The following is a 72,089-nucleotide window of genomic DNA, read 5'->3' as shown; positions in this document are numbered from 1 at the left end:
TTAACAAGTGTATGCTATTTGTGTATACGCATTGAGTTATTGTTTTGACATTTGCGATTTTACGCAAATATTTTCAATTTTATTTTCATCAATAAAAGTTTTCTTGACAAACATCGGGTTATGAAATGTAAATTTCACAGACCATATTACAGAAAACTGTACAGTGTTAGAATTAAAACAATTAAATTCAAATGTGTGACAACAGTCTAATAACTTTTTTCATAAGGATATTTGTTTGTTTGCTCGCACGCAGCATAACATTTTTTTGTTTTCTTTCACGAATCATGTTGTTAAACAAGGTGAAGGGGTAGAGCCAGGAATTTTATACTTGGCCTACATGCGTTAGTTTACTTATAACTTGTAGTATCCAGCTTTATGTTGGACTCAGCCAGGATGTTACAAATTAAAGCATCGTGTTTGAATGGATGGTTGCCTTGGTATACGATATTTAACCGTCAGTGATCCAGTGCTTGTGTTGTTTGAGGGTATTCAGATATCAAGTCGGAAAAGTGAGTCAAACCATAACGCCAAAAATATCACACACGTTTACAAACGAGCAATAAACAAACGAGCAATACTAGTCTGTTTGTAGTATGGCGTAAACTTATGACGTCATCCTTAAATTTCTTGCCTACACTGCTCCATGCGAAGTAAAAAAATTGTAAGGGGTCCGCGGTAAAAAAAGTTTAACAACCCCTGGCTTATAGTTAAACTAATACAATACTCGATAAGCACCACTTCGTACTGCCTCCTTTTAATGAACTAACAAAGATGCTAACAATTAATTGACTAATATAGTTAATTCCGAAACAATAACACGCTACAATGACGTAACAAATTCAATAATACTTCCATATAACGGATTAGAAAAACGATCCAGGAATTACTATTTACCAAGTTTGATGAAAAACATGCTAATCTATAGTTTTGGTTGTTGTTGTGCAGTATTATTAACTGAAAATGCAAAACGATTTTGGTTGAGCTGAACACTGTAAAAAACCCTACTAACCGGAACTGTCCAAACTCAAAGGGAACGCATAGCAAGCCTATAATTGCCGCATCGTCAAACCCAACATATTTGGTTATAAAATATTTTAATATGATGACATTCATTCGAAACTATATGCGTTTAGTTATATTTACCAATAAATAGTAATTTCAAACTCGTCCCGTTTTTTAATTATTTGTCCCGCAGGCTGCGTCATACAAGATTTTTTAAATGTTCGTGATCATTACGAACAACCTCCAGCACAGCAACATGAAACCCAAACCACCATCCTATTCAATTTGCAGGGAAAGCGCTTCGACGCCTTTCCAGTCGTTAATTGACGACGTTTGGCGCGTGGCTTGCTCACAAACAAGTCATCCCAACATGTAACTGATACCGACAGACGTATAGAGCCAGTGGGAAAGCGTTGGAAGCTGGTTTTCTTGGTCGTGTAAAGTTCCTTTCTTTGGTTTAACTCTCCTATAAATACTGGATCGATCGTCCTGTGTTTCATTCGACTTTCGTTAAACCACCAGCAAGCAACTAACAAGAAAACCACGATGGAGCGCAAGACGAAAAAGCATTTTTTCAATCCAGAAGGAATCACTTAATGCATAAGTGATTAGAATCTTCGAAGACAACCTTCTAATGGAGTGAGCATCCTGCTCTATAATAGTGTTCACCACACACAAGCGAATTTGACGAGGTTTGTTTAATATTTCAAATTTATTTTGCTTTTTTACTAAAATTTAGATAGTTGAACTAATTACTGTATCAGTTTACACAACTTTAAATAGTTAATTGTACTTACAGATGCAGATTAATGAATCAAGTGATTGCTGCAATCAACTAGAAATTCACGGAAGTCAATTTTACGGTGTTTCCTTCCAGACCACGATTAAACAGAAGATCGTCACATTCACATCAACATTGTTATTGTATATATTGTATAGACATTTGTACATATTGCTTAAACTATTTAACAACACAAAATGCTTATCAAGCGTTTTACGAATTGACGAGAATATTAATTTGATATTCTGTATTTGTGACGATGATTGCTTCACAATCACACCAAACACATATGTTATTCGACTGCGACATAATAGTTGCGTAATCTTTCCATATCGACGATATAAATTGCAGCATATCTGCTGACCACATTTGTTGAATATAATAGGTTTAATTTTTTGTTCACAATGTTTTTTGACATTTTTACTGCAGCTAAGTGGTGATCAATATTGACAAGAAACAATATTGTTTTGAAACTAGCTTTACGCTTTTAGACTTGCTCACTTTAACGAATGTAATATTAGCAATATTACAAGCAAAGTTTAATGGATAAAAAGAGAAATTTTCTAATCCTTGCATAGACGATATCCACCATGGATATAACGTGTGTAATCATGTTCTGATTTTGTTGTTTTTAACGCAAATTTTTTTAATGAATTTTTGACAAGTTTGTACTCTTTGTATGCTTTGAATTATTGTTTTGACATTTGCGATTTTACGCAATTTATTTTGATCGTTCGTTGCGAAAATAAATTTATTTGACAAACTTGGGTTCTGAAATTAAAATATTGCAAATTCAGATTAGAAAAACCTGTTCAGTGTTTGAATAAAAAAAAATAAATTCAAACGTATGACAATTAACAATCTAATTTCTGTTTCGGTAAAAATATTCGGTTGCTCGCACGGAGCTTAACTTTTACTATTTTCTGTCTCGAATCATGTTGTAAAAGAAGGAAGAAGGGATAGAGTCAGGAAGTTTAGATTTTTTAAAAGACTTTTTGACAAATTGAAACTCTTTGTATATGCGTCTTGAGTTATTGTTTTGGCATTTGCGATTTTAAGCAATTTATTTTAATTGTTCTGTGCGAAAATAAACTCTTTTTAAAACCTACCGGGTTCTGCAATTTAAATGTCACAGACCATATTAAAAATGTAGAAAACGTTATAAAGTTGCTCCAACGCAGCCTAAATCGCCTTTCCGTCACGAATCAATTTGTTAACCAATATGAAAGGGGTACAATCAGAAAGTTTTGTGCGTGAATCTGATTACCACTTTGTGGTGTCAAGCAATATTTATAAATCGACCAGGATGTTACAAACTAAAGCATCATATTTTAATGGATGGTTGATTTTGCATTTAATGTATACATTGGTAGGAGGACCTTGGTGTTCTAGGTTAGGTATTCAGACATCAAATCATAGAAATACGTCAAAGTATAGCACCACAAATACATAATTTGAAAAGCGTCTGGCTACCAGTTTGACAAGGGTATAACTTTGCAATAAATGTCCTAATTATATACTTTTGAGTCGTTTGCGCCGAATTAAAAACTTAACTTTAAAGCAACAAATTGTTTTGCGCGAACAGCGAGAATATTAGATATCACTTGTTGTGATAAATTCCAAGTTACGAGTCACGTCGCATTTTTTATACGAAAATATTGGCAAATAATTAAAAATATTTTTATTTAGACTAAATCCGCTTATAGTTAAACTTCTACAATTCAAGATAAGCACTTTTTATCACAGGCCTGCTATTTTTGAATTAACAAAGACGCTAACAACAGTGAATCGACAAATTACACGCTGTAATAACGTAACAATTTCAATCATATTTATCACAACAAATAAGGAAAACGCACCGGGCATGATTATTTGCCAAGATTGGTTGGAAAATGCTAATCTATAGTTTTGATCATTATTGCTAGCGGAAATGCCAAAAAGAAACGTTTTGGTGAGGTGACGGGAACGCCCGATAAATCCTTACTCAACTGAACAGCTCAAACTAAAATGTCACGCATTTTAGGACAAAATACATTGGGGCGCATATTATACTTATGATTGCCGCATTGTCAGGCCAATTGTATTGGGTTATATTATGTTTAAATTATTATGAATAACATTTAATATTTCCGTTATATAGCAAATTCAATATCAATCTGTTGTTCTATATATTTGTCCACCAGGCTGTGTCACGCCCGACAAGTAATGTAGTTTATTCTAGGTCGTATAATTCTGTGACTTAATATCTGAATACTTACCCTAAAACACGGGGTCCTCTACCGTTGTTTTCCTTAAAAATGACAAAGCAACGACCCATTCAAACACGATGCTTTAGAGTTTGTAACATCCTCGCAGCAAAACAGCTGCATACATAGTGATAGTCGAATCCGCGCAAAAAATCGAAACTTCCTGGCTCTACCCCTTCACCTTGTTTAACAACATGATTCGTGGCAGAAAATGGTAAAACCTTATGGTAAAATCTTAGAAAATGGTAAAACCTTACCTTAAATTTTTGAATCGCTTAAAACAGCATGGATGTTTTAAATTATGACAATTATTGCTCGTTCATAAAGGTGTTTGACGTTGTTGGCGTTATGGTTTGACTCACTTTTCTGACTTGATATCTAAATACCCATAAACAACACAAGCACTTGACCTCTTGGCCGTTAAATAGCTTAAATTTGTTGCATCCCGGCCAAGTCGGAAATAATGCTGGGTACTACAACTCACAATCTAACTTATCATGAAGGCCTAATCTAAGCTTCCTGGTTCTACCCCTTCACTTGGTTTCACAACATGATTCGTGACAGAAAATGGTAAAACCTTATGCTGCGTGCGAGCAAATAAATATCTTTATGAAAACAGAAGTTAGGCTATTGTCACACATTTAAATTTCATTGTGTTCATTCTACCACTGTAGAGTTTTCTCTAGTATGGTGTGTGTTATTCAAATTTTATAACCTGATGTCTTTTCAAATATAGTTTATTGTCGCAACGAACAATTAAAAATCATTGCGTAAAATGGCAAATGTCAAAATAACTTAAGGCGTATACACAAAGAGTATAAACTTGTCAAAAAGTTACTACAAAAATTTGCGTTAAAAACAACAAAATCCGAACATGATTACACACGCTATATCCATGGTGGATTTCGTCTATGCATGGATTAGAAAATTTCATTTTTACCATGAAGCTTTGCTTGTAATATTGATATAATATTACATTCGTTAAAGTGAGCAAATAAGTCGAAAAGTATATAAAGCTAGTTTGAAAACAATGTTGTTTTCTGTCAAATTTGATCACCGCTTAGCTGCAGTGAAAGTGTCAAACCGATTACAAACATTGTGGATGAAAAATTGAACCTATTATATTCAACAAATATGGTCAGCAGATATGCTGCAATGAATATCGTCGATATGGAAAGATTACGCAACTATAATGTCGCAGTCGAATAACATATGTGTTTGGTTTGATTGTGAAGCAATCATCGTCACAAATACAGAATATCAAATTAATATTCTCGTCAATTCGTTAAACGCTCTATGAGCATTTTGTGTCATAGTTTAAGCGATATGTACAAATATCTATACAATATATACATTAACAATGTTGATGTGAATGTGACGATCTTCTGTTTGATCGTGGTCTGGAAGGAAACTCGATAAAATGGTCTTGCGGTGTGAATTTCTAGCTGGTTGCAGCAATCACTTGATTTATTATTCTGCATCTGTAAGTAAAAATAACTATTTAAAATTTGTAAACTAAAACAGTAATTAATTATTATACTGTAATAATTTAACTATTTGATTTTTTAAATGAAAAGAAATGTTAAATATTAAACAAACCTCGTCAAATTCGCATGATGATGAGTTGTCACTTTGGTGAAGTGAACATCGATATAAAGCACGATGCTCACTCCATTAGAAGGTTGTCTTCGAAGATTCTAATCACTTATGCATTAAGTGATTCCTTCTGGATTGAACAAAGGCTTTTTCGCCTTGCGTTCCATCGTGGTTTTCTTGTCAGTAGCTTGCTGGTGGTTTAACGAAAGTCGAATGAAACACAGGACGAATGATCCAGTATTTATAGGACAGTTAAACCAAAGAACTGAACTTTACACGACCAAGAAAACCAGCTTGCAACTCTTTCCCACTGGCTCTATACGTCTGTCGGTATCAGTTACATGTTGTGATGACTTGTTTGTGTGCAAGCCACGCGCCAAACGTCGTCATTTAAAGACTGGAAAGGCGCCGAAGCGCTTTCCCTGCAAAATGAATAGGATGGTGGATTGGATTTCATGTTGCTGTGCTGGAGGTTGGTCGTAATAATCACGAACCCTTAGAAAATATTGTATGACGCAGCCTGGTGGAAAAATAACTAAAAAATCAGGCCGATTTTGAATTTGTTGTTTACTGGTTACTGTTTACTATAACTAAACTTATATCTTTTGGAAATTATGGTATTCACAATAAAATTTTAATATAAGCAAAAATAATTGATCTGACATGGCAGAAATCACAGGCTTATGCGTGCCCTATTAGTTTGGACAGATCCTGTTTTTAGGGCTTAATCCCGGCGTCCCGGTCGGTCAACCAAAGCGTTTCTCTTGAGCATTTGAATAGGCAACAATTACCGAACCTATACATTATAGCATGTTTTTAATCAACCTTGGTAAATAATAATCAATTATGATGCATTTTCTTACGTCATTCTGAGAAGTATGATTGAAATTGTTACGTCATTGCAGAGTGTAATTTTTCCGTTTTTATAGTAGCGGTGGTCGATTGATTTTCTTTTTAGTTTCTTCAGTGAAAGCATGCCAGTAGGAATTGGTGTTGACCGTGCATTGTATAAGTTTAGCTAACCTAACTTTGTCTGGATAAAATCAATTTTGCTCGTCGAGTTTGTCTTGTGTAAACAATACGTCGTGGCCCGGTAGTTGGATTTAACTCAAAAAATGAAAGCAAATTTTCTCGTGATTCGCGCAAAAAACCCTATTACAAAAGAATTTTAATTCGGCGCAAATAACTTAAATGTTTTTAATTATGATATTTTATATATCATTAAAATACAAACTAAAACACTGGGTCCACATCTGTTGAATACCTAAATTATCGTAAGCCAATGCAACCATCCATTAAACGTGATGCTCTAGTTTGTTACATCCTGGCCAATTATAAATAATGCTGGATATACCACAAGAGATCGAACTCACGTACCAAATATAAACCTCCTGACTGTATCCCTTCTACCTTGATTTACAACATGATTCGTGACAGAAAATTATAAAATGTTAAGCTCCGTGCGAGCAACCGAATGTTTTTACCGAAACAGAATTAGATTGTTAATTGTCATACGTTTGAATTTATTTTTTTTATTCAAACACTGAACAGGTTTTTCTAATCTGAATTTGCAATATTTCAATTTCAGAACCGAAGTTTTTCAAATAAATTTATTCTCACAACGAACGATCAAAATAATTGCGTAAAATCGCAAATGTCAAAACAATAATACAAGGCATATTATACAAAGAGTATAAACTTGTCAAAAAGTTACTACAAAAATTTGCGTTAAAATCAACAAAATCAGAACATGATTACACACGCTATATCCATGGCGGATATCGTCAATGCATGGATTAGAAAATTTCATTTTTACCATGAAGCTGTGCTTGTAATATTGCTAATATTACATTCGTTAAAGTGAGCAAATAAGTCGAAAAGTATATAAAGCTAGTTTGAAAACAATGTTGTTTTCTGTCAAATTTGATCACCGCTTAGCTGCAGTGAAAGTGTCAAAACCGATTACAAACATTGTGGATGAAAAATTAAACCTATTATATTCAACAAATATGGTCAGCAGATATGCTGCAATTAATATCGTCGACATGGAAAGATTACGCAACTAATGTCGCACTCGAATAACAAATGTGTTTGGTTTGATTGTGAAGCAATCATCGTCACAAATACAGAATATTAAATTAATATTCTCGTCAATTCGTTAAACGCTTGATGAGCATTTTGTGTCATAGTTTAAGCGATATGTACAAATATCTATACAATATATACATTAACAAATATTTATATAAATGTGACGATCTTCTGTTTGATCGTGGTCTGGAAGGAAACACCGTAAAATTGACTTCCGGTGTGGATTTCTAGTTGATTGCAGCAATCATTTGATTCATTATTCTGCATCTGTAAGTAAAAATAACTATTTAAAATTTGTAAACTAAAACAGTAATTAATTATTATACTGTAATAATTTAACTATTTGATTTTTTAAATGAAAAGAAATGTAAAATGTTAAACAAACCTCGTCAAATACGCATGATGATGAGTTGTCACTTTGGTGGAGTGAACATCAATATAAAGCAGGATGCTCACTCCATTAGAAGGTTGTCTTCGAAAATTCTAATCACTAATGCATTAAGTGATTCCTTCTGGATTGAACAAAGGCTTTTTTGCCTTGTGTTCCATCTTGGTTTTCTTGTCAGTTGCTTGCTGGTGGTTGAACGAAAGTCGAATGAAACACAGGACGAAAGATCCAGTATTTATAGGAGAGTTAAACCAAAGAACAGAACTTTACACGACCAAGAAAACCAGCTTCCAACGCTTTCCCACTGGCTCTATACGTCTGTCGGTATCAGTTACATGTTGTGATTGATTGTTTGTGAGCAAGCCACGCGCCAAACGTCGTCATTTAAAGACTGGAAAGGCGCAGAAGCTCTTTCCCTGCAAAATGAATAGGATCGTGGATTGGATTTCATGTTGCTGTGCTGGAGGTTGGTCGTAATAATCACGAACCCTTAGATAATGTTGTATGACACAGCCTGGTGGAAAAATTTTATTCACAATAAAAATTTAATATAAGCAAATAAAATTGATCTGACAATGCAGAAATCACAGGCTTATGCGTGCCCTATTAGTTTGGACTGATCCTGTTTTTAGGGCTTAATCCCGACGTCCCGGTCGGTCAACCAAAACGTTCTCTTTAGCATTTGAATAGGCAACAATTGCCGAAACTATACATTATAGCATGTTTTTAATCAACCTTGGTAAATAATAATCAATTATGATGCATTTTCTTACGTCATTCTGAGAAGTATGATTGAAGTTGTTACGTCATTGCACTGTGTAATTTTTCCTTTTTTATAGTAACGGTGGTCGATTGATTTATTTTTAGTTTCTTCAGTAAAAGCATGCCAGTAGGAATTGGTGTTGACCGTGCATTATATAAGTTTAGCTAATCTAACTTTGTCTGGATAAAATCAATTTTACTCGTCGAGTTTGTCTTGTGTAAACAATACGTCGTGGCCCGGTAGTTGGATTTTAACTCAAAAAATAAAGCAAATTTTATCGCGATTCGCGCAAAAAATCCTATTACAAAAGAACTTTTAATTCGGCGCAAATACCTTAAATGTTTTTCATTATGATATTTTATATATCATTAAAATACAAACTAAAACACTGGGTCCACATCCGTTGAATACCTAAATTATCGTAAGCCAATGCAACCATCCATTAAACGTGATGCTCTAATTTGTTACATCCTGGCCAATTATAAATAATACTGGATATACCACAAGAGATCGAACTCACGTACCAAGTATAAACTTCCTGACTGTATTCCTTCTACCTTGATTTACAACATGATTCGTGACAGAAAATTATAAAATGTTAAGCTCCGTGCGAGCAACCGAATATTTTTACCGAAGCAGAAATTAGCTTGTTAATTGTCATACGTTTGAATTTATTTTTTTATTCAAACACTGAACAGGTTTTTCTAATCTGAGTTTGCAATATTTCAATTTCAGAACCGAAGTTTGTCAAATAAATGTATTCTCACTACGAACGATCAAAATAATTGCGTAAAATCGCAAATGTCAAAACACTAATACAAGGCATATTATACAAAGAGTATAAAGTTGTCAAAAAGTCATTACAAAAATTTGCGTTAAAAACAATAAAATAAGAACATGATTACACACGCTATATCCATGGTGGATATCGTCAATGCATGGATTAGAAAATGTCATTTTTTTATCCATGAAACTTTGCTTATAATATTGCTAATATTACATTCGTTAAAGTGAGCAAATAAGTCAAAAAGCATAAAGCTAGTTTGAAAACAATGTTGTTTCCTGTCAAATTTGATCACCGCTTAGCTGCAGTGAAAGTGTCAAAAGAAAATATAAACATTGTGAACGAAAAATAAAACCTATTATATTAAACAAATAGTCAACAGATATGCTGCAATGAATATTGTCGATATGGAAAGATTACGCAACTATAATGTCGCAGTCGAATAACATATGTGTTTGGTTTGATTGTGAAGCAATCATCGTCACAAATACAGAATATCAAATTAATATTCTCGTCAATTCGTAAAACGCTTGATGAGCATTTTGTGTCATAATTTAAGCAATATGTACAAATATCTATACAATATATACATTAACAAATGTTTATATGAATGTGACGATCTTCTGTTTGATCGTGGTCTGGAAGGAAACTCGATAAAATGGTCTTGCGGTGTGAATTTCTAGCTGATTGCAGCAATCACTTGATTTTTTATTCTGCATCTGTAAGTAAAAATAACTATTTAAAATTTGTAAACTAAAACAGTAATTGATTATTATACTGTAATAATTTAACTATTTGATTTTTTAAATGAAAAGAAATGTAAAATGTTAAACAAACCTCGTCAAATTCGCATTGATGATGAGTTGTCACTTTGGTGGAGTGAACATCAATATAAAGCAGGATGCTCACTCCATTAGAAGGTTGTCTTCGAAAATTCTAATCACTTATGCATTAAGTGATTCCTTCTGGATTGAACAAAGGCTTTTTCGCCTTGCGCTCCATCGTGGTTTTCTTGTCAGTTGCTTGCTGGTGCTTAAACGAAAGTCGAATGAAACACAGGACAAATGATCTAGTATTTATAGGAGAGTTAAACCAAAGAACAGAACTGTACACAACCAAGAAAACCAGCTTCCAACGCTTTCCCACTGGCTCTATACGTATGTTGGTATCAGTTACATGTTGTGATTGATTGTTTGTGAGCAAGCCACGCGTCAAACGTCGTCAATTAAAGACTGGAAAGGCGCCGAAGCGCTTTCCCTGCAAAATGAATAGGATGGTGAATTGGATTTCATGTTGCTGTGCTGGAGGTGGGTCGTAATAATCACGAACCCTTAGAAAATATTGTATGACGCAGCCTGGTGGAAAATTTTATTCACAATAAAAATTTAATATAAGCAAATAAAATTGATTTGACAATGCAGAAATCACAGGCTTATGCGTGCCCTATTAGTTTGGACAGATCCTGTTTTTAGGGCTTAATCCCGGCGTCCCGGTCGGTCAACCAAAGCATTTCTCTTTAGCATTTGAATAGGCAACAATTACCGAAACTATACATTACAGCATGTTTTTAATCAACCTTGGTAAATAATAATTAATCAATTATGATGCATTTTCTTACGTCATTCTGAGAAGTATGATTGAAATTGTTACGTCATTGCAGAGTGTAATTTTTCCGTTTTTATAGTAGCGGTGGTCGATTGATTTTATTTTTAGTTTCTTCAGCAAAAGCATGCCAGTAGGCATTGGTGTTGACCGTGCATTATATAAGTTTGGCTAACCTAACTTTGTCTGGATAAAATCAATTTTACTCGTCGAGTTTGTCTTGTGTAAACAATACGTCGTGGCCCGGTAGTTGGATTTTACCTCAAAAAATTAAAGCAAATTTCATCGCGATTCGCGCAAAAAATCCTATTACAAAAGAACTTTTAATTCGGCGCAAATACCTTAAATGTTTTTCATTATGATACTTTATATATCATTAAAACACGAACTAAAACACTGGGTCCACATCTGTTGAATACATAAATTATCGCAAGACAATGTAACCATCCATTAAACGTGATGCTCTAATTTGTTACATCCTGGCCAATTATAAATAATGCTGGATATACCACAAGAGATCGAACTCACGTACCAAATATAAACTTCCTGACTCTATCCCTTCTACCTTGATTTACAACATGATTCGTGACAGAAAATTATAAAATGTTAAGCTCCGTGCGAGCAACCGAATATTTTTACCGAAACAGAAATTAGATTGTTAATTGTCATACGTTTTAATTTATTTATTTTATTCAAACACTGAACAGGTTTATCTAATCTAAATTTGCAATATTTCAATTTCAGAACCGAAGTTTGTCAAATAAATTTATTCTCACAACGAACGATCAAAATAATTGCGTAAAATCGCAAATGTCAAAACAATAATACAGGGCATATTATACAAAGAGTATAAACTTGTCAAAAAGTCATTACAAAAATTTGCTTTAAAAACAACAAAATCAGAACATGATTCCACACGCTATATCCATGGCGGATATCGTCAATGCATGGATCAGAAAATTTCATTTTTTTATCCATGAAGCTTTGCTTGTAATATTGCTAATATTACATTCGTTAAAGTGAGCAAATAAGTCAAAAAGTATAAAGCTAGTTTGAAAACAATGTTGTTTCCTGTCAAATTTGATCACCGCCTAGCCGCGGTGAAAGTGTCAAAAGAAAATATAAACATTGTGAACGAAAAATAAAACCTATTATATTCAACAAATAGCCAACAGATATGCTGCAATGAATATCGTCGATATGGAAAGATTACGCAACTATAATGTCGCAGTCGAACAACAAATGTGTTTGGTTTGATTGTGAAGCAATCATCGTCACAAATACAGAATATCAAATTAATATTCTCGTCAATTCGTAAAACGCTTGATGAGCATTTTGTGTCATAGTTTAAGCGATATGTACAAATATCTATACAATATATACATTAGCAAATATTTATATAAATGCGACGATCTTCTTTTTGATCGTGGTCTGGCAGGAAACACCGTAAAATTGACTTCCGGTGTGGATTTCTAGTTGATTGCAGCAATCATTTGATTCATTATTCTGCATCTGTAAGTAAAAATAACTATTTAAAATTTGTAAACTAAAACAGCAATTAATTATTATACTGTAATAATTTAACTATTTGATTTTTTAAATGAAAAGAAATGTAAAATATTAAACAAACCTCGTCAAATTCGCATGATGATGAGTTGTCACTTTGGTGGAGTGAACATCAATATAAAGCAGGATGCTCACTCCATTAGAAGGTTGTCTTCGAAAATTCTAATCACTAATGCATTAAGTGATTCCTTCTGGATTGAACAAAGGCTTTTTTGCCTTGTGTTCCATCTTGGTTTTCTTGTCAGTTGCTTGCTGGTGGTTGAACGAAAGTCGAATGAAACACAGGACGAATGATCCAGTATTTATAGGAGAGTTAAACCAAAGAACAGAACTTTACACGACCAAGAAAACCAGCTTCCAACGCTTTCCCACTGGCTCTATACGTCTGTCGGTATCAGTTACATGTTGTGATTGATTGTTTGTGAGCAAGCCACGCGCCAAACGTCGTCATTTAAAGACTGGAAAGGCGCAGAAGCTCTTTCCCTGCAAAATGAATAGGATCGTGGATTGGATTTCATGTTGCTGTGCTGGAGGTTGGTCGTAATAATCACGAACCCTTAGATAATGTTGTATGACACAGCCTGGTGGAAAAATTTTATTCACAATAAAAATTTAATATAAGCAAATAAAATTGATCTGACAATGCAGAAATCACAGGCTTATGCGTGCCCTATTAGTTTGGACTGATCCTGTTTTTAGGGCTTAATCCCGACGTCCCGGTCGGTCAACCAAAACGTTCTCTTTAGCATTTGAATAGGCAACAATTGCCGAAACTATACATTATAGCATGTTTTTAATCAACCTTGGTAAATAATAATCAATTATGATGCATTTTCTTACGTCATTCTGAGAAGTATGATTGAAGTTGTTACGTCATTGCACTGTGTAATTTTTCCTTTTTTATAGTAACGGTGGTCGATTGATTTATTTTTAGTTTCTTCAGTAAAAGCATGCCAGTAGGAATTGGTGTTGACCGTGCATTATATAAGTTTAGCTAATCTAACTTTGTCTGGATAAAATCAATTTTACTCGTCGAGTTTGTCTTGTGTAAACAATACGTCGTGGCCCGGTAGTTGGATTTTAACTCAAAAAATAAAGCAAATTTTATCGCGATTCGCGCAAAAAATCCTATTACAAAAGAACTTTTAATTCGGCGCAAATACCTTAAATGTTTTTCATTATGATATTTTATATATCATTAAAATACAAACTAAAACACTGGGTCCACATCCGTTGAATACCTAAATTATCGTAAGCCAATGCAACCATCCATTAAACGTGATGCTCTAATTTGTTACATCCTGGCCAATTATAAATAATACTGGATATACCACAAGAGATCGAACTCACGTACCAAGTATAAACTTCCTGACTGTATTCCTTCTACCTTGATTTACAACATGATTCGTGACAGAAAATTATAAAATGTTAAGCTCCGTGCGAGCAACCGAATATTTTTACCGAAGCAGAAATTAGCTTGTTAATTGTCATACGTTTGAATTTATTTTTTTATTCAAACACTGAACAGGTTTTTCTAATCTGAGTTTGCAATATTTCAATTTCATAACCGAAGTTTGTCAAATAAATGTATTCTCACTACGAACGATCAAAATAATTGCGTAAAATCGCAAATGTCAAAACACTAATACAAGGCATATTATACAAAGAGTATAAAGTTGTCAAAAAGTCATTACAAAAATTTGCGTTAAAAACAATAAAATAAGAACATGATTACACACGCTATATCCATGGTGGATATCGTCAATGCATGGATTAGAAAATGTCATTTTTTTATCCATGAAACTTTGCTTATAATATTGCTAATATTACATTCGTTAAAGTGAGCAAATAAGTCAAAAAGCATAAAGCTAGTTTGAAAACAATGTTGTTTCCTGTCAAATTTGATCACCGCTTAGCTGCAGTGAAAGTGTCAAAAGAAAATATAAACATTGTGAACGAAAAATAAAACCTATTATATTAAACAAATAGTCAACAGATATGCTGCAATGAATATTGTCGATATGGAAAGATTACGCAACTATAATGTCGCAGTCGAACAACATATGTGTTTGGTTTGATTGTGAAGCAATCATCGTCACAAATACAGAATATCAAATTAATATTCTCGTCAATTCGTAAAACGCTTGATGAGCATTTTGTGTCATAATTTAAGCAATATGTACAAATATCTATACAATATATACATTAACAAATGTTTATATGAATGTGACGATCTTCTGTTTGATCGTGGTCTGGAAGGAAACTCGATAAAATGGTCTTGCGGTGTGAATTTCTAGCTGATTGCAGCAATCACTTGATTTTTTATTCTGCATCTGTAAGTAAAAATAACTATTTAAAATTTGTAAACTAAAACAGTAATTGATTATTATACTGTAATAATTTAACTATTTGATTTTTTAAATGAAAAGAAATGTAAAATGTTAAACAAACCTCGTCAAATTCGCATTGATGATGAGTTGTCACTTTGGTGGAGTGAACATCAATATAAAGCAGGATGCTCACTCCATTAGAAGGTTGTCTTCGAAAATTCTAATCACTTATGCATTAAGTGATTCCTTCTGGATTGAACAAAGGCTTTTTCGCCTTGCGCTCCATCGTGGTTTTCTTGTCAGTTGCTTGCTGGTGCTTAAACGAAAGTCGAATGAAACACAGGACAAATGATCTAGTATTTATAGGAGAGTTAAACCAAAGAACAGAACTGTACACAACCAAGAAAACCAGCTTCCAACGCTTTCCCACTGGCTCTATACGTCTGTTGGTATCAGTTACATGTTGTGATTGATTGTTTGTGAGCAAGCCACGCGTCAAACGTCGTCAATTAAAGACTGGAAAGGCGCCGAAGCGCTTTCCCTGCAAAATGAATAGGATGGTGAATTGGATTTCATGTTGCTGTGCTGGAGGTGGGTCGTAATAATCACGAACCCTTAGAAAATATTGTATGACGCAGCCTGGTGGAAAATTTTATTCACAATAAAAATTTAATATAAGCAAATAAAATTGATTTGACAATGCAGAAATCACAGGCTTATGCGTGCCCTATTAGTTTGGACAGATCCTGTTTTTAGGGCTTAATCCCGGCGTCCCGGTCGGTCAACCAAAGCATTTCTCTTTAGCATTTGAATAGGCAACAATTACCGAAACTATACATTACAGCATGTTTTTAATCAACCTTGGTAAATAATAATTAATCAATTATGATGCATTTTCTTACGTCATTCTGAGAAGTATGATTGAAATTGTTACGTCATTGCAGAGTGTAATTTTTCCGTTTTTATAGTAGCGGTGGTCGATTGATTTTATTTTTAGTTTCTTCAGCAAAAGCATGCCAGTAGGCATTGGTGTTGACCGTGCATTATATAAGTTTGGCTAACCTAACTTTGTCTGGATAAAATCAATTTTACTCGTCGAGTTTGTCTTGTGTAAACAATACGTCGTGGCCCGGTAGTTGGATTTTACCTCAAAAAATTAAAGCAAATTTTATCGCGATTCGCGCAAAAAATCCTATTACAAAAGAACTTTTAATTCGGCGCAAATACCTTAAATGTTTTTCATTATGATACTTTATATATCATTAAAACACGAACTAAAACACTGGGTCCACATCCGTTGAATACATAAATTATCGCAAGCCAATGTAACCATCCATTAAACGTGATGCTCTAATTTGTTACATCCTGGCCAATTATAAATAATGCTGGATATACCACAAGAGATCGAACTCACGTACCAAATATAAACTTCCTGACTCTATCCCTTCTACCTTGATTTACAACATGATTCGTGACAGAAAATTATAAAATGTTAAGCTCCGTGCGAGCAACCGAATATTTTTACCGAAACAGAAATTAGATTGTTAATTGTCATACGTTTTAATTTATTTATTTTATTCAAACACTGAACAGGTTTATCTAATCTAAATTTGCAATATTTCAATTTCAGAACCGAAGTTTGTCAAATAAATTTATTCTCACAACGAACGATCAAAATAATTGCGTAAAATCGCAAATGTCAAAACAATAATACAGGGCATATTATACAAAGAGTATAAACTTGTCAAAAAGTCATTACAAAAATTTGCTTTAAAAACAACAAAATCAGAACATGATTCCACACGCTATATCCATGGCGGATATCGTCAATGCATGGATCAGAAAATTTCATTTTTTTATCCATGAAGCTTTGCTTGTAATATTGCTAATATTACATTCGTTAAAGTGAGCAAATAAGTCAAAAAGTATAAAGCTAGTTTGAAAACAATGTTGTTTCCTGTCAAATTTGATCACCGCCTAGCCGCGGTGAAAGTGTCAAAAGAAAATATAAACATTGTGAACGAAAAATAAAACCTATTATATTCAACAAATAGCCAACAGATATGCTGCAATGAATATCGTCGATATGGAAAGATTACGCAACTATAATGTCGCAGTCGAACAACAAATGTGTTTGGTTTGATTGTGAAGCAATCATCGTCACAAATACAGAATATCAAATTAATATTCTCGTCAATTCGTAAAACGCTTGATGAGCATTTTGTGTCATAGTTTAAGCGATATGTACAAATATCTATACAATATATACATTAGCAAATATTTATATAAATGCGACGATCTTCTTTTTGATCGTGGTCTGGCAGGAAACACCGTAAAATTGACTTCCGGTGTGGATTTCTAGTTGATTGCAGCAATCATTTGATTCATTATTCTGCATCTGTAAGTAAAAATAACTATTTAAAATTTGTAAACTAAAACAGTAATTAATTATTATACTGTAATAATTTAACTATTTGATTTTTTAAATGAAAAGAAATGTAAAATATTAAACAAACCTCGTCAAATTCGCATGATGATGAGTTGTCACTTTTGTGTAGCGAACATCAATATAAAGTAGGATGCTCACTCCATTAGAATGTTGTCTTCGAAAATTCTAATCACTAATGCATTAAGTGATTCCTTCTGGATTGAACAAAGGCTTTTTCGCCTTGCGCTCCATCGTGGTTTTCTTGTCAGTTACTTGCTGGTACTTGAACGAAAGTCGAATGAAACACAGAACGATCGATCCAGTATTTATAGGAGAGGTAAACCAAATAAAGGAACTTTACACGACCAAGAAAACCAGCTTCCAACGCTTTCCCACTGGCTCTATACGTCTGTCGGTGTCAGTTACATGTTATGATGACTTGTTGTGAGCAAGCCACGCGCCAAACGCGTCTTGCCAACACCGAAAAGACGTCGAAGCGCTTTCCCTGCAAATTGAATAGGATGGTGGATTCGATTTCATGTTGCTGTACTGGAGGCGGTTTGTAATATTTGCGAATCTTTAAAAACGCTTTCATGGCGTGACCCGGTGGAAAAGAGTTTTGAAAGTACCCGTTTAGTTATTTGCTGAAAAGTGTTAACTTACCGAAATGTTAGTTGTTTAGAATGCTTGAAAAATCATATATTTTTACTTACAGAACAAAAAAATTCTGCTTTGCGCCCCAATATTGTCTGACTTTCAGGGTTGTTTGCGGGGAATCTTCTCAGCCTATAAGCGCGACACATACCATTCAGCTGTTAATAATAGTTTTCGCCCCCCTATAATGTTTTGTCACGTTTTCCGTGAATACTTTGCCGGTTTTAAATATGTCATGCAATCGAAATTTTACCTGCCCACATTTACATCATATAACCTGATTAAAAAAATCCTGGATTACTCCCTTGTAAGAGGTAATATTGATGTATAAATTATTATTTGTTCAATTTGCTTTACTTCACTTTACGTTGCGTTGCGTTGCGTTGCGTTGCGTTGCGTTGCGTTGCGTTGCGTTGCGTTGCGTTGTTCGTCTTTCGTTTCTTTTGTTATACCTTTTGAGTTTTCACTCCTAATCACTGATTGTTTTACCGTTCTGTGTTGCCCTAAAGGACATTCCTTTGTTTGCGTTGCAGCAAACTGTGCGAGAGAACGAGGGCATCAATCTCGTTTGGAGCGTGGTGTGTGGTGCACTGGATTCGTTTTGTTTAGCAAGCGAGCTAGCGTACACGCTAACCGCTGTGCTACAGTTTGCGCTCAGTGTTGGCGTTCGCGCCAAACGTTCATACTGAATAATAAATAGCAACGTTTAACTGGAGTGCGGCATCCGGTCAGTGACAGGCCGTAAAAGCAGGTTATAAAGAAAAGGCGCAACAATACATCTTACTTCTTAAAAGCCGTACTTGTCGTGGAGTTCGACCATTGTACTAATTTCGCACCCTGCGTTGTCGCACTCTATAAGTGTCTATTTACTGCGTTTCTTGCATTGGTATATTGTAATGGATGGGTTAATGCAGTCTAATTTCTTAAGGCGTTGCTAACGCAGTCTAAAAATATGCAACAAACACTATCAACCGTTAATAGCATTTTAAGTGCGGCAAACAAAACAATTGGTTCACATACATACCAAATCAAACGCAATTTGAAAAACTGCCTAGTTAAGGTTGGAAACATTCCTAACTATACTGTTGCGATTATTTTGACTGTTTTTCTGTGTTATGTTGCTTGTGATTATGACAAGCTTGTGATATCAATTTTCTCTTAACCTTGTTGTTATAGAAATGACGGAATATTAAGTTGATTGCTTTCGCAGAGTTCATAGACGCATTGATTTCTCATAAGACTCTCATATAGTCGCATAGATTCTCTATGGTTATGGATGAGTTTTTACAGCAACATGTTAAGTCTAATATCTTGTGCAACAAACAAATATTATAACACATATAGGGCGGATGCATAGGGACGGGCACAAGTCCGTTTCCCAATACTATAGATTCTTTTCCTATTTTACTAACATAAATGGAAAAAAATTATGTAAGTTTTTTTTTATATTTCAATATGAACGCAACATCGCGATTATATTGTTTTGGCAACTTTGCCTATAAATAAAGATAAAATTAAACACCTTCCGTAATTATGGAAGGCCCACCTATTATTAAACGTATTTCAATACATTTTACACATATAATGTAACCAATATATACACTGTTGCTACCAGGCATAGTAATACAAATCAAAAAAGTAATCAATTTTTTTGATTTGTATAATGCAACCAAATAAATTAGCCTTCTAAATTTAGCTCGGACAGACCCGATGTGTAAAGGCCCGTTTACACTACAGTTGCACTGAGCGGAGCTGAGCTGCACTGGGCGTGGAATTGTTTTCACTACAGCTGCAGTGAGCTGCGCTGGGCGTAAAAATCGCCCCCAAACGTAATGTGTTTCTATAGCTGCACTGGGCTTGAGTTTAGCAAAGCGTGGAAATCGCTCCAAAGCGTATTTTTTTCCAGCTGCACGGGGCTTGAGTTTAGCAAAGCGTGAAACGCTCGCCACAATAGAATTTAAATGCAAATTACGCCCAGCGCAGCTCAATGCAGCTGTAGTGAAAACAATTCCACGCCCAGTGGGCCTTAAAACTTAACTTTATTCCACCGTTTAGGCCAGTTTACTAAAACGTTTAGCATTGACATTTGAATAAACAATGACGCTGCCAAAAAATAGCCTAACTTTTGAATTTGCTATTTAATGGTAACTATATCTAAACGTATATTTGGCTGGCAATGCAGTAAACATAGGCTTACCATCATTGCATTGTACATCGAAAACTCTCAGCTATTATGACATTATCTTGGCCTTCATATCAATCAACAAAAATATCCCGGCTTATAATCATCTTCAAATACCCAAGTCTCAACTAATATTAGCATGTTGTTAACTAAACTTGCTAATTAGTAAGCCCTATTTTCTTCAGCTTTAATATTCCATACAAAAAGCAACAGAAAACCCCAAGTGAGTTTCACTTTCCTTGTTATCTTTATTACTGTCACAGGTCCGCAGAAAATTTATAATAAATGTGAAAGTGTTCGCAGACTTGAAAGTTTACCCTGCACTCTGTGGTCGGTTTCGACTCCCGTTGTTCACCAAAATTTAGCCAATGCTCAATGACTTGCTTGCGAGACGTCTAAATTCCATAACATTTACATCTTCAGTAGAAAGAGAGTGGTCCAAATAATGGATAAAAGATCCATTATTTTATTAGCAAACGTTTCGGCAATTTCTTTTGCCATCATCATCGTCGAGTTCATATTTTATTTTTATTTTATTACTAATTCCCTCTTACGTGTATCTGTTGTTTTCCATTGACCTCATTGTTTTATCTTTGCCCTACTTTCGCCTTACGGGTGTACTTTTTCGTTGCAGTTCTTATCTCCGTTACTTTGCGACTTCCTTTTTCTGTTTATATAACGTTCTAAAACGTACGAGCGTCTATATAGTTACTCGTTTTTATCTTAGCCTCACTTACTGCACTGATGATGGCAAAAGAAATTGCCGAAACGTTTGCTAATAAAAGAATGAATCGTTTATCCATTATCCACTCTCTTTCTACTGAAAATAATTTACATCTTCTTATACAACTTTTCCGTTACAGAACACTACATTTTAACGACGCCAATAAGGAGCGGCATTTATTTGAAATGTTGTCGAGAGAGAGTTAATCACAAAAAATGAAAGTACACAATAAACAACCAAACATTAACGATAAAATAAATAAAATGAACTTATCTTGTCTGTACACGCGCAGGACTTGTAAAACATACTCAGAAATTATCGCAGGTATTTCCACCGCTTTGTTCACAAGGTTTATCTAATTCAGGGGCTCTTAAACTGGGGTCCATGGACCCATTGGGGGTACGTGAGATTGTTTAACGGGGTCTGTGTAGGCCTTTTAAACTATTAGTGTATAAGAATTACCATTTTATTAAATAATAATTATTTAAAAATAAAACGGTTTAGCACTGAATGTATTTGGACTCATTTCATTTCACATTTTTTAGACCGAAAACAGTAGATTTATGAAGTCTATTGGTATTGTTACGTCCGTTTATGACGTCATCTCTGAAATGTTTTTGTTGATACTGGTCCATGCAAAGCAAAAAACAATTTCTGGGTCTGAGGTGAAAAAAGTTTCAAGAACCCTTTGTTCTAATCCTATAATTGTACAAACTACGAACACTTTGCGGACCAAAATAATATTTGAACTGGAAATCATGTTTGTCTTTCAACGGCCCTATATACACGCCGTTTATATACACTCGCCAGGCAACACGTTCCCTCATATGAAAGTGAACGAGTACCAGCGTAAATGGATGCTACCAAGAATGTATGCAAAATGACGCGGCTTCGACTGGACACAGTCGCGAAATAGACAGAATCTCCACTGGACACGACCGCGCTTGGAACAGTCAAAAAAGCTAAACGACACAGTCGCGAAATAGACACAATTTCAACTGGACACGACCGCGCTTGGAACAGTCAAAAAAGCTAAACGACACAGTCGCGAAAATGCGCATCAGAATAGACGTGGACACAAAAGAGCGCATTCGCGAAATGACACGACAACAAGTGGACACAGTCGAGAATGACATCCACATCGAATGGATAAAACATTTCCAACTCAATTATTTACCTATGGCCAAAACTGGTTTTCACACCGGTCAAAATTTAATAAAAAACCTTTAATTAAAATAAAGGCCGGCGCAAAAGTCAACATCGCTGCGATTCAAGCATCTGAGGAGTGAAATTGGACAGTTCGGTGTTTATCAGAATGGATCAGGTCGAATAGGTTCTGATTTACTGATTCCAGACGCTCTCTAGGACAGACGTTTCTTCATTCGGCAAAGGCGGCGGCGTGCGCGCGCGCTTTACCGCCGCAATGCGGCCGTTTACACCGCGCCTCGAGTCCCGCTGGCTGGCGCTCCGGCCCCGGGTAATATCTCTTGAGTCGTAAGCAAAAGCAGCGGCGGCGGCGGCGGTTTTTAAACCGGTTCGTCGTGCATCCCGTTGCCCATCAGCGGCTGCTTGCACGGAAGGGAACTGGCCACACTCTCGCTGGTCGAACGGCGCGTCGACAGGGCCACGTGTTCGGGAACCAGCAGCTGGTCGTGGTGATTGGTGGAGGGCGCCTCTGAGTTGACGTAAAGTGACGTCATCTGCGTGCCGCTGCCCGGGTACGTCGAGGCGGTGCGTGACGCGTTGGTCGGCAGGCTGCGTCGCCAGCGCCAGTTTTTCCACACTTTGCCGATCTCGGCCTGTACCTCGCCGTTGCAGAAGCAATAGAGAATGGCGATGAGCATTCCCTGAAAGCGGAAAGCAAGCGAAAGAGGATTTAGAACGGCGCTTTTCAGACACTATTACAGTGGTTCTTAACTGGGTTGCATCGTCGCCCTGGTGTGCCGTTTCTAATGCTAAAGGGTACCGATATAGGCATTTGAGAATTTTTAAGAATCTGATTTTTGCTCAATTTGTAAACTTCTTAAAACAACTATTTGTGTACGATTAGAGACCATTATATCAATTGACATTTTTCTACATGTTTTAAGTTGACTGTGTTGTTCCAGTTCCATATATGGGGACTTTTTAGTAAAACTCTCCTCGCAAATTCCAGTCAGGGTGCCGAAAATATAATTACTCTTTCTTAGGGGTGTCGTAAGCCGTAAAAAGTTGAGAATCACCGCTATAGTGTTTCTGGGGAGATCTACAAGTGTGCACGTTTTGTATTCGAGGAAAACAACCTATTAGTATCACTTAACTTCACGCAATGAAATGACTGATAATGTCACGACAGTTACTATTGTCTTGATGGGTTAATTTTAAGGGCGATAAAGCAATGTGGTTTGGAGGGAGTTTGTCATGACGCTTTTATTTGGTAGAATTGCTGTTTTAGTTCTTCAGTTTTAACTGTCACGTTGTTTTTATAGTTAGTTAGTTGATTTTCGGGCACTTTATCATTTAAGATTATTACCTTTTTTATGTCACCCTTCTTTATACCTTAAAATTTATCAAATCGTCTTGGTGTTACAAAGTTTTGTTTCAGTCTACTATTTTGGTTTATTAAAACAGTTTTCAGGAATAACACGTGGACAGTAACTCCGTAGTGTACACTGGGAAAAATTGACAAAAAACCTACTAGAAGCTAGCAAAAAGTGATGCACGGCGCTAACTAAAGTAAAAAATTCGAGAAATTTAAATAGGAATGTCCGAACAAAATACACTTCAACAGAGTAGATTTATTTACTGCTATCCGCCCTTTAAAACGCAAAACAAAAAATCAAAAAAAAAATACAAAAGAAGCACCTGTTCGTATCTTACCTGAATAGAAGTAGACACAAGTTCGACATAAAGCTTGACGTATAGCGTCGGGTTGTCCCCCACCACTTCGTCGGTGGCCGCCAGAAAGATAATGTAGTGGATTCCGAGGAGCGGAATAAGGGCCAGGGTGGAGCGGGCCAGTCTGTACTTGTAGTCGTTCTGTGGCATGTTGTTGGCGCGCAGCTTGGACACAATGATGCGCACGATGTTGATGAATATGATGAAGTTGATCTGCGACAAGCGAAATGCCGTTTGATTACGAGGTGGGATGCGACTTGATAATAAGTGGTCTGAGGGAGTGCTCTTCAACCGGTGTGCACGGTGCACTCTAGGGTGCACCAAAATATACATGGGGTGCACCAGTACGAAAAGGTATACAAGGGTGAATCGCAAACTTTTAATGAACCAATAATGTTAGATCGTATTTGCCAGTAATTACCAATTATAAGACAATGGTGCTGTAATCGCTGTGAACCAACTTTCTGAGACATGCGGTATTTCTTTTTTGCCTGACTATCGTGGAGTAAGTTGTGTGGCATCTTTTGTATAAAGTTTGGATGCTGTTTTACGTCATGCAATCGTACCCGCAAGCAAGCATAATGATTTTTCATATCGCTTTTCACCTCAGTTTTTCTTTTAAGTAAACAGGGTGCATGAGTTCATCACAAAAATTTTAAGGGTTCACCAAACCAAAAAAGGTTGAAGAGCACTGGTCTGAGAAATCCTACCGCGCCAGTCGAAGCGAAACTATAAGGCCAGATTCAAGAATAATAATTGCGTGTCTGTTACGCCAAATTTGGTCCTACCTTACTGTCTGTCGGATGTTCGAGCGCTGTGCAAAGCGTTTTTATGATAGTATTAAAACTAGGAGAAATATAGTAAACAACTTTCAAGTACACAAAAAACAAGCGAACAGTGGCCTTTGGATGATTCTACAGGTCTTTCCTAACCCAACCGACCTGATGTTCCAATAATTTTCACCCACATAATCACCATGAAGAAAAAGGGGCGTAATTGCCTAATGGAAATAATATTAAAAAGGAGTGAACAGCAAATGTGATACTATATAAGGAACATCACGCAAAAGATGAGGTGCAGAAGTTGAGAGATTGCAAAAGGTACGCGAGTAATTAATCGATATTGAACAAAAGTAAAAAAAGCATATACAACTGTAATCCAAACTTATATTTTAGTTCGCTTTATTTAACTTTGTCTAGTTTTGTTTAATTCAACTTCACCTCAGTTTGTTTGTTCTGTTGCCTTTCTACTTTTGCGTTTTTCACTTATGACCACTAACTGTTTTTCGCCTTGCTTTAATGCTTTAATGCTAAAGGGCAATTCCTTAGTTTCAGCAGTTGCTGAAATATATAAAGGTATAGCATTGCTGATGTATAAAGGTATAGCAAGGCCTTTTTAAGACAAACAGTAAGAAAACTGAGGAATTTCTCGATAACAAATACGTTAGCCCGGTGGCGAAAAAGGTATTTATAAAGCAATTAGGGCGACCCAGTGAACTATTGCGCGTGCAACTTTTAGCCAGCGGAGATAGTTAATCTCTAAACAGTAAACACGGGAGGGAGGCTCTGCGATGCAGGATGGGATAAATACGACGAAAGAAGGCTGCTGCCGGTCACGCAAGTTCGTGTGGAGCGAAACTAATACGAGATTTGGGCGATAAATGGCCAATCGTGGGCGCTAATTGTAAGTGCTGGTTTGATCGGTCATCCAAACTGTAGGCTATTTGCGCCAGCTTAAACGAAAGCACTAGACGAACGGTTTCAATTCAATAGAAATTTGGCGCCTTTTTGAAGTGTGATCACGTTCGGAACGATGTTGCGGTTTGGCGCGCGAACTATCGTGCCATAAAAAATACATTTTCAACTCGCATACCAAGGCCGCGCCTGGCAATTAAGGCGGATCGCGCACGTTACACTATATTTCTTACCAAGCTAATCCTAAATACTTTCGCGTAAAAGGCGATGGAAAGCTGAGGGATAATTACAATTATTATTGCAAGTACGCGGGCAGCGATTTACTTGGTTTAAACTGCGAGAGACATCATGACATAAAACCCACACGAGTTTGCTTGCTTTTGGACCTCATTAGCTAAACTATCGACATATTGACGTAAAAGAAAGCGAATTGACGGCCAGAACTACTTTGGCCACGTATATATTTGAAGTGATCAACCTAACGACGTGTGTCATGATATGGCCAACGAATTGAACAGTTTTCGAAAATGCAATTTTAACTCTTTTACAGAACTTTACAGTCTTTCGCTGTCTCCTGGGAACGTCAAATATTGCTAAACGTTTTCATTTCGACCACTTTCATTTTGCTTTGTTTTTTGATGATCCAAATAAATCATATATCTATCTATACCAATCAATCTACAGTTGAAAATAAAACTTTAAAATATTTCATTCTCTCGCTCTTTTTCGCCCTTGTCGCGAAACGTCACCACATTTAAAATAGTTTAAACGTCATTAATCCCAGTATTTTACACAAAGTTTGATTGAAACTTTACGGACGTATGCAATCGAAACGACTCTCGGGTGAGATAAAACTAGATTACATGAAAAACAAACTAATGAGCAAGGTGATGCTTTGGGGAATACAGCGCGATTACACGGACTTCAGTTGACCCAAAACAAAGCCCGAAAAAAATGTTGCACGGTTCTACGACGTCACAAGCTCCACTCTCGCCTCGTTATTGCCGGTATGCCGCGCGTTTGCTGACGCAAGATTCGTCACGGACTGAAGTATTATCGGCTGTTTGGGTTATACCGCTTTTCATTCGTAAGCTGGTGAAAAACAAATTGCAGCGGTTTTACCGTTGTTTTTTTTGTAAAAATTTTGGGTTTTTGTTTTAAAGGAAGAGTGGGCCATTTTATCAGGTTGTCACTGTAATACCAAATATGACCGTTCATTTTTATTTAACTTTTCACTTCACCTCACTTGTTTGTTGTTTTTTTGTTGCCTTTTTACTTTTGCGTTTTTCACTTATTACCACTAATTGTTTCCGACTTTGTTTTGTTGCTAAAGGGCAATTCCTTAGTTTCAGCAATGGCGGACACCAGAGCCAGGCAGTTTCGTTTGGAGCGTGGTGTGGTGCACTGTATTCGTTTTTATTAGCAAGCGAGCTAGCGTACACGCTGTCCAACAGTTTGCGCTTAGTGTTGGCGTTCGCGCCACACCGCCATACTGGATAATAATCAATAACGTTTAACTGGAGTGCGGCATCCGGTCAGTGACAGGCCGTTAAAGCAGGGAATGAGAAATGGCGCAACAGTCACAGCATTTTTTTTATTTACCAAACATGTCTTTTTCCATTTAGGAAGCATGCGATTTCTTGTACTATACGAACAAATAAACCGCTTGTGATGTTTCAAGGAATTTTCGCAAGACAAAACACTTTTATTTTTTAGTCATCATCAATATCTCTTACATCAACTGGAAGACCTGGTGCAAGTCGAAAAACGGAAAAACGCACAAAAAAAATAAAGGCGTTTTAAAGATCAAGTAGCTCAGGTCCTTACCGCAATGGCAGCGATGACCGGTGCCTTGAGTGACCACCAGATTGAAAGATTGTCAAATATTTCCCAGCAGCCCTCGTTTTCCAAAGAGAGCCTTAACGCAACCCAAACCATCACTGGCAGCCAGGGACCGCCTAAATAACAAGATATCCGTTAGTTATGCAGCAGCACCTGTTTTGCCTGTATATATGTTTGAGTTGTGGTTATGTAGAAATGACCAAGGGCGCCCGACTTGAACGGCCAGGCACTTTTCTGATGTTTTACACATGTTGAACTTGGCGAAATATATTTTCCTTTTAAACCAAACGTCTGATCCTGTTTTTACTCACGTTTTTAACTATGAGTTTTACTTGTTAATATATGCGTCAGCGGAGCAATGATCTGGCTAAAGCCGCCGATGGTTTTGGATTCTATAAAGAAACACTCTATTGCTAATCCAACAATTAACGTTCAAATTTGCTTCAGTAAACCAGTCGTGCATATAGTGTATGTGATAGATATTTTTTATTTTCGGAGAAGCATTGGTTGTTTGCTCCAGGGTGAGGCAAAAAATGTATTACGTCACTATTTTTTTGTCAATTGCCGAATCATAGCTACAGAACTGACGGTCTTCCCTTATAGAAATAGGAACGGTAGCAACTAGCAATTAAACCTTAAACCGTAACTTTAGTTACATTTTCATGCTTTGGGGTAAATCCGGAAAGACATCCTTGCCTAATTATAAAACAATCTGCTTATAAATGTGAAAATATTGCCAAATGTGTATGATTGTAATCTGGTTGGTGGGTAATTAACAAACTTAGGGGATCGCGTAGAAAAGTGGAAAGGGGTTCGCGACAATAAAAAGGTTGGGACCCACTAATTTAAAAAACTACCTTAAGACGAGCAGATATATTTCCGCGTTAGGCCAATATTGAACGAAGTAAAGCCACAAAACTCTCAAGAACCGAATTAAAGTATAGCTATAGGTACAGGTTCGCGTTATAGGACGATGTAGGCCTACATATATATTAGAAATGCCAGGGTCGGATCCAAGATTTTTGTTTAAGTGGGCGCATTAGAAAATCTTTAGGGTTCACATCACAAAGTAACGTAAAAAACGTAAAGTTTTTTTTTTCTACTAAAAGTACGGAAAATACTCGCGTGCAGCATAAAATAAAGCTTTTGTATATTTTAAGTTGCCAAACTTTTATTTAGTAGGGTGCGATAAGATGCACGGCGCCTTAGGGCTAAAACGATTTTAGTAAAACGAACTAAGACATGCTAGAAAAATAGGCAAAAAATACAGTTTTGGGCGATATGGCCAAGTCAAAACATATTTATAAAAATACTAGGCGTAAACCCAACTTGTCTATTGTTCATTTCAAGGTTAATCACGTGCGTATTTGCGGTTAGTTTTGGCCAGCACTTACTTACCCCATCCGAAGGCCATGAACCAAGGAAAGAACTTGTGGTCGGCCATGGTGAACACCAGAAGCATGTGGAGATAAATTCCCTCGGCCAGCAGCCAGAAGTAGTTGGCTATTATCGCGTAATGCATTAGGGTGATCGTCAGTCGACACGTGATCTGAACAAAGGGTGAGACGGGGCGTTACTTCTTTGAAAGGAAATAGGTCGGGAATCGAAAGCCATCGCAGACTCCCCGACTCTGTCGATCAAATCCAAATAAGGCAGGCCAGAAAAACAACTAGCCTGCAGTGAGGTTCGAACTCACGACCTCCGGCTATACCTGGGACGTCGCTCTACCAATTGAGTTAAAAAGGCTCATAGAGGAGCGAGTCGAGAAACAACCATACGCCAATACTTGCTACATTCTGGCATTTGATTGCACGTTGAATCGATAAAGAAAATCAGGTCAAACGACGTAACAACAATCCAAAATAACCACAAAGGTTTTAAAACGATCTTTTTTTTTACAACTTTAATAAAAGGCAGAATACTGCAGTCGCGGCAAAAAAACGCATCACCAATTCTGTTGGGTTTTTTTAACCTTTGTGTTTCTCAAAACTTATGACATGGATAAAAGATCAACAAAGGCAGCGTTGTAACATGATTAGAACCGAACATAAACAACTAAATTAATAGCATTGTGATTTTTAAACCCACATAACAGCAATCGCGGCAAAAATACGTAGAGGGACAAACGTTTAAAATGCAACAAAGCGGACTTGGCTCTGGCTCTGTTCCTAAAATGAACTCACAGTTACATCAGGTATACAGCGGTTGACACAAACCGGCAATGCGGATTATGGCACGCGCCTCCCAGCAAGTCACCGCAATTTGCATCGTCGTCAGCGGAGCCAGAATCAGACCGCCGCGCATCTCAATAAACATAAACCTGGCGCTGCTGGCCAAGGAAACCCGTGCGGCGTTTCGAATAGGTTTAAGGCGCGCCTCGCACTGGCTTGGACTTTGACCTTGTTTGTTGTCCTGCATTAGGGTCAAACTGCGCCCATTGTGTGAACTTTAAAAAGCGTGCTGGAGCGCGGGTGTGTAAGCGCACGCTTCGTTCTGACAGGAATGCCGCCTTAACTGATTTTGATAACTGCCGGTTTTATCAATGGGCCTGCGACGTTTATACCAGGGTTTCTGAACCAGAGGCTCCTCGGTCATTTTTAGGTCACGAGAATACAACATTTTAACAGCTAGTTAAACTCATGTTTGCTGTTGTTTGAGGTTTTGGTTATGACTGCATATAAACCTATATTGTGACGTTCTGTGATGTATTATTTTTAGAAACGTAAACAAGGCGGGGCCAAGTGCTGGAAGCCAACGGAAGGATAAGAATTGCTAGTATATGCACATTTCCGAAAAAAGATTTCGGACAAACTTGAATTTTACACCTCCATCGAAAAGTACAACTTCCTTGTTAACTTTAAAGGGCGCTGATTTGGGTCGTTGCAGCTTTTTTGCATTGCAATTGCAACTTACGCTTTCAATGATGCCAGTTTCGGGTAGTGGGTTTAAAATGATCAACACTATTCGAACGTGCAGTGTTTTTTTTGGTTTTCATGCAACGTGTCGCAATGTGTGTATTTTGTGCAACGTTGGAATGCCATGTTTTGCGATAACGATGCACGTTGTTATGCTCAGCCAAACTATCACTAAAACTGTATGCTGTCCAACCAATGAAAACGAACGAACGCCCGAGTTTATGTATCTCCTGGTAGAAGTTCCCAAAAACGCCACCGTTCCTCTTGGAAATGTTTCGACAACGCCCTGCCGCAAACTCACCGGGCGGTTTACGCCAAGCTGCCAGGCTGCCAGGCTGCCAATGACTCGACCGTTCGGCGACGGCGCCTCATTGTTGTCTTGTTTGTAGGCGTCACCGTAAATATTATTACGACGCCTGTTATCTCGAAAGCATTTACCGCCGTCGCTGCTGCAGCGCCTTCAATCGCGTGACTGATCAAAGGGTTACTCGAGGACATCGCTCCGCCTGCGGTGCTATCCCTGATTGCATCCACTTTTTTCGCGCGCATTTTGGGGAATATTTGAAATTCGCAGTACTCCGAGATTGGTGGGTTGATAAATGTATTTTGTAAAGTGCGCTCTAAATTGCACAAGACCGCGCAAAGCCGCGTACATGGTTCTACTTGAATCTCACTTGCTTATCGCGCGGACATCGGAATAGAGGCCCAGACTTTTGTTTCAATCACGTAATTTTGTAATGGAGACGAGCTTAGTTGTGATTGGAGTAAAATAACTGGTTTCTTTAGTTCAGAACAGGGTTTCTTAGACTGGGGTCAATGTGCCCCTTGGGCGCACCTGAACTAGTTTTAGGGGGTCCACCAAAGCCTGATTGAAAAATCAGTCTATATATGGAAAGAAAGGAATTTTTCAAAGAAAATAGTCAATTAAAATAAAACGTTTTTGCACTGAAGGTATTTATACTCTTTTTCACTTTTACATTTTCAATTTATTATGGCATCTCTAAACATTGCCTATACCCTGGCCTACACGAAGCAAAAAGCTGTGTTACGGGTCCGCGGTAATTTAAAATGTAAGAACCACGTTGGTTTAGAACATGAGTTAAGTAACGAAACAATGCTTTCGCTTTGCACGCATTCAAGTGGCTCCTTTTTGTTGGCTTTTAAAGTTATGCCCTGCTTTTGCTTAGAAGTTGCTTTTTTTCGACACTAAAAGAGCCAACGTCAAATATACAAGCTGGCAAGGTTTGGTGCGACGGTTCCATTACGATCAAAAGCCGAGGCTAATGAAATTTCCCAGCTTGCCGCTGACAGTAGTGCGCGACGAGAGGCGACAATCGATAAAGAATCGAACGGAACTCGGTTTGGTTCGAACTCGTGATGGGGACGCTGGCAATTAGCAGGCTGACGAACATCCCTCGTGGCCATTTGCCAAGTGATCAAACGACCCCGCTAGGGTGAATTGAATCGATGGCCACAATAAGGAAAATTTGAGAAAAACGAAAATTTAATTTTATGGAGTCGCCTTTATACACGATTTATTTGGTATTATTTATTGCTTTTAATAATTGCATGCTTAAACTTTTTTCTCCAGGGCTGCCATAAGCAGTGTGGCAATCACTTAAGTTAATGTTTATTTAAAAACTTACCATAAGTCTTTTGCGCTTAATGACTCAACTTAAACTGAAGCCATTATAGTGTTTTCATTGAACAATTTTTGTAACACTAGTTTAGATCATATCGACAATTTCTGCCTATAAAGCAGTCTGCTCTTTATATTTTACGTATTGCTTGCTATATCAAATATCGCCCAGGGTCAGATAACATTAGCAATTTTAATAATTTACATTTAATTTTAATGCAAATGACTCGGACTTATTGTACAATGACTTAAAACCTGACTTGACTTGTTAGGTAAAATGGCTTTACTTGGACTTGTCTATAACAGTTGATCATCAGTCTATTATACAAACTTTGTTCTACAATTATGTCGCCTTTCTACACAGCTGCAACAAAAACGAAAACCTGTTGTCACACGCGTTATAGAATGGGTCTAGTCGCTGATATTTCAGTTAGCATTTTACTGCAAGTAATCGTTTGTCCGGCAAAAACTTAACAAAAGGTAGACATATTTTTTAGCTCTAATGAGCAAAATAAAACGACAATTTCTCACCATTAAGCCGCTAACTCCACCGGCATCGTCGCAATAGCTCGCCAGGTTTTCAGGACTGGACATGTCGCGCTCCACGGCATAATGGCCACCAATCACCTTGTCCTTGATCATGACGACGATGTAGCGCACCATAAAGGAAAGCATGAGGTTCATGTGGATGTAGTTTCTCGTGCAATGGAGCTTTCTGCGTTGAAGAATAGGTTTGCTGAAAAAAATCTTGTCGCAAAATCAACGACGGACTGCGGCATATGCACATGTCTCAAACTCGTAGTTCGCCGTTAACAAAATAATTCGTCCTTTGTAAATCAAAATTAATCCGTATTACAGAAATTATTCTTCAAGCAAAACTAAAGCCTTTATACTAATCTCGTTTAGTCGTAAGGTTTTTGAGGCCTTATATAGTTAAAATTAAAGATTGCTGGGAGTATACTGTATTTATTTTAAAGCTGTATATTTGAAGTCAGTTATGGATTGATTTGAAACCTAATTAAAGCTAGTAATTAAATAGGTTGCTAGGGGGAGGAATATTTCTCCCTCAATTATGAGACGAATTGTATTTTCTACAAACCTTTTGAAATAGGACTGACTATTCGAAAGTTACATGTCGATCGGTAAACTTGTGCAGTTGTAAGGTATTAGGGAAAAGTTTAGCAATACCAAACAATTGCGGCACAGCTGTCTTTAACCTTTACGGGCAATCAACAAGTCTAAAAACGGCACCAGTCTTATTCTAGGAAAATAGTACGCGATAGAACTCTCGACGGTACCCGGTATTATATGGTATTTACAACAGTCGTTAAATCACTTATCGGATAAATTTAATTCATGATTTACGATTCGTTTAAACAAGAAATTTTTTAGTGGCATTTTGGCCTTTTTTCAAACGTTGTATGTGATGTAGTCAACTCTAATTTTGTGTGGAAACAATAATATAAAACAAAATCTTTCAGAAAACGAGACACCTATACGAAATCAATGCAAAAACCGTAATAAAGGGTCATGGTCAAACTACTTTTAAGGCATAAAACCGGACTTTTGCCAAATTGTCCACGAAAAACGCCAGCACATGTCCGTACTCATATTCCGTTGTCACAACGAAAAAAAAAAATAAATACTGGCGAATGCTATTAAAATCTTGTCTTGCCACTTTCTAAGCGCGTTTTATAAACTCAGTCGGTATGAGCACCATCGCTCTGAATGCGATGTCACGCAAAAGAGGCCGACGAATAAACATTTAGGCGAAATACGGACGGGACTCGTTCCGCGAAGCGCCACGTTTAAATCCCGTCTATAATCAAAATTCTCGGGACGATCGTGCCTTGTTGTTTTGTCGGGCTCATGCGCGACCGCTGCGAGGGTCCGTGCCGACTTACACGTCGCTGTTTGTTTGCTATCGATGTTCGCAAAAGAGGCAAAAGCGCTCCTAAACAAAAAAAAAACGGTGCTCCCACAAAAGTTGGACTTGACTTTCGACCGCCGCGACCCTGTGAGTCATCAGCCCAGCAGCGCGGCGCTTGGCCGGCAACACTTTGCTCTCGCTGTTGTGTCACGATGACGAATCTCGGCGGCGGCGCGCGAGGAATTTTGCCTGCGTGATGACGCCTCGATTCGTCCCTGTCGCTATTCCCCTTCGGGCAGAGTCGAGCCACGGGCGAGAGCTTTACTCGTCGAAGGCAGCCGACCTTGTAAACAAGTCAGTTGTTTATGGTGGGCGACCTTAAGCTACAAACCGAGTCTTTTGCGAAAAAAAAAGTTCTTTGAAAGAGCGGAAAAAACGGACCGTCGAGGAACGCGTTTCTTTATAAGTGTGTTCCAATTTAAATTTAATTCAAACTGCTACAAATGGCACGTGCATTATTATTCTACACTAAGCACCTTTTGGCGTCCCCCAAATGGCAAAAGTGCCCTTCAGATTGCTAATTCTTTATTGACCACGAAATAAACAGAAAGGCGGCTTTATGCAGCACAAATAATGACATTTCAAGTATTGGTCCGGATAATTTGAGTCAGAGGACAAAAGCACGTTTGAAATACAAAGTTAACTGTAAAAACGTTACAACCCAGATATATTAAATCGTATGTTCTTTACTAAGCATTGGCCAAGGACAACAAGTTTTCAGTCATCACGGTTTTTCTAAACACTGTGAGATGAAAAGGCTTGGGTGACGAGGCCGGAGGAAATGATTATTACTATATTATCAATGTTTAATTACCTTTAGTGTCGGTTAGGTGGATAAGAAATAGGTTTGTTGATTACAGGCTTTTGAGAAGTAAAGCCTTAAATCAGTTTAAACCTTCAAATACAATATGGCGGTTAGTTAAAAAGTTTTCTTTTTTGCAAGTGCTTCGATTAAGCTAAAAAATCGAGGCCGATATCAAGAGGCTGATTTCTCATCAAAACACAAATTTATTAAAGGTTTTCAACGCATTTAAATTATTTTTGAGGCAGTTGTTTCTTAGTTTAACGTTTTCACGACTAAATCTCAATAAATCTAACCATGGTTGGTAATGGCCCGGTGTTTAGCATATTGACATATTGTCTAGGTTCGCTGCTCTGGCTTCATATCATAACTTAAATTCAGTCTCCAATATTTTGTTTTATCCGATTCCAATTACATATAGAATCAAATGAGCATTTACATGCGCTTCAGTTGTTTTCCGTAATTTTAAAACTTATTACAAGAATGATTAAATATTACAGATAAGATACATACCATTTAAAAAAAACTGTGGCTACACAAGTGTACCGAAAGTTTAAACTCACATGGATTTAAAGTTAACACGTGAAACACGACTTTTTAATTCACTTTTAACATTTTCAATATACACATTACGCTCGTTTGAACCACAAGCGCAATATAATCATTAAATCGACAGCAAATGATAGGTGATGACGACCCCAAAATGGGTTTAGGCGACCTTTCATGAGGTCGCGATACATAGGTTGTAGACCACTGCCTTATAAGGTCTGATGGAAGTCTTATATAACCGCCTGTATCAGGGATAGGTTAAAGCCTTGAACCTTTGCACTCATCGTCTGATAGCATCTCAACCAGATACCAATTTACGTTTATCGACTTTACTATCAATCTTTTTTTTCTTCTCCAAAACAAAAAGGAGCAAATAATCGCTTTTTTCAATCACGACAGAGCAATGAAGATTCGTCCTTCATTGAACGCTCATTTAATCAGTTCACGTGATTAATAGAGACCCAGGAGTCACCGAGGTTCATAATAAAATCGTCTGTTTCTACCAATCAGCGCAAAACTGTTATTCTAAAATCTCCGAACGGAAGTGTTACTCTTTTTTGTTATCCTACTTTATGTGATAAAATTAAACCAAATAAAAACAAGTCAAAGTTACCTAACTATTATGTCACTGTGGTTGCTCTTATCCAAAAATATTCCTTATACGATCAAAGAAACTCTTTTTAATTTGTAATCGAAAATTACTACAATTAAGGAAAGGACCAGACGGTTACAACACGCCACAAGAATGTCAGAATTCACCGTCGACCAAGGTATGTTGTCAGATTCGGGACTGGATTAACGGATTATGCTGGCGCCGTTTTTAGCCTATCCAAAGAAAACAATCCGGGCCATGCCGGTTCAGGTTGGAAACGAAATCGAAATAAAGGTCATTCGACGACGACAGGGAATTTTCAAACAAGGGTCAATCAAGTTTTCCATTTAATCCTTAACAACATCTATTTTTGAAATTGTAGCATTCCTGGAACGGTGCATATCGCCTGTACGAAGTCAATAAATCCTCCAATTATTAGGCTCAAAGGATTCGGTTCCAACCATGGCACATACCCTTTCAACTTTTAAACTGACTCAATAACCATTTAAGTTTTTCGTTTGTGCTGCGATGTTAGCACCCGTGGTGACAAATAACCAGTATAAAAGAAACCAGTCCCTTGCAGCGTGAAGTAGGTTGTCTGCGCAGAAATAGGCGTGTCGGAGGCGTGGCCGCATAGTGCAGTGGTGACGTAATTCGCAGAGGGCACCTTGATATGAACTTCGCATTCGCGCCCAGCACCACGGCTGCATAACAAAATTGTTTCTTGTGCGCAAAAGTGTTGGCCAGGTTCTACGAAAAGCGTCTCGGCGAGACGTTGTTTGAGGCGGGGTGCTAAAAATATGGCATCGCAGAATAGTTTGAGGCCAGTTCCAGGCCACGACTCTTTCGCCATCCGACGTATTGTTAACAGAAGGTAATTGTTAACAGAAGGCTGCGGCTGCTGAAGTTACATCAGCGAAAGATGTGGAGGGAATAAATTTTGGCGTGTTTTTTATACAATAAGCGGTGACGGTTTTACAAGTAGATTGTCACTGATTGATCTATACGAAGTCCACAATTCTCTTCCGATGCGACAAAATCTTAAACTAGGGCATAATGTTCAATGTTGCACCGGGCAGAAAAAAAAGTTTTACGTTAAGCCTTGTACCAGTAACAAAAGTTCGTATCTCAATACGGCAACATTTTCACGTGTCATTAAAAGCGTTTGCCTTATGGGATTTTTGAAAATCCTGTAACGAGTCAGCTAAACTTCTTTCCGATTTAATGGCCTCATCTACAGTTTTAACAGCGACTACTTATCGCTGTATATTCGCGTTTTCAGAATTTTCGACAAAACTGTTCAACATATTATGGCGTTTAAATCGATTTGCCGTGTGTTAACGCAATTTAACCGCCGTGATCTATAAGTGTGATATACAAATTGAATTTCCATGCGGTTTCGCTGATGTGAAGTATGTTGCGCCGCACGGTAAAGCTCGCCTTTGACACTAAGCGGTTATTTTCGGCTAGCCAAAAACCTTTCACCCAAATTCGTGCTCCTCGCGAACAATTATAACACTGAAGGCGATTAAAGAGATTTTGATCTTCTTCTGCCTAGAGGTCACGGGTATTTTCTGCAGCGTAGCGCCAATCTGTAAGCGAGTTTTTTACTTGCTCTTGCGTTTTAAGTTAATCTGCTTGTCCTGTCAGCCTAAGCTTGATACTCCAAAGTAAAAAGATTTTTCTCTTCGTGTGTGGCATTATCGGGCCCGAATAATAGTCGTAAGTGGTGAAAGGTATTCGGTGCCTTTGTTACATGGTTGGCTTTAAAAGGGGAGAAAAAACTTACTTGAAGAATCCAAGCAGAAACAGCGCCACCACGAGGCAGATGAGTGAGATGACGTAGCCGGTCGTGTAGATAATTGTCAAAATGCTGAAGATGGCTTTCTGCAATGCAACAAAAAACAGATGTCATAATTCTTTGAAAAAAAACATAAAAAAAAATAAAAAAATTACACGAAGAGTTGCAAAGTAGTTAAAATTGACATGGTTTTGTCGCCACGTTTTTGGATTCTATAAATAGGTTAGCGCACTTTAAATCTCACACACATTATCAATAAGCACTGGCCTTACTGAAAACCACTAAAACGTAATAAAAGTCTAAACGCAAGTATTTGACGTCAGTTTGGTATATGTTAATGTCGCAAAGGTTTGACAATTACCAAACGCAAAAATAAGTATTATATTAAATTTTATTATAAATTACGCTAAACTAAACTTCTTTCAAAAATAGTCTGACTACGGTTTTCAGGTATGAACATATGGCACGTATGTATTTTACTTAAAAACTAGGCACAAAAGCGCATACAAAATAAACATGAGAAAAAGAATATAAAAAAAATGAAAGCAAAAATCGACGTATAATCAAAACAAATAGCTAAGCAAAACTACGTATAATCTGCGGAATGTGCATGTGGTTTTAAATCGTCTCACTTCGATAAAGAAAGCTCTGTATTAGGCGCCAAAGTTAAAAACTTGAAATGTTGTAATCTATTGAGTCTGGTCTTGTAAGACGAGTTGTTTACTTTAAGCTACTGTATTTTCGAGTCTTTAACCAAATTTACGTGGGGTCAACGCCTGTTCAGATTATAAACTTGAATAATCCCTTAAAGTGGCATGCCAGGCGCCAAGTTTGAATCCAAATCTTAACGGAAAGGAACCTGAACACAGCGCGTGACAGGTTACACTGAAAATGATCAATGACTTGCAAACTCCGCATGCATAAACAGTCTGGGATTATTGATCAAAGTCGACTTTTTTTGCTTTCGGGACATACTTGTGATTTTATTGAGCGCCTTTGCGTATGACGTAATTTGGTGAATGAATCGAAAACTTGCAAGTGCGTCACGAGCCCTGAGTTGAACTGAAACTGTAAATCTCGCACAAGTCATTTTTATTGTTCAAGTTGTTTCCGTACCACTAAAGGTAAGGTAATATTATTAAACGCAACATCAATTAAACTCTATTTTATTCTTAAAACAAGGAGGGCGTGATGTGACTCATTCAATTTATAAGTCAGGGAATTTAAAAGATGATGCGCGACCACATTAAATCTTCATGAAAATTTCATTAAATCTTCATGAAATTTGTTCATTCTACGTCTAACTTTAATATTATAGTTGGACGTAGAATGAAAATCAAAGCCACGAGCAGAACAGTTGGGAAAAGGCACGACGCGGCCAAAAAAGAAGAGGGAGTTAGCGTACCTTGTTTTCCACCTCGACGTCGGCGTAATAGCTGCTGGTCGCCGGGCTGCAGTCCTGGCGATTTTGCCAGATGACCCGCTCACCGTCCACCGTCCACTCGCGCCAGGTTCCATTCGCCGTACAGGATCGGTGTCCGAATAGAGAGGAACCTGTAAAAGGCGCACAACGTGTGTGACAAAAACGCCAGGCGTCGGACATCCTAGTGGGCTGGGCTCTTAGCGCTATAGCGGCACGCACTGTAAATCGTAAAGGTTGAAATTACTGCCATTATAGGTGGTTCACCAATTCTAACCCTAGGGCATGTTTTGTGATTTCCACCCCGGGGAAGAAGTGTTTATTCTAACCTAATTGGTAAAAAATCTGTTTTCCACCCTCCCAGAGGTGCTTTTCTATTAATGCCATCCAATCTCAGCTTTTCCACCCTTCACATTCCACCCCCCTTAAAGGTGCTATTCTGTTAATTCCACCCAATCTCAGCTTTTCCACCCTTCACATTCCACCTCTCTCAGAGGTGCTATTCTATTAGTTATACGTATTGCACCAAGTTTTTATAACCTGTTTTCTACGGTAAACGTGACAATCAGTGCTGGCAGCTGGCAGCTGGCGGTTCCTTAATCCCGAACAAAGTCCAAACCTGGAACACTTGCCATCAGTGAGACTGTTTATTTTACATTTAAAGATACGATAGTATGGGATTAAGCCGTGCTGTTCATACCTCCCTCCATTGAGGCGAATAGCTAAATTTCAGCGAAACTGCCACTGCGAAGTCGCTTTATTACCTGGGCTTGTGAACCTCGTTTCAAAAGTCAAGTTTCAATTAGGTTCAAGCTGAGTTTGGTCTATAATATTAATTAAATCAACGATTCTATAACGAGTGAATTGTTAATTCATTTTGGTAACTTCGATTTAAAACATCTTTTGAATTGAGAAGCCGCGATTTTGGTTGTTCGTTAGGGTACGTGGACTAATTTTACTTGGCCTAATGGAAATCTTATTCAATAATTAAAAAATGAAAACGAACTTTGTAAAAAAAAAAGTTTCAATAAAAAAAAAAAAACGATTTGGCGCCTTGTCTTAAATCGCTTAAACTTAACGAGGGAGGACTAATTATCGTTTCTCACTCTAAGACGCCAATGCTCTGTGGTATCACACATACCGCAAAGCGTTGGCGCAACGTTAATCTGTGTACAAGTTCTTGCCAGACAAAAATGTCAAGATCTTTCTGAATATTTACTTATTTACGACAGACACGTGGGCCTCTAAAAAACGTTGTCTTCTAGAATCCCGCCAGGCACCGCTGTCTAGTGTAGCGGCATTACATGACCTTTATCAAGGATCACCCAACTTTTTTCACGGACTGAATATGTCGGAAATGCAATTTGTTTTAGACTTTAAAGAAACTTGATTGTGGTTTTTGAAGGATAGAACATAAAAATTAATTTCGAAAATACTGAGCAAGCTTCTAAAGTGCCGTTTACTTAAACTTCAAAATTCCACCAAACTTTATCTTCGATTTGCACCCGACAAACATTTACGCGCATAAGTATATATAGTAGGAACAGTATTTTAGGTTTATCAAGGAAGTATCAGTTTCAGCTGATGGATCCTTGCTTTGTCATGTCAATGCAATGTACAAAAATTTATTAAAACAGTTGCTTACTTTGTTTTATTGTTGATACTGAAAGCATATAATTGGACATTTTTGGACTGTACAGAAAGCGGCTTATTTATTTGTTTTACGAAAAGAGGTGTGCTGGGTTTGATTTTGCAACTTGAAGTGCGTACATTTCCATGACACTCTGTTTGTCGAAAAGCTTCAAAATACATTAGTTTTTCATTCACTGCTAATTATATGAACTCGAATCCACGCCGGTAGTTCGCTTACGCCTGACAAGTAGCCGAAGAGTGCGGTTTCCTCACAATTGGACTGAGAAGTACCCGGCCGGATTTCTTATATTTTTTACCCGGCCGGATTCTTGTATTTAAATTTCATACTCTACACAAAGCGCTTGTGTTACAATGGCGACACTCCCAACGCAAAACGATCTTCAAAGTTTTGTAAGTTAGGCAATGCCAATCCTTCGCGATGGTAACCAACTGTGTCTATCTAAAGCTGCTAAACTTACGGTTTTCGTGATTTGTTAGATGCTTAGAACACGGGATTTACTGTGATGGTGGTTTAGTTTAAACAAACAGTAATTGCGAAAAAAGTTGTAAAAGTCTTCTTCCTCAGAGGTTTCCGAGAAAGGGAGCGGCGAATATACATTAAACAGATTAGCTTTATTTCTAAAAATACAAAACTCGGGATGTATACTCGACAGTAGTCAAATAACGTCTTCCAGGGCACAGACATTTGTCATTACGGTAGACTATGTTTATCGCTAAAATTCGGGAAATTTTCCGAAACATCTGAGTTTGTATGCCTAAAGACTATAGCAGGGGTGGGCAACCTAAGCCCGCGGGTCAGATCCTGCCCGCCAACGCAAATCATGCGGCCCGCGACCTATTTTACAAACTGGACACGATGCCATTCCTCATATTTTTTTGGCTATTTCGACTACATAAAAGTTTTTTCTTTTTTCGCAAACCATGTTCGTCTGTCGAGTGTGAATTGCAAAATACCCCTAGTTTTATCCCTGATTAACAGTCGTTGCAGTTGTTATAAGATGCGTAAGGTCTACACAGTTAAATTTCAACGCGAGACATTCTGAGTTTGGTTTTGGCCGTCGAGAAGAAAAAATGTTGCCCACCCCTGGACTATAGTGTATGATAAACGCGGGTCGACAGCAGTTTTTTCCTAAGGGTGTGCGTGCGTTCGCGTAAAATCGCATTGCATTTAAAAAAATAGGCATCAGAGGGGTCGGCGCAGTTCGGACCAGCAAACCCACATCGCCCCTGGGTTTCATACCACCCGACTCCTTAAAATCTTCGAAAGCACTTAGAGGCAACCTGTCGGAAGTCACGACCGGTCTCGCAAAACACAGCGCAGCTGTCGGTCAACCAACAGCATGCAGACTTAACTCAGAGCGCTGGTGATTTGGCGACGGTGGGCCACTCCATAACAGAGTCGCGTTAATCCCGCGCCCGTCTCGGATTTCAGAAGCCAGTCACGACTTGGCGTGATACGAAACGCATTCGCGGAATACATCGGGCGGAGTAAAGTCCCCTGGCCATTTACCGAGGCTCTGTTTGGCTTATATGGCCGCTGATGCCCGGCGTGAACTCAGACGCGGCCAGAAAGCTGCTGTGTTACGCGCGCGGATTTTGGACTGATCGGTTTCGCGAGGCGGCCATTGTTGTCTTGTCTTTGGCTATAAGTCGACTTCGTTAGGCAGTGTGTATTCTGCTACTTTTTGCCGATTTGATACTAAAGTGCTGTCATTTCTGACAAGCTGCTGCCTTTATATTCTGCAAACTGAAACTAATCAACGTTTTTTATTTATTTAAGAATGTTTTTTACGGACTTGCTGGAAAACAGTTGGAAAACTGCGCTTTAACACAACAAAAATGAAAACCTGCAGAACATAATAAACTTTCACATTACCCAGGCTATACATGTCGCATCATGTAAGCGTATCAGGCCGACAAATACTTAAACATGAAAAAAGTTGTTTTTCCTTTTTCTTTTTTTCGAGATTCAAGTGCTTTAGTTTAAACTTTAAACAGTAAAAAAAACTTTCCATTCATTCCGAATTCGCACCCGACGCACGGCTGACATTTCTCGTCCAAATAATAACGAATGCACAGGGAAGAGAAAGGAGCCGAGACTTACTGTTTTCGAAGCCCACGTATTCGGGACAGGACTCTTGCAGCATTTGGCCGGCCATGCCGTGCGACCAGCACATGTAGCCGTCAAACTCTCCACGGCACCAGGTTTCTGGAACACAACAAGCGTTAATCTGTTGGAGGCAGACTTGGACAACTAGATTTATTTTACCTTTTTAAAATTAAATTCGAATTAAATTAGAGCATTTTAGTTTTTTTTAATTAGATTAGAATTAGATCGTTTTAAGTTTTCTCAAATTAGATTAGAATTAGAATTACCGAATTCCTAACAAAACAAAAAACAATTTCAACTAAAATTTGAACTAGAATCACATATAATTATTTACATTCAATTTAGTTTAATTGCAAATTTATTCTTATATGAATGCGAATCGCAAATATGTGTGTGCCATTTTATGCCGTTATATGCTTTTTAGACTGTAAAAATTACATAAAAGTCGTTTAAACCAAAAGATTTTAATTGATTTTCTGTGTTGGTTAACTGAGAGACTAAAAATGCCGTTGGACAAAGCAGAAATTATGGAAAAATCCGAATTAGATTAGAACTAGAATTAGCCGTATTTTTCTCTAATTCAACGAGTTGGAAAACTAGAATTATCTATAGTTGTCTAAGTCTGGTTGTTGGAGGTACGCACAAATCAATGTAAATACGCCCAAAGTGCCCCGACTATGTTACGCTTTTTCGCGATGTTATCTTCTGTGCGAACTTCCCAGCGATATTCGGCTTTAAAAAGCAGAAATATGGCGATACACGTAAGTAAATGGTGGTTAGCTGCCTGAAAGCTTTTCTGTTGTATTTTTCTTGTGTTTTTTTCGCTGTTTTATTTATTTAAAAAAATTCCTGCCTTATAAAGTTATTTCCGCGTGCGTCGTTTTGCCAATCATTAAAGGGTTTACGGCGAGCGACGTTTGGCCTTTTGTTTTTTTGCTGCGGTCTTAAATCCTTTGACGCCCTGTCATTGGGAACACGGTCTCCAACATTTGCTGGCCTTTTAACCAATTTGTGTTAAAAACCCTTTCGCCGAAATCTTGGTGCGCCTTCGCGGAAACGAAAAGGGCGTCCTAACCGCGCTTTTTATACAACTAATAGACGAAACGCTGAAACGTTTGAAAACAAGACTTTTTTCCATGAAAACTAAGCTGCTCTGTGCATAGCTGTTTGTTAACGCACTCGGTTTCTTTACAGCGCATTTTGGAGTTACACAACGTAACGTTTGAAAGACATTCCAAAGAGCGTGAGATTTTTTGGGAGAGCTGTCCGAGTTTTACTTTTCCTTGACATAAAACCGCCAATGAATTAGTAGGTTTTTCATACTGGGCCTGGCCTTGATCCAGTATTGCAAACTATATGTATTCGTTTAGCAATCCTACAATGTTAGATTTCAGTACAACTCACCATTCTCCGGTTTGTTGGCCCACGATTCGTTCAGGCGCTGCTCGCACTCGGACTTGTATGCCAAGTGGCGGCAAATGAAGTCGTGCATTTCTTTCGAAGTCACCTGTAAAATGTGAGGAGCGACTGGTTAAAATGTCGAAAATTTGCCGTCACGAGGTATCCCGTGGCCATTGCAAAGCAGCAAAGCCGCATGCTGCATATGCTGTTGCCAGCAACGATGTGCAGCTGGATTGGACTTACGACAATAAAGCAAGACAAACATTTGAATTAGACCAACGTCGGCTCCATAGAAAGCTCAAGACAAGCGGTGCGCCGAATAATAGACGTTTTGAGCAAACACTGTCAAGCGAAGTGCAAATAAGTGAAAGGCCAACTTGTTTATTAAAAAGATAACAATCAGCCAGTAAACCCCGCTTTGTCGACCGATTTGGCATTATTAAAGGCCCCTGTCTGGTCGTAAGAACGGAAGTCGAACCCATATGCCCCGTTTCCCACATTGTCGTTTTACGTGAAAATTGCTGGAATAACCCAATTGTCGTCAATTCGTTTAAAAACTGTCGCCGTTTCGACTGGCAGGTTAGATAGCAGCGTTTGTCGATGACGTCCAAATTACGAACGAAATCGGGAAAATAGACAAGGGGTGACGTCATAGTTAGGTATGACTAACATCAGTTAGGTATCTTGGGTAGGCATTGTTTGACTGGGACCTTGTTTTCACAGACTTTGCGTCTACTCAGTGTTTTCAATTTAAAGATTGCAAGTTACATCATATACTGTCTGAAGAAAGGGTTTCGAAAGGGTTGCAAGTTTTGGGGTCAAATGTTGCTAACTTTGTTTAACGCTTCGGGCCAATTTCTCAACGGTTATATTTTTTTAATAATTGGTTATCTTGTTTCACCTATCACAATTAGGAAAACCAACTAACAACTAAAGTTTTTGATGTTTTTTCTTGGTTAGGTATCAAAAGGAACGGTGTTTGTTACCCCTTCTCGAACTTCAAGTACATAAAGGCTTCCAAATCGATCCTAACAAACAGAAGTTGGTTTTCAATTGTTTCACACAACAATAAAGCATTTGTCAAAACTCCTTTTCGTCTACGATTGCTTAAAAAAGCACAAACTCCCACATTGAACACAAGGCAGGAGTCGCATAACGTAGTGATGATTTATTTGTAACCACCAGGCTCGGTGAATGTTTCACGCGTGCGTCACCGTTAACAGTCACTGGCAATTAGGTTGCCGCTTTTAACGATAACACACCGCAAAATGTTGCAATGCCGTTTAGCAGTGGTTATCAAACTGTGTTACACCTGTTTGCCTCGAGAGATTGTTAAGTGTGTCGTGAAACTTTTTGTTAAGTTTGAAAAACAAGTTTTTTGTATTACAAAATGACATACACGCAAGCATTTCAGACTTGAACATTTAAACCCAGTTGATACTATTTAAGTACTTACATTTCGTTCGTCGTGTGTTAAGGGCAATTGTAAAGTTACTATATTGTTGTTCTGTAAGAAGTATGCCGCGAAAGAATCAATATTTAAAAAAAGTGTGCCGCAAGCCAAAAAAAAAGTGTGCCGCAAGTCAAAAAAGATTAAGAACCACTGCCGTAGAGCGCAACATGGTCTCCCATGCAAATTAAAAGTCGTCCAACGGAGATAGGGCACCTTTTCGTACATCCCGGTTTTAATCCAATAGTGTTGGCGTTAATAGTTGTTCCTATATAAAGTTGTCGAATGTAACACTGGTACAGTACTACAGGCGAGGTAAAAACTCTAGTTGTTTTAAGGTGGCGATACAGCTTTTTAAAGGAAAGAGCACTACGTTCGTTACGCACGATGAACTCCAACTCTGACCCTTAGTTTCCAAAACGCTCACAAGACGGCATCTGCTGCACTTAAGGGGTATATCGAATAATTTGACCCACGAAGGAGATCATATTTGGAAACAGATTTTGTGAGCGAATATCACTTGTGAAACACTTTGACAGATATCAAACGTTTCCAAATCTTAAAAGTTCACTCCTCTTAAAATTACCCACGTACAGTTGTAGGCTATCCGCTTGGCGAAACGTTTTCCCGCTCTTAATCTCCAAACAGGCCTTTTTTGAGGCACAAACGCTTATTCCGCCATGCGATTTTAAAACGTGTTACAATCGATCAACGTGTACTTCAGTCAGCTCATTGATACTCACTTCTTCGGACGAGTAGTAATCATCGTAGTTGAAATCGTAATCTTGTGAATTTTCGTAATACATTCTTGGATATCAGTGATTTTGCAATAATTTAACAGTCGGCTATACATAAATCTAAGAAGCAGGAGAGAATCGTGGTGTGTTGCTTTGGCGTGCGATTTTAGGGAGGCAGTAAATGCTACATGTAAAGCGACCTGCTCGATTCGGGATTTTCCATTTTAAAAATACTATTTTGGGATATAAGTTCACGTGCTATTTTAGGACAACTTGGAGTTATTTATGCTACGGACATTTGTACGAGTTTTGGACATTTAAAACAAGCGTTTTGTCCACGAACACTAAAAAGTGTCAGATAAAAGAAAAGTACGCAAGTTCCAGGAAAATCGTTCAAATGTAAATTAAAGAAAAAGTTTGATCGTTTCATTCTCTGACAAAAAGCAACTGAAAAAACTATCGTCAAATTTCAAAATAGCATTACTACGCCTGGTGCCGTGACAGATCACTGAGAGGCCACATTCTAGAAGGGCGGACTCTTATAAAACCGCCAAAAACCACCGAATTTGAACTCCACAACAAAGTGCCGCTTGTACTACGAGCAAAATGACAATAAAACTCAAGCGAAATTTCACTGAACTTTGGGTGGGTGCTGAAAAATTGACTAAGCAGACAAGCAAGACATTTTCGCGAAGCAATCTCTCATAATAACCGAGTAGCCGTGAATCGCGCTGCTTTTGACTCGATTTCCCTTCTTGCCGCACACTATATAGGAGCGATTTCAATTCCGCTGCGCCGCTTCCGGCAACTTTGCTGCAGCGTTTTTGGCGTCGCGCGGAAAAGCCTCGCAACTTTAAGGAGCCGCGCTTTTTTGTAAGCGAGCCGCCGGGCCCGGCGCGCCTTTTTCCTGCCTCGCAGTCGCTTTTCCCAGTTCTTACTTGGCCTAAAGGCTGGCCGACCTCGCGTGAACCCGCCGCCCTGATACTACAGGTGGCGGCATTTTTGTTCCAGGCGTTACTCGCGCGCGGTTTATTTTGGCAACAGCAGTCTGCGCTGCACTGTTGGCCTGAAACTGCACGGCTCGCAAGGTAGGTTCCTCGAAATATTCTGCCGCGCAGAGTTTGGAAGGGGTTGCCGCCTAAGTTTTTTTTTCGCACAAGCAGCGCAAAACAAACCTGAGGACTGAAACGACGTCACGGCTATATGGTGACTGAGCCAATACCGGGGTGTGCAGGATTACAGGTGCAAAGAGGGTAAATCCCGTTTAATTTTCTCGTTTCCGCGTGACACTCCAGTTCAAACTTTATGCAGCCGGGTGAGTATTCTGGTTTAACCTTTATCCACCCCGGTTAAGTACCTTGATGTTTATAAACGAGGAACATTTAATTGAACAGGTACCCACTACTGTTCAAGTCACATTCCAATAGGCGTGCCGCTTGAGTTTAACGTTGTTTGTTGGTGGTACCGCATGTGGCCAAGGTTTCCTTTTGCTACAATATAGTGTCAACTTAACACCGAAACCGACAGGGATCGTAAAATGACGATCAACGGTCTTATACCACCGTAAGACGTACGAACAACCACCGTATATTGTAAATTTTGGAGTAATACAAAATAGCCTGACATTGTTTAATTTTAACAAACGTGCTAAACTCTACCTTACCAGGGAAAACCTACAAAAAAGAGTGTTTAGAATTCGATAAATACCCAGCGATACTGGTATTCGCGCCGAACGAGTTAAAAGTTTCATGCGCGAAGTGCTTTGGGAGGTTAAGTTAGAAATATTATTGCCAACCAGGCCGACAGTCCACACTAAAGCTTACTAAGTTGTAGTAGCATTCAAGAAAAAGACAAGTCTGTTTTATCTTCAGATACGAATTAAACATTCTCTTAAAAAGTACGTTTTTTAAATGTCACCATTAGGTTTTAACACGGTTTATTAAATCAAATTAATTGTTCAAGTAACTTTTAAGTCGCACTTGCTTTAAAAATGAATAACATTGAAAGTCTTTCGGACAAATGACATGACTTGGACTTAAGTCAAAGTGTGAAATATCTTGGGTTTAAGTTAATTGTTTTTATTAGTTTGCTTTCTAATAAAATCGGGTTATTTATCTCAATTTTTTCACGTAAAACAATTTGCTTTTTTGCTTTTATTGCGTTTTCGTTATGTTTTAGTTTAGATATTGCTCATATACAGACGGGTTTATTATGTTCATGTTTTGACGTTTCATTTGTATGAAATTGACTACTTTAAAATTGACTTGTTCTAAAAATAACTTGACTGGGACTTAGCTTGTTATTTTTTTCAAATGACTGGCATAGGACTTAAGTCATTCAAACACCTCTTCTCAGTGATGTGAACCTTGGTCCCGTTTCCTATTTCCAGGTACAGTTCTTTATTTTATTTAAGCACTTTCAGAAGTCAAATAACTATTTAAAACTTGTTGATTGGAAAAAAGACTCACTTTATTTGTCAGATAGTTGTTTTCGTGAAAGATAATTTTTTTTGCCAATCCAGTTGAATAGAATGCCTCATTGCCAGTAGGCCAACAATACAACCAGGATTGGGTTTTTTGGTCTATTTTGGCGTCACTGGCGTCGGCCTTACTCCACACGAAATCTTTTTTTTTCTTAAATGGTAACTATTTGTATATTTTTAGGATATTATTTTCTGAAAAGAAAAAACTCTGTAATAACAACCCAAATACTGATCGTTTTTTGCAAGTGCAGGTGTATTTTTTCGTTTTTTTACTCGCGTATATTTTTTTCGAAAATGTATTGCGAAAATACACTTATGCCGGTCGCCAAATTAACCATAAAGCCTCGGTATTTTTAGCTGATTTGGGAGTTACAAGAGGTCAGAGTTTACATAAAAGGTTAAACATAAAACGCATCTCAGAAATAAATCCAAGTTTTGTTTTCAAAAGTACTTTTTTCCAAAATCGCAAAATGTTGGAGACATGGCAGCTTTACGAAAATTCGCCATTGCATTGCCATGTTTTCCCCTCGACTTACGCTTTTGTGAATTATTTATAGCGTGGCGCTATATTAAAAAACCAAGCATAGCTGTATAGTTCGTTCCCTGTATTGCGAGGCCAATTTCGCAAAATGATCAATTGGTTTCGCAGAGGAAAGCTAATTTCGATGCTGCAAGTCGATCATCATCAGAGCTAATGGGCTAATTCGCTATACACACACCACAATACACAGCATATCTGACATCTATTCTACGCCCCCTATACGTATTTAAAGCTAGACTGTAACTGCACTTGGCGCATATTATCTGTTTACGCTATAGCATCTTTTTTCGGGGGTCGATAGTTAGGTTTTCTAAACGTTAATTGGGTTGAATGAACCAAACAAACACACTACATGTGCACGTGTAAAACATCTATGATGAGGCTTAACATCTGTGATGAGGCTTTTCTGAAGTCGCCTTTTGATCAACAATAACGTACGTACCATAATACAGCGGGAGCCTTCAATAGACTAAACCAGCGTTTCTCAGCGTTTTATGGCTAGCGGTACCCCTCGGAAATAATGGATTGCGCCCCCCCTATAAGATTTTTCCGTCTAGGTAATTCACTTGACTAGAATATGTCACACTAACACAACACGCGTTAACTCTACACAACGTAGGAATTTATAATTAGATTTGTTCCACTATAATTGTCCCAAAAAAGTTGTAAGAGTTGAGCAAAAATCAGATTCCTGAAGATTATCAAATATCTCTAGGTACCATTGAGCATTAGAAATGGGTGTCGCGGTATAACCCGGTGGAGAACCACTGAATTAAACGAATCAGTCGAAAACTTTATTTGGAATGATTGGAAAAATATATATATGAAATTCTAACAATAGGAATGAAAACGGTTTTGCAGAAACAAGACGTTTTTGAAAAACTGTTCCACACAAAATATTACCATAAACTGCTGTTTTTTGAGAAATAAGTTTTTTAATTTATTAACAGTAATTGCTTAATTTGTGTGTGCCTGTTATCGTGCGCACATTTTCATTGGGTAATATGCTCTTTCAACCACAGGGGAAGATCATGGTCTCCCGAAAAGAATAAACTTTTATAACCTGGCGCCAAAGTTAATGTCCCTAGAAACGGGCCAGCAACCACTCTGTCGGGAAAGGTGTTTTGTTTAAGGTTCAAAGGTTCAACCGGCTTAGTAGTACGTGGTGTAGCACTTTCCTTGCAAAATCGGCGGCGCTTTATCGAAAATGCCATCATTTTTAACTCGCGGCAACGATGGTTAAGGTGTAAGGAGAAGTGCGACATCACATTTAGAGCCGTGGCGATAAAAAATTAACATTTCCAAACCGATAAGGAGCCACTTAACTGGTAGCTCTAAACCCTAATCGTACTGTTCCTGTCAGGGTAAAGGTTGCAGTTTTTTCTCCTAAAAGCTTATACTGGATTTTGAAAATTTGTTTGTATTCAGGATTGGCAAACTGATTAGGCCTATCGTTGGTTTCTTAAGATTTTTTAAGTCAGACTGCTAAAACAAGTTTGGTTAGCGTGGACCACGGTAGGAAGGGGCAAAGTTTTTTTTATATATTTTTTTATTCCTTTATTCCAAAAAATCATTACATTTTAAATTATGCACTAAGTATTTTATTAGGTCTTCATGTACCCCCTTCACCTCCCCAAAAAACTAGTTTCACCTCCCCCCAAAAAACCCTTCACCTCCCCAAAAAACTACGTACTCCCAAGGGGTCCACGGACAGAAATTTAAGAACTTCTTGCATAGAAAAAATATTTTCAACAAATAATGTTTTTACCTGTCGGCTTGCACGTAAAGCTAAAAAACAAATGTAAAATAGATGCAAAAAACGTATGAAAGTAACTTAAATTGCGCTGCGCTTGTTTCACCGAACTCAACAAAAGTTTATTGGCGGTCTGATCGCGAGAATGAAAGCGTTGGCATTCTAATCCACCGAATTTTACCGCAAAGATCGAGTTCGATTTTCTAAAGTCTTGATGGCAACCGATAGAAAACATCATTCAATCTGTCTAAGCTCTAAGGGAAAGCTCTGAACTCACATGGGTTCACCAGATGCAACTACATGACGCATGGGATTGTAAGTTGGTTCTACCCGCGACTCTTACTTCTTAGTTTTATTTTGTCGCAGACCAAGAATGTCCTATAACAGGAAGCCGCAACATGACACACTGCGAGACCGCGGAAAAAGTTCAAAGTCGCGTTTCAAACAGACGAAAGAAACCGGGCGACTTTTATTCGTCGAGGTTTGCAAAATGGAAGATTAACTTTTCTGAATATTTTCAACATGCTTTCAGATCGAGGAGTTATGTCAATTAGTCCAAATCCCAACGCTAAGAAACCCTAAAAACTGTGAAGGCAAGTAAATCACGATTATAATTTCTATCGATCCGTAACATGCTTTAAGATCGAGGAATGATCTCAATTAGTCCAAGTTTCCAACCCTGGAAACGCAAAATACTTGCACTTGCATTAGGCGCGTGAAACGCCGGGTTGCCACTGTTTTCGAGAAGGTGCTGCTACTGCTGTCAAAAACAATTGCGCGGCACTACCGCCATGGCGAATCAATTTTCATCGGCGCATAGCTGAAAGCACGGATGCTTGCTACTATCACCCATCCTAATCTCCGTGAAATCTTTCGGACTTTTCTGCGCGACGATCCCAGCTGAACCCGCAAGCCGACTACAATTTTGCTTCTCGATTATTTGTAGAGTTAGACTGATATATCGGTTTACCGATAGTGTCGGCCGATGTTTGGCTTCTACCGATATTTCAGTATCGGTAAATATAGGCCGATACTTTGGCCGATATTTTAGTACGAAAATATGGTAAAATTTTTCCTGTAAAACAAACAACTCACCCATTTTTTATTCAAAAAAATTTGGGTTTCAGCATTACATCCAGTTAATATGCAAAGAATAGTTTAATAATTACTAAAGATATACAAACTAAAACGTTATTTGGATTTTATTTTCAATTAAGTCAAGTTCAAAACATTTCCCAGGTATATAAAAAATCGGTATCGGGTATCGTTTGACAAAATTGTAAAAAATCAAGTATCGGTCCGAAAAAGTGATTTCGGTCGATCTCTAATTATTTGTCGCTCATTTGCGGCCCCGTTGATGGATTTTTAGTATCAACAAAACGCGCTTGATTCCTGTCGCGGCTTCCGCACACTATTTCGCGCCCGAGTTTTGCAGAAAATCCCAAAGACGCTACTTATCCATCAAAATAAAATTACAAAAAGTCGAGCCCGCCTATTAGAGCAACCTCATTCAAATCAGGATGCTAAGCCATGAAACCTCTTTTACTAACAAACATCGAAAAGTACAAGGAAGAAAACGGCGAAATTTCAAACTAATTTTCCGCCAGCTAAACTTACTTAAAAAAATATTACCAGTAATCGGTTTTCGAACGCAGAAATCTTGTTTGGATTATAGTTAGCTTTGGGTGAGTGTCAAGTCTTTGTTTTCTAATTCCAAATTTGCGGGAACCAATCCGGTTTAGCGGACTACAAAGTGGTTGTTGTTTATCGCGCAAGTAACTTCGGAATGTCTGGCATTTAGACGGCGATATAGCAGCAGTAGCTTAAAGGATTAAATATTTTCGGACGCTTGTCGAAAATAATAATTAATCTCCAGTGTACCAATTAAAACTATTTTGGGTTTCGAGGCGGGATTTTTTTTCTTGAAGTAAAAAAATGGAAATAGGCTTACCTGTGGCAGCTGCATTGTTGATATTAGAAGCGCCGCGTAGAACAGAAATGAATAGGGAGTCTTTCCTGTAGGGATAGAAGCACAAAAGTTATACTCTCTGATCTAGTGCTTCTCCTTAAGAATCACAAACCACCTCTGGCAAACTCTTTTTTGCCTAAAATAGAGCGCCTTTCAGTTTATAAAATAAACTAAATATTGATTAGCTTAAACCATGGTCATACTGCAGTCCAAATATCAACATCCTAACTCGGGATCGGAATTCGGTATAGCAACGCCTTAATTGCTTCTCCGGCGTGGAAAAACGCATTTTCGAAGTTGATTTAGTTTGCTTCTAATATTAGGCGAGACAAAAAATAGATTAAATGCGGAATTGTGATCAGCTAAATGAGTGGATAACTAAAACTTAGCGAATAAAAAAGTGTGATTTTTTGTAATTGGCCTTGTTCCTTTGCTAACTTACCAAACTATTGATTGCTAATATTATCGAAATAATTTAAGCTTTTCGCTGATGCGTCTCTACAAAATACACTGCACATGCATCCACTTGGGCCGTATGACGAAACCAAAATAACCTGCATAGGCAAGTCGCGCGGCCATTTCGGACGCTTTAAACAAATCAGCGAAAACGAAACAACTACAACAGGAAAAAGCACTCGCCTGTAGAAAGGAAGGGCAGCGGTCCTCTTGCTGAAGAAACGCAACCTTCGCGACGCGTACACCTCGGAATAACAAGCCGAGATCTCTGGGAAGTCGGAGGCGTCGGGATAAGGCATCGATCGGCCCGCTTTTCTTCTATTGCCATGGCGAGCGGGGAGGGGCCCTGTTGAGGGAGCGGTGAGAGTAGTTGGATTTCCTAATGAGTTTAACCCGTCCCGACTATCGACCGCCCCACCACTTCGTTATAAGGTCGTTAGCGGCGCGTATGGCCAACGAGAAGTTGTTTATCTCCGGAGTGCCAAAGGCGCCCTACTGTCTGACGATGTACAATAACTGCATCTTGCATACTCTGACCGGCTGGTTGCCTATGTTTCCTCTAAGTGCCTGGTTCTTCATTCCATTTGAAACCCAACAGCCGCCTTTCCGCTGTTTTGATCGTCTAATACAGGGGTAGGAAAACTTTCCAGCTTATAGGGAGCCCGAAAAGCCGAATGTTTTTGGTTGTATTTCCATAAGAGCCATATTGTATATATTTTATCTATAGTTTCGGTGGGCAAAAATAGTAATTTAAATTTAGCCCATTCGAAAGACAACACAATAAGCGCTAAAAATTCATTGGCTAAGTTTGCAAAACTTTTAATAAGGAGTGTCATGCTACGAACAAGGCCTTTTGTATGCAAAATCTTTTGATCAAATCGGTAAACAGCCACGAAAAAACCAATGGGATTCGCACAAAGACCGGAAAATGTTACTATGATATTAAAAAAATACAGTTTTAAAGAGGTCATGGCGGCGTGCCGTTTTATTTAAATCATGACAGCTTAGAATTATCTGCGAGCAAGATTACATAAAAAAGAGCCATATATGTCTCGTGAGCCAAAAGTTCCCGACCCCTGGCCTAATACCTCCGAACAATTTTAAGTGTCGTTCGTTGCGGGATGACGTTTTCGAGTTTCCTTCTGCTTGGACGACGGACCTTTTAACGTCACTTTGGCTTTCAAAATTGCATTGTTCGGCCTTAATTTAAGTCACACGCACTTTACGAACCTGCTGGTTAGGTTTGATTTTAAAGCTCAATATTAGTCGATTAGCTATTTTTTATCGGTAAAAACATGTTTGACTTCTGTTAATATATAGAGTTGATTTCTGTAATACAAACCTAATTCACGTCGTTTGGCTGTTTTGTTTTGATACAGTAAGCCCTTCATACATAGTTAGAGTATTTTTTTTTGCATTTTTAAAACCGCAACAACCAAGACACAGTACAAAGTTTACAAAGAAGATTGTAGTGAAGATCTGCTCTTTATACCTCAAACTCCCGAGCAATAATTTGCATTCTAGGAGGTTAATTTTTGTCAAACATGTAAAGTCATGTCTTTGACCGATAAAGAGCACAACGTAATACCACACGTCTGACAAAGTAATACCACCTTGCTTTTTTATTGCCCAATGCAAATTATTAGGGTTGCGTTGTTATTTATTTTGATTGCAGATATTTAAACATCGCCTAAAAGCTTTTAAACCACTGACATGGGCCAATAAATCCGTTACAAATCACCATTAAATCAATAACGGTTTTAGAAGTTTAAATACATTAAATTTTGTTTGTAGTCAACAGCTACCAAAAAGTTAAAAATGTTAAACCAAAGACCAATTAAGGCACTGGTGCCCAAGACAATTGGCGGGCACTGCCTGTTGTGCAATTGCAAGTATTACGATCCTAATCGTTATTGAGTTGTTGATCGTCGCAGGGGCCGATCGATGCGAGAACGAAATTAGACGTACTGCGAATTAACAGGCGGCCAGTTGACTTGGCCGCTTTGCAAGTTGAGCGGCTCCTTTTCAAAATAACGTTTTTGAACAGCACATGTAGCTTTTTGGCTGAAGTTTACATATCGGCTTCGACGGTAGTCGCTTCCTATATTGCCACACCTGTTAAATCCAGAGGGTACTGTGATGCCAACAAGAGAAATGGGGGGTGTTTTCGCAAAGCGACCCCATAAAATGCTACGAACGGCCGAGAATGCCAAGTCGATACATTAATAATCTCGGCCACTTGGATTTGTCCGCGCCTAAGCCCTAATGGTCGATCAAAGGCGTCCTTGTTAATAAGGTCAAGCAATGCGTGATCTAATTAGAGGGGAGTATAAAAAAGAATTTCCTGGAGCAGTGGTACATCTATAAAGTAAAAAGTTAAATGCGTTAAGGCTTTGTTTTGTAGGGTCATGGTGATTTCAAATGTCGTGCAACATGCGCGAAGGTTGGAAATATTTTTTTCTAAATGCTGTTTCCAAATTCGACAAAATAACATATACGTCATAAGAAAAACTGGTTCCTGTGCATATATCAATAGTCACTATATGCAATATGATGGAGTTACTTAAAACAATATCCCAATAGCTTTTGTTTATTTGTTTACATAAATCGTTTGGTGGAAAAATGAGTAAAATACTCGCGTATTTCAGTTGACAACCAATAATAATCGGTCGCGATTCACATTTCAAAAATGCCAGAACCACTCCAAAGACATAAAAAACAAGTTTGCAATTCACGTTTAATTGTTTTTTTCGTTCACCGGTCCCAACTAGACGTCACTCAGTAACAGCATTTAAATTGATTAATCATTTGGGAACTGTACAACCTCTATGGAGTCTATGAAATGACTATTCGGTTCGGTCACCTCATTTAAACGCCCGAAATTCGTGCAAAATTTGATCATTTATTTGGGAACTGGAAAACATATTTGAGTCTACGAACTAACTACTCGGTCTCAGACGCCTTTTTGAAGCTCTCCAAATGAGCACAAATTAGGCAATTCGTGTTGTAAATCGTTCTCAAATACTTGACAAAGCTGTTTATATTCAGGTGGTTTAAATCGGCCATTTAATCGCTCTTTAGCGTTGGCAGCCAGACTTTAGACAACCGCACAAGCTTGGATTTACATACTGTACAAAACGTCGGCGTCCACGTGTCTTGCTAATATCAACATGCTGTCAAATCAACGCCATAATAGGAGGGAAAAAATTTAAATAAAAATAAAATGCAAATTCATTGCACTATATACCTGGGTTTCTCAACATTTTATGACTAGCGGCACCCCTCAGAAATACCAAATAGATTGCGGAATCCCTACAAAAAGTTTTCGTAGGTAATTTACTAGAATATCACAATAAATGGAACTGGAACAAAACACATCAACTCTACAACGTAGGAAGTTATGATTGGATTTATTCCATTCTAAACTCTATAACACAAGTTGTAAGAATTGAGAAAAATCAGAGTCTTAAAGATTCTCAAATATCTCTCGACACCCTTGAGCATTAGAAATGGTACCCCAGGGCCAGTGTTTTTTTAAGGTGTTTTGGGGGACCGAAACGGTCAAAAAATTTTTCAGCGGTTTTCCAAAATTTGGACTTGCAACAAATATGGCTATTTTTTGGTATTTAAATGAAACACTTGCGGTCTCTTAAAACTACTTAGCGGTCACCCAAACCAAACCTTAAAAAAAACCTGCCCCAGGGTGCCGCGGCACCCCGGTTGAAAAACACTGCACTATACAGTTATCGTTAGTAGTTTTACTATTAGCAGACCACCTGGTAAAACATATAAAACAATGGATTTAAATCATCCTAAACAACATTCTCATTTTGTATTAGACCAGCATAAACCACATGCGTATCATGGAGAGAATTGTGCAGTTGAAATACTAAAACAAAAGCTGAAGTTTGCTTTTGTTTTGGTGGACAATATTTATGTTTGGCATTACAACTGGGAAATTTCCAACACCAAGACTCTCCGATGACAAAAACCAACAGGTGCCTGGTAGAGACAATTGGTAAATCGTGTATTCGCTGACAATATCGACAAAACAAGGAAACTAAAGTGAAAATAAACAGTTCTTGCGAGAAAGAAATCTAGATCAGATTAGAACAAATAGCAAAATTTCTCGATTATAAATTGTTTATGTGACTACTTTTACGGAGTTAATTTCCTATATTTATTATTAAGGTTAAAAAGTCTGTTTCTCTTAAATGCTAGAAAAAAAGTTAGTGTTAATGGCAAAGGATTTTAGTCATTTTGTTAAAAATGGTAATTTTTTTAAGCCTATAGTAAAATAATCCCTTTATTTTGTCGATCATTTCATCGCACTTTTCTGTTTTTGCTGTTGTAATTTTCCAATACGCACTTGGGGGTTTTTATTGGAAAACTTAAATACCCGGCCAATTAAGAATGTTGGAAGCTTGCGCGATAATTTGTACCAACAGGCAAGTCGGTCAGTAACAATTAAACGACGATAAAGTGTTAGGGCGAGGCAAGGCGTACAGCTAAGGTCTTTCCGCCCGTAAGCAAACTCTAAAATTGGTGCCCCCTTCTCCAGGTTTAATCACATTTTCTATTACATTAAAATAATATACCTCACTTTATACGAAAAAACAATTCAAATTTTGATATAACATTGTATTTAAAGTGGTAGCAGCCTCATTTTGTTATTTGTAAGCCTTATTTATGCTCCCCTGTAGCTTGGCGCCCCCGAGGGCTCGTGCTTATCGTGTAGCATCGGCATTGGAAATACCTTTGCATTATATGCACTTCAACGGATGATACTAAAAATCTTAGCGATTTCTTTCGGGCAACTTGTTGGCAATAACCGCCATATGTGATCGACTGATCGTGCAATAAAGTTCCCCATATCGAAGTATCGACTTTTAGGTTAATGTGCATGCCGGCCGAGCGGACAATTTAGGTTATTGCGGGGTTCATTGGCACTTCGCACGAGGGCCAAATGCACTTACAGGCACCAACCGTCCTTTGGGTGCAGGCCATTTGTAAATCATTGATGTGAATTATTTATGCCAGGCAGCGTAATGAAGCAAGCCTTCCACTGTGTGACCCCGCTGGCGTTGAAAAAGTTTCGGTGGCAACTTTTAACCTAACATAGATGAGACAATTGAATGGAATGGGCCCCAGGTATTCCGTTTGTCTACTAAGTTAAGCTGGTAAAGCACCAAAGCGAAATTTATATTAATAAAACCACCAAAAATTAGATATTTGATCAATAGTTGTATTGATTAAATCTATATATGATTCACGCATTCAGCTAAGTGGTTCCAGGAATTGCTTTTGTGTGGAATAATCAAAAACAGTTTTTCACAAGGACCAGGCGTGCCACTTAGACTTCTAGAGAGCACAAATTATTTGTAATTTATTCGGATGTATTTTTAAAATACGAAGTTGTGGTCTCCAAAGTTTTGGAAGTAAAACACATAAATCACAAAATGTGTTTTCTTGGTATACGGTTAATTTGGATGGGTGTTACTTCCTATGTCAGTGGTTTTTAACCGGGGTGACGCGGCACTCGAGGGTGGCATTTTTAACGCTCAAGGGTGCCAAGAGATATTTCAAACTGTTTAGGATTCCAATTTTTGCTCTATTGGCAAGCTTCTTAATAGCCTACAACTTTTTCTGTGCTATAAAAGTGCCAATAAATAAAAAGGCTTTATCAACCTTGATGCATAGTTAATGTGCTGTTTCAATCTTGTTTATTGAACGTTACAGTTAACTACTCTAGCCAATTATTTATAATTTCTGTAGGGTGCCGCGAGCCAAAAAAGGTTGCGAAACACTGTTCTATATAATGGTCATGTTGGTAAGGAAATTACACATCCACGAAATGCAAGAAGATAGATAAAGACTATCTGATAAAGAAATTATATTTTTGAAAAACCTTGTCTCTACACCGCCGCGCCAAGATTATACAAAAAGGTGCAAATAAAGAGCTTTTTAAGCAGGGCGATAATTTTTTTTGTTCAATGGGCTAAACTTGAATGCTTGCCATGTCAAAAAGATTGTGCCGCAATTTAAGGCTTGCAAAAAGCTTGGCAAAGGTAATAAGGTAAAGAGAAACGACATCGGCGCCACATTGCACGAACCGGGAAATACCCAATAATCGAAGATTTTGAATATAAGATGGCTTTCGCGATACGCAGTAAGTCTGTGAACTCTCTTGGTCCGAGTTGGGGACATTTTTGAGTGGCAAAATTGAACTGCGCCCGGAGCTAAAAAGGCCGTTTCGTGCCATAGCGTATTTGGGCGCAACCGCATGCGCGCACTTGGGTTTTGTATTGTAGGAATATGGCGATGAGATCGCGCGAAGCCGATGCAATCGCAAAACTGCACTAAGGCGCGATGCAATCGGCAAATTGCAATCGGGACACGCCTGGATTATCAACCGGGCCCATCCGCGATTGACGCATTAGGCACAATTACAATCTTCTTCACGGTCGATTTCGATAAATATTTCTGCAATATACAGCATCTCCGTTTTTTAATTGTATAGTTACGTCATAGTGCCAGTGTTGTAATGACTTAAGTCATTGACTTGACTTAAGTAACTGTTTTCAAATAACTTGACTTGACTTCAGTCGTTTGATAAAATGACTTGACTTGACTTAAGACTTTTGGACAAATTACTTGACTTTGACTTAAGTCATTTTGTCAAATAACTTGGGATTAAATTGAGTGTTTTTCATTAAAATTTATCTCAAGTTTTGCATTAAACACTTTTATTGCTGTATATTGCATTGTCATATTTTTTTTAGTTAAATTGTTGCTTAATCGGACGAGTTTACCAATTTCAAAGGTTTAATAATTTACTTTTATGTCAATGACATGACTTGAAATTGACTTGCTTTCATAATGACTCGTCTGGGACTTGACTTGGAAACCAATGACTTGCACTGGGATTTGACTTGTTATTTTTTTCAAAAGACTTGACGCTGACTTATGTTATTTTTCAGATGACTTGACTAGAACTTAAGTCATTTTTAAATGACTTGCTTACATCGCTGCATAGGGCAACGCTGGGATTGGGCAATCTTGAGAGCTGTTCGCCGACCAAGAACTATACATGCCAATACTTACCCTCATGTTTAACTTTGTTTTGAACCCTCATGTTTAACTTTGTTTTGCTCCTTTTTCGATTTTTTGGTTAACCCAGCGTTAGATACTTTATGATGTCACAAGAGACATTATATTACACGCCATATGATCGAATAATAAAGCATAACTAAAGACAATAATGATGACAGATAATGTTCAAAACATAACTACTGTTTCAAAACATTCCCTAAAGCCTAATGTTGAAAGAGTTAAAGACTCTTCTCCTTGCGGACCCTCGGAAACTGCTGTACGGACCCCATTTGGTCCGCGGACCCCAGTTTGGGGACCGCTGGGTTAACCTATATTACATGGCCTGTAACATCAAGTAAATAACACTGGCTGGTTGATTTCTTTTAAATATAACGACATATTGTAAGGTTTCCTTCCACGTCAAGCAATTTAAGTGTTTGTTTCTGGATCTTATGATTTGTTTTTTTCTAATTTTAATGAAAAAATACCCGGTAATGCCAAGGCGTTATATTTTACTGGGTGATGTCGCCCATTTGAGCTGACCAAGTAAATTATCAATATTTAAGATGGTATAGAGTAGACTTTACATTTTTTACTACTGTTTGATTTAGATAACAACTTACACAACTTTATTTCGATAAATATATATCTACTGTTTTATCGGTACGTTCGTTTGGGGTGACAGTTCTTAGTTCAGTGGTTCCGAACCTGCGTTTTCAATATTCGAATCTTTAAAGTTCTTCCAATTTTATACAAATAAACATAAATTTTTAGAATGGATTTCAGCTGAATATTTGCGCACGAGTTCGCTCGAAAATTGCAGTTTTTTTTTCAATTGTGAAAAACGGACATGGCCTGGTGAAAAATAACACCTTTTTTAGGAAAAAATATTTATTTAATACTTTATTTTGCCAGAACGCTGTACCTGACAGGTTAATTTTTACCTAACAAAAGGTAAAGTAAAGCTATAGTTGTCAAAGGTTGCTTCCAACGCCAATACTGCGATGCTTAAATAATATACACCTGGACTCCCCACTCGTTGATATTTGGCAAGTTGATGTTGGAGGGTTGTTTTGTTATGAGAAACTTGGTACAGTTTCTTTAAGGGTGATTTTGCTTAAAAAAAATTGGGACAATTTAAAGGTGATTTAGTATGAAACTGTTAGTACCAAAACCACATCGACTTCTTTCTAAGAAATAGTAACAACATCAACGTCGGAATAAAACACAGTTCGAAATGAAACCAAAAATAGGGCTAATACCTATAATCGGAATAAGGTTTAAACCGGAATAAGAAAACTCGACGGAATAAGACCTAAATGTCCAAAATAAGATCCAAAATCCCTTTTACCAAACCCTAATATTTCAATCAGTAGATGTTTTGCCTTAAAGTTGTCCGGCTCGCGATCTTCAGGTCCTAGAGTCATCGGGCCTTTTACAAAAAACGTTGTTGATCCGTGACATGTGATTACGAAGAAAAAGTGAGAAAAATATGCTTTCGTAGAATTTCGCTCGCGTTTGGCCTTACGAAGAGCCCACACCATCAGTTTGTTTGTAAGAGCACGAAATGGCGCAATCCGCGTGCAAGTCGCGACACGCACCGCCGTAAATACAAAGAAGTTTGCAGTAAATATACAAGTGGATTAAACTGCAACCTTGTGACGGCGAGACAACTGATTTGGCAACAAGCACGGACCATTTAGGCGTAGCCATGAAATTCCCATCTACGGTTTTTTTTTATCAGCGCAAAAGTGTAGTTAAAGGCGCTAAAACGCCACACACAACGCGTTCGTTATGTTGAAATTGGGGATGTCGTAACCTTGACATTTTTTTCAGATACCGATGTCTGATATTCTGGACAAACCTTATCGAGATTCGATTCCGACACCAAATTACGTCATTTGTTGAACAAGCACAACAGATTAATTGGAACGTGCAAGATTTTTTTGATGTTATTAGGCAAAAATTGACCTTAGTGTTAAGTGTTAAGAAGTTTAGTTTCCTCCAGTTGTTAACCCTTGCTTTTTGATAAGTTCACCTTTTTTTTAAGTAGTATTAGTGGCATTGGTTTGCAAATCGTTGCTAAAACTCTTATACTAATTTGTTATCCAATTGGTACCGATACCACCCTAGTATCGGTCGAGTACTAACACCATTTATTATCGGGTATCGGCTCCGATCCGATATTATCCCGCAGTCCTAGTTATAATGAGTCCAATTTGAAAAAAATGAATCCAACTTACAGAGTCCAAGGTTTAAGCGTTTTAAACACGATAAAGCTAAAACTTTTAGAGTGAGTGTGACAAGTTGGTAAAAATTAGGAACAGGCACTAAACCAAAGTATATAATTTCAACGTTATTTTCAATGTTTCAATGTTATAAATTCAAATTTTTTAAATAGATTCAATGCTACGCTTGCAACGTAATAAAAATCGGTTAAATTGTTCTCTCAAAGTGTGCTTTTAATATAAGTTTAGATACCACACTTGTGACATTTTTTGTGAAATTTGAGCAGGGTTAAAAGTTTTTGAAGCCCTGTAATTAAAGGTGGCAACACATGAAAGATTAACAAACCCTACTTTGAATAATTCATACCGTATACATAGGTCAACCAATGAAGTAGCCACAGAAGTATTATTCGCATGTTAATTTACATGGATCTTCTGTATAATGTTCCACCAAAACTAGAACCCAGTATGCCAGTAATTATTTTATTTAATTTTAAAGTCATTAATATAATAAAATTGTTCTAAAAAACGCACAGAATTTAACACGGTCGATTTTTTTTTAATTAATTGAATTCATTTAACCAGTTTTGCACACCCAAGTCGCATCCAACTTTTCGTTTTACCCTTTTTTACTTAATATTTTAGGGCCTACAATGTTACTTACTAGTAAAACTAGTAAAAAAAATTCAAAAGTAGTATATGATGTATACCAACAATACATCCGGTGTGCGGTACAAAAAAACATTAAAACTTATAAATTTCGAACAGGTTGTAGCTTTTTTCCTCGTCCGTTTAAATATAACTGAGAAAATTGTTTAGGCCATTTTAAGGAGCTCCTCAGCCTGGGTAAGAAGCGACAACGATCTGAACTGCCAAACCAAACTATGGTCACGTCTTCCACCTAGTGGATATTGGTTTTAAAAATTTCAACCACTGGAGGTGCTACTGCCTAACACGATGGCAGCGAACCGAAACAAATAATCTATAAGGATGGCCAGTCTGCAGTTTCCTTAGTAAACCTGTCAAGCAAGTAATGAGACTTGCTATCAAATGTCGCCTACTGTACCTGACTTCATTCCATAATTTGTGGCCGCCAAAGATTCATGCCAAAATATTTTCTGAATGAAATCCCACGCCAAAAACGACAGCGCTCGAAAACAACCTTCTGTCGAGTTATATAAGGATGAAAATTTTGCGCGTTAGAGGCGCCAGGCATAGGCCGGGATCGATGTTTGAATCGGGCAGATTAAGCCGGTCGAATGTCAACTAATGGCGGGTCTTGGCCGGACTTGAGTGACAAGTGGTGAGGGTTTGGACATTAAACTAATACGCCCGATGGCAGCTTACACGCAAAAGTTCCGGCGGGAGCGAACTGCAAAATCGCAAGGCAAATATTTTGAAGTCCTAAGTTAAAAGAGAAATCCCTGTCTAAAGGTATAATAAGCAACTAATTATTATCGTATGTTGGCCGCTAAAATAACGATACAAATACGGACGGGCTGTCAAATCGCCAGGCGAGTATTTTGAACCCCTATACCTCCGTGGCGGCCTGCTCCCTTGTGGAGACTGGGTGTCAGAAGACTGGGCTCAGACCACTACTGACTTTGCTCAGAAATACCCGGCCTCTAATTGGCCAATGGGAAGAATCGAACCGCCATAACCCTTACCTACTTTATTTTACTTTTTAGAAAAACTTAGGCCTAAATGTATGTGCAACTGATTAATGTAGTGTGTTGGCCGCTAAAATAACGGTACAAATACGGACTGGAAACTAAAGCTTCATTTTGCTTTAGGGCCGGGGCTTCATGTCATGACAACCTTATTAAAGTCTTGCGGGTTTTCTAATGTTAAAAATGCCAAAAACTTGCCTCAGAAAGACGTTCCGAACGTGCATGTAAGGTTGGTTAATGGCGCTGTTGTTATTGTTTGTTGTTATTTGTAAGCTATTATCTCGCATAGGAAAGTTTCAATAAAGCAGCCATCTCCGCCGCATCTTTTGCCATTGGAAAGTCGCCTGCAATTTTCGACGCTTTTTACAATTTTTCGCGAGCGCTTAAACCTGTGAAATGTTTTTGCAAAATGCTGCAATTTCGATTTTCGGCCACCGCTTTTGCTTGGCTCGTTGGCGAGGCGTTCAAATTCCTATAGTACACACGGTAAAGTGGCAAGCGAACACACATGTTTGAGTTGACTATACGAGTTCGTTTGCGGTTGTTCGCAGCTTCAAACAATATATTCAGAGAGAGATAATGTTTCTAACCGCATCCATTTATATCGCTGTGCTTACCTGACTATAATAACCCTATATTGCCGTAAAGCGACTTTAGCACATAACATATATTTTATAATACATTTTATTTATATTGTAAATAGTGTTTATATCTTCGTACACATACCTTTAAAATTGTCGGTTAAATTTCTGAACGGCCTAACTTACAGGAAAACTTTTTATATAATCGTTTAACACAGATTGTCATGGTCTATTTTTTCGAAAATGCATAATTTTGTAAACATTCAAAGAAATCATTGATATGAATCTTTTTTCACACGTAACGACACAGTCACACAATTACAACTAGATATGTACGGAACGCTTACCTTGGTTGAGTAACCGATGTGCAAATAGCAGTTGAAAAGAATAACTAACACAGTGAAAGTAATAACGCCTAAGTGTTGATTCTATGCCTGCGAACATAAAGAAAAATGATTCATACCGGTGTTTAAAACAGTTTAATTCGACAAATATAAATTAGTGAGCTGAAGATATTTCGCTATTAATCTTTTACCAAGCTCAGTAAACTTCCAATTACAAACGAAAATGATTATTATCGGCAGTGTTAAAAACACTTCTGTTCGGCAACTTTAAATTGCATAGCAGAACGTAATTCGCTTTTTTAATCTTCTAAAAAGTTTCAAAATTCAAAAGGCGTAAAGGGCTATTTTCACTGATTTCTAAACAATCAAGTCTTCTTGCAAAACCAATGAAGACAAGAACGAATAATAAAATTTATCAAACAGTGCTGAATTACGTCATAATCCATGCGATACAGCTTTAATTGTGCACTCTCCAAACAGCAACCGTCATGGTTAACTCTTCATTCTATTTGTATTTAGGGCGATAAGCACTGTTTCTCTGTACTCCTGCATTTCAAAAGCAAGATGTCAAAAGACGTTTAACGATTCAACATATTTAAACGTGTACACTTTCTGTAAGGACTCAAAGGCGACCGTGTGCCTTCCTATTGCTTTATTTGCTCGATAATCCTTTTAAAATTTGCAGTCTATCGAATCCAAACGCGCTCGTTTATGTATTTTTGAGACGTAATCTTTCTTGAAACAGCAAACCGACGAAAAATAGGCAAACAGCAAGCAAACATTGAAAATTTGCAGCCTGCTATTGGTATTTTCTCATGCCCTGCTTTAACGCAGCAAACATCACGCCACTTTTTTGAGCATTGTGACGTATAGAAGCGGTTAGTTTCATACAAAAACACAACTTTAAACGCGTTTTGCTTCTGGCGTTAGCGTCTGGCGCGAATCGCTAGCGTCGTCCAGTTTCACACTTTTTGGCAAATTTCCTCACTTCTAACGGAAAGCTTCAAAGTTGAAATATTTCAACTTTCCGCAACCGAAAGCGTTTTTGAAAAACGTTTCACGTTAACGCCAGACGCGTCTAGTGTGAACCAATCTTGTGCCCACAGGAAATAATGTTTAACACAACAGTTAGATGCTACAATCACCATCCAATACCGTGGCAACAAAATACAGGTAAATCTTTGTCTATTTTCTGCGAAATACAGGCTAAAACTTGCTATATTTTAAAAGTTTTCATTTGATGAAATAAGAGCCTTTTAATATTTTAAAAATACTGACGACGGTTTGCTACGTTTTGCAGCCAGTCCTTTCTTCGGAGAACAACAATTAATGTTACAGTTAAAAAAATTACGCGGCAAAATCCGAAATCGCCAAAAGCCGGCTTCGGCATTTTCCCTTTGGCGACCTCGTTCAAGTTAAACGTGCCATGAACCACGCGCCAAGCAGACTGGACGGGAGGCTTTCTTTTCCACGCTGGAGCAACGGGCCAAAGGTCGGAGCCATATCGGCAAGTATATACTGCTAAGAAAAGGGCGGGAAAAAATCGGGCCTGCCTTTGGCGAGGGAAAGGCCCGCGCAGGCTACCGCTGAACGAACGGGTCGTTTATGAATTATTAAATCTATTAATCCGCTCTGACGAGGGCTCGGCGCCGAAAGTGCGCTTTCTCACATGCGGAAACACGTCGCCGGCCTTGGTTGGGAAAATGCATTAACAGTGATTTGGCTATAACGCGTCGGCGGCGGCGGCGGTGGCGTGTTGACAGTTATGCAATGTGGTTCGGTTTTATATCTTGCTTTTTTCGCTCGTCACCTTTTGCCACCTATATAGCTTTTACGGCCGCCGCTTTTTCGATCTGCTTTGAACGCTTCTGAAAATGCCGATGTACGGCGAAAAATCGACCGGCGCGCAACATTGGAGAGGCTCAACACTTTAATCTGTTTAAAAAAGAAGGGGGGAATCGATACGACACGATTTCAGGACGCTCGCCGCTGAAATTGAACCCTTTCGCCTTAGCACTGGGTCTTATAGGCCACCCCCGTTGCAACGGATTTTCCCGTTTGAAGTGGCGTGCAATTTCCAGCCATCATGCAGTATGAGCAAATCTTTTTTCTATTTAACGTTTTGATGCTACTATGTATAGGATCCAGGGCCGGATTAGGGTTTTCATGGACCTGGGACTGTATGGTAGTCAGAGGCCTATTGGACTGTTTTATTCTGTTTATTGCTCCAACCACAATTACCATCAAATAACATTTCTTTATTCATTTACCAAACAGATTCGATTAACAAGTTTTCTAGCTTTAAAATAAGGAAAGCTTGTCTTCGCATGGTAGCTTCACGTTGTGAAGTGACAAATACAAGGTTATGTTCGCAAAATAAGCATGATGGATAATTTGCTTTAAGAATTAAAGCGATATTTGCACCAGCGGTGATATCTCTAGATTTACAGTTTTTTAGATAAATAACGTCGGTTGGTCATATTAGATCGTTGCGGTGGGCCTATTCTTTGGTGGGCCTGGGGCTGCAGCCCCCTCAGCCACCGCCTTACCCCGCCCCTGGGATCTGTAGCTGGACGTGAGTCAGATCACGACGCTTTTGTCGATATATTATTGGACCGCGTAACGCGAAACCCGTGACTCTCCTGTCATAAGGCAAATCAATGTTCATGAGAAAACTTCGAATGAGTCAAACCCAGGTTTCAAAGCGTTATAATAAGCAAGTAGTCGACTGACGATAAAACAATATGATAATGGCGTGATAACTTGCTCTCTTTAAATGCCGAATAAATCTTTAAATTTTTTGAAAGGCGCCGGCTACTATACCATTTAAAATAATACGCAAGACTCAACATTTCCGATGAAATTACAACTTATAACCCAGTTAAACACCCTCTTGGACGATAAACCGCTTCGTTTTATTTGCGTTTGTTGATAATTTTCGGGTGCTTCCCTAAAATCTGCCACAATATTCAGCTTCGGTCTGCTAAAAAGGAGTCCAATTTTAATTGGAAATTTTTTAGGTTCGATATTGAATGATGACACTTTCTGACATGCATCAAATAAATAATTGGTTATGCATTAAATAAATAATTTAGGACATTTGTGAACAGACTTCATCAATGCGATATAGTTTTACTTCTTATTGTTTTTACCGAATACAGTATAACGACGCCAAAAGTGCACGATTAGAAACAAAAATTCAGAGTTGTTTATAACCCAAGGGTATAGATTTGTATCGTCTGATGCCGTCTAAGCTCGTCTGAAATGCGGCTTGGTGAGACGTTAAACCACGAAACTGAAAGGTAAACTTAAAACAACGCAAGTTCAACTGAATGCAACTTTGGCAACATGTATACAGGGGAAGGTCTATCTGAAAAACCTTATAAACTTGTACAGGTTTGTTAAAATTACCGAAGGGGAAATGGGCAACAAAGTTTCAAAAAGTTTGGAGATAAATTGGTTCAAAAGCTAGCATCACGAGCAGAAAAAGTACAAAGTTTCTATAATAGTGGGTTGACGATTCGACGCCATATTGATTTATAGATTTCAGCAATGTTTTACTTTTAACACAGCGATTTCGGCCCAATGCAAGAAGCATTTTACCGTTGCACCATTTTTGTTAATCATAGGTCAGACGGCCTACGTTTTTGCCAAAATAGTATCGAAATGAACACCAAATCGGACATACCTTACCAGGAGCAAGCGTTTCGTGACCACAGAACAATTAGGCAAAACGACAACTGGGCAAATCAAATTAACCGCAGCAAGAATTAATACTTGAACGAAATGTTAATAAAAATAGCGAACAGTACACGTTTTGCTCGGCATAGGGATCCCCCGGTTCGCATAAGCTCTATAGCAGTGGTTCCCAACCAGGGGGAATTCCCAATTAGGGTGGACTAGATTTTGTAATTTGCAGGGAGTAATTTGTGTCACAATATTAATCTTTTGCTGGTTGTATGTGCTATGTGCTATTGCTGCATTTGCCATGCATTAGCTGAGAAAAAAGTTCTCGTATAATCGAAAGGCAGAATGCAGAAAATCGAAAAGGCAGAATGCAGAAAGTGGATGTACGAAAAAAATGTTGAAAAAATAAGAAAAAAAATTGCACTTGTTACGAATTATTGTGTAAGTCGATTGAGCTGATTGTGACGTCATTTTGTTTGTGTGATGTTATGTGAGAGTTTAATTTCTGTTCTACAAATTACATTAAAATATTAATGTAAACGATGTTTTGGCAAAATAAATTTGTACGGGGAATTAGATTTCAATATCGACTAAAAGGGTGCACAGGACACAAAAGGTTGAAAACCACTGCTAAAAAGGTTAGAAACCACTGCTAAAAAGGTTAGAAACCACTGCTAAAAAGGTTGGAAACCACTGCTAAAAAGGTTAGAAACCACTGCTAAAAAGGTTGGAAACCACTGCTAAAAAAGGTTGGAAACCACTGCTAAAAAGGTTGGAAACAACTGCTAAAATGGTTGAAAACCACTGCTAAAAAAGGTTGGAAACAACTGCTAAAAAAGGTTGGAAACAACTGCTAAAAAGGTTTGAAACAACTGCTAAAATTGCTGAAAACCACTGCTAAAAAAGGTTGGAAACAACTGCTAAAAAAGGTTAGAAACCACTGCTCTATAGGACCCGATTACGCGAACAGGCAATTTGGTGGCGATGTGACAATATCAATGCAAAGCTTATCTGCAAGGCAAACACGCCGGCGGGCTGGGAAAGCGATTTTTACCCAGCAAAATAGCAACAAAACAGCGCCTACACGAACAGATCTTGCCTGTTTTGAGCCGTTTTAAAAAGCTAACCTTGCCGGTCGCGAATAAGGGTTTTGGAATTTTGTGGTGACGACTTCCTCGGATTGTGGCCGGCGCGGTAACAAGGCTATAAGTTGAATTCTTATTCTTGAAACGTGCTTAACCTCGTGTGTACACCGCAACACACTTTTACGCAGGTTTAAGGATCAAGAAAATCTTTCCGATATTTAAACTTAACACGGAATCGTAACGATTTCTGTCCGTGTGGTGTTACGCGCGTTATAATGGTAAGAAACAGACTCCTACTCCTGTTCCAGCCTTTGTGTTGCAGCAGTATTCACAACCTTTTTTCGCTTGCGGCACCTTACAGAAATTATAAAGAGTTCGCGGCACCTTGCTGGTATTTTGGCTGAGTGCTTAACTGTAACGTTACAATAAACGAGATTGAAACAGCACGTTAACTGTGCAACAATGTTGAATGAACCTTTTTAAGTTTTGGCACTTTTATCGTACACAAAATATTGTATCAAGAAGCTTACCATCAATAGAGAAAAAAGTGGAAACCTAGAGAATTTCTAATATACCCTCTCTCTCTAAATCTGTCGGAATAAGGCCTAAATTCATCGGAATAAGGCCTAAATTTATCAGAATAAAGCCTAAATACATTGGAAAAAACCTAAATTCATCGGAATAAGTCAGGGACTCTTAAACTGGGGTCCATGGACCTGTTGCGGTCCGCGAACTAGTTTTAGGGGGTCCATGAAGGCCTACTTGAAATATTAGTGTATATTTAAGAAGCAATCTTTTTTTTAAAGAAAACAGTTTGATTAAAAGTAACACGGTTTGCACTGAATGTATTTAGACTCCATTTCACCTTCACATTTTTGGACTGAAATCAGCCGATTTTTGAAGTCTATTTGTACTGTGACGTCAATTTATGACGTCATTTTGGATTTTTTGCCAACCGTTGTCCACACAAGGCCAAAAAAAATGTTGGGGGTCCGCGGGAAAAAAAGTTTAAGAACCCCTGAAATAAGTCCTAAATTTATCCGAATAAGTCCAACATGTAATAGGTCTAACTGTGGGTAACGAGGTTATCGCATGATGAAGTGCACTAAAAACCTATTTTAAATACAGTCAAGTAGACAGTTGGCTGGCCTGGGTAAAAGAGGACATGGCCTGGTAAAAAAAACATTATTTAAGGATAAATGTTCCTGAAATGTCCCATAACGCCGTTCCGGACCGTTGCGGTCTATTTTCACCACTGTAACAATTCGATGGTTTAACATACAATTTGGAATAATAATAAAAATAAAGCCAAATATTCGATAAAATCGACATTTTTGCTGTTTACAAACGTGTATGTGTTATCGTTTTTAATCTTCACTTGTATTTTTCCACTGATGATGGCATGATGAATTGCCGAAACGTTTGTAAACAGCGAAATGATGATTTTATCGAATATAATGGCTTTAGTATGTTTATTGAAATTACTAGAAATAAACGTGTATTGCGTTCCAAAATTCTAATAGTTTTGACGATAATGCGACAAGCTGTCCAAAAGTTCAAACCTTGACTGCACAAAATATAGTATCACCGGCATCGTTGGTCAATTTAACTTTTGCTTAACAGGAGCTTGTTTATTCTTGTCATTACGTAGGCCG

General features: G+C 38.0%; 1 protein-coding gene and 5 long non-coding RNA genes across 6 annotated transcripts; 1 reads left to right on the top strand and 5 right to left on the bottom strand.

The window, feature by feature from the left end:
* Positions 1-1,516: 1,516 nt before the first annotated feature.
* LOC146136793 (uncharacterized) lies at positions 1,517-2,551 on the top strand. The gene is made up of 2 exons (XR_014501604.1): positions 1,517-1,694; positions 1,802-2,551. It is a non-coding gene; the product is annotated as an uncharacterized LOC146136793 (long non-coding RNA).
* Positions 2,552-4,750: 2,199 nt separating this feature from the next.
* Positions 4,751-5,824, bottom strand: LOC146136792 (uncharacterized). The gene is made up of 2 exons (XR_014501598.1): positions 5,629-5,824; positions 4,751-5,510 (listed from the first exon to the last, which is right to left on the bottom strand). It is a non-coding gene; the product is annotated as an uncharacterized LOC146136792 (long non-coding RNA).
* Positions 5,825-7,267: 1,443 nt separating this feature from the next.
* LOC146136791 (uncharacterized) lies at positions 7,268-8,294 on the bottom strand. The gene is made up of 2 exons (XR_014501599.1): positions 8,099-8,294; positions 7,268-7,980 (listed from the first exon to the last, which is right to left on the bottom strand). It is a non-coding gene; the product is annotated as an uncharacterized LOC146136791 (long non-coding RNA).
* Positions 8,295-12,002: 3,708 nt separating this feature from the next.
* LOC146136790 (uncharacterized) lies at positions 12,003-13,165 on the bottom strand. The gene is made up of 2 exons (XR_014501595.1): positions 12,881-13,165; positions 12,003-12,762 (listed from the first exon to the last, which is right to left on the bottom strand). It is a non-coding gene; the product is annotated as an uncharacterized LOC146136790 (long non-coding RNA).
* A 3,619-nt stretch (positions 13,166-16,784) lies between these two features.
* On the bottom strand, positions 16,785-17,853 carry LOC146136789 (uncharacterized). The gene is made up of 2 exons (XR_014501597.1): positions 17,663-17,853; positions 16,785-17,544 (listed from the first exon to the last, which is right to left on the bottom strand). It is a non-coding gene; the product is annotated as an uncharacterized LOC146136789 (long non-coding RNA).
* A 4,474-nt stretch (positions 17,854-22,327) lies between these two features.
* LOC146136788 (glucagon-like peptide 1 receptor) lies at positions 22,328-62,757 on the bottom strand. The gene is made up of 11 exons (XM_083396043.1): positions 53,931-62,757; positions 53,274-53,338; positions 44,363-44,465; positions 42,953-43,057; positions 39,181-39,329; positions 37,764-37,861; positions 32,633-32,816; positions 28,946-29,096; positions 27,533-27,663; positions 23,994-24,224; positions 22,328-22,981 (listed from the first exon to the last, which is right to left on the bottom strand). The coding sequence occupies exons 1-11, from the start codon at positions 54,073-54,075 to the stop codon at positions 22,661-22,663; spliced, it is 1,683 nt and encodes a 560-aa protein (XP_083252169.1). The 5' UTR covers positions 54,076-62,757; the 3' UTR covers positions 22,328-22,660.
* Between the last annotated feature and the right edge of the window lie 9,332 nt (positions 62,758-72,089).

Source organism: Ascidiella aspersa, chromosome 8 (assembly GCF_963924565.1).
Source record: "Ascidiella aspersa chromosome 8, kaAscAspe10.2, whole genome shotgun sequence".
Taxonomy (NCBI): domain Eukaryota; kingdom Metazoa; phylum Chordata; class Ascidiacea; order Phlebobranchia; family Ascidiidae; genus Ascidiella; species Ascidiella aspersa.
Note: the sequence above shows the minus strand (reverse complement) of the source record. Positions and strands in the feature narration are given on the sequence as shown.

Excerpts from the sequence above, each read along its gene's own strand:
- LOC146136788 (XM_083396043.1), bottom strand. The coding sequence starts at position 54,075 with ATGGCAATAGAAGAAAAGCGGGCCGATCGATGCCTTATCCCGACGCCT. Across the intron at positions 24,225-27,532 it reads CGGTCATCGCTGCCATTGCG|ATCAACTTCATCATATTCAT; the intron begins GTAAGGACCTGA and ends CGCTTGTCGCAG. Across the intron at positions 22,982-23,993 it reads TTGTGTCTACTTCTATTCAG|GGAATGCTCATCGCCATTCT; the intron begins GTAAGATACGAA and ends TTCCGCTTTCAG.